General features: G+C 40.4%; 1 protein-coding gene across 1 annotated transcript; it reads right to left on the bottom strand.

The window, feature by feature from the left end:
• Nucleotides 1-3765: 3765 nt before the first annotated feature.
• LOC111227411 (contactin-associated protein-like 4) lies at nt 3766-60715 on the bottom strand. The gene is made up of 24 exons (XM_022752860.1): nt 60568-60715; nt 49916-50026; nt 43765-43958; nt 40653-40800; nt 38006-38209; nt 29353-29528; nt 29090-29236; nt 27105-27350; nt 26149-26317; nt 25810-25981; nt 21903-22009; nt 20101-20220; nt 19639-19839; nt 19300-19462; nt 18891-19018; nt 18496-18666; nt 16010-16228; nt 13823-14062; nt 11283-11513; nt 9559-9692; nt 8956-9043; nt 7327-7542; nt 5728-5799; nt 3766-3962 (listed from the first exon to the last, which is right to left on the bottom strand). The coding sequence occupies exons 1-24, from the start codon at nt 60713-60715 to the stop codon at nt 3766-3768; spliced, it is 4002 nt and encodes a 1333-aa protein (XP_022608581.1).
• Nucleotides 60716-71073: the final 10358 nt, after the last annotated feature.

Here is a 71073-nt window from a genome sequence, read left to right on the forward strand (position 1 = left end):
ATCTTTAATCAGATGGTAGGCAGCTGTTAATTGTCCAGACCACATGCTGTTTGTAGGAGATCACAACATCACAGAAGCTCCTCTCCTTTTCTGTCCATTGTCACGGCTCCGGCTTTGAGTAGCTATTTTTTTCCCTTGAGTTTCTCTGTGGTCTCCCTGTTCACAGAGAGTCATTTTGTGTTTCCCTGGATCCCAGTGCCAGCTCCTCTGCCCAGCCACCTCCACACATAGTGCCTCAGCTCATCCTCCACCACTCCACCATTCAGTCAGCAACCCACACACCGGTGTCCACCGTTCCTACACCCCTTCATCCTACCCTTATTTTTCATTAAATCCACTTTGTGTCAGCTTTTGGGTCCTTTAAAAACAACAGCCTTAACATTCAGCTTCTGTTTTTTACTGAAGCTTGACGCCTGCTCTGAACAGAATGTAAAGTTCGGTCATGGTTTTGTGAAGGCTGCGTGATCTGTAAGTCCACTAACTTTTTAAAGGAAAGTGTGAACTTTTATTTTTTTGTGGTCCTCTAAATGCCCTTTTTAAGAACCTTAATCTAACCAGAACATGTCTGTGCATTACTGGGACGCTTCTATACTTTGTTTTTTGCAAAAAGGTCAGAGCCGAAGTGCCTCCTATCCCTCTGTGGTTAGCTCAGGAGACATTCTGTTGTGACCTCGGAGTGAATTGAACCTTAAATCTTCAGTCCTGCAGAGTTCTTAAATTTCCCCCCATGACTGACCCAGCTGCCTTATTCAGTCCTGAGACCGACCTGGGCCCCAAAGTTTTTCAAACCGAACCAGGGTCAAAGTTATATTTTATTCTGAGCTCCCTCTCTCATACAGACCTAACTACACCCAGGCACTGGTGCACTGTTCACAGTCTAGCTGCTTTAACCATCTGTCATTAGCTAAACTGTGAACTGATAAATATCAAACCAAAACAGTGGTAGTGTCAACGTAGCTCCAGTTAACCAGCTATCACATGTGCACAGAAAAACACTTTAAACCTCTCCCCACTAATACCGAAGCCCCGCTTGATTAAAAGAACTGATTTACACTGAGGTTAAACAGGCGACCACTTTGGTTTTATGGAGCAGTTGTTTTCTGGTTCATTGTGATGCAAAGAGCAGATTCACAAACCAACGCAAAACCTCGGACAACAGGCAAAGTTCAGAGGATAGATGCAGAAAGGCTTAAATTTATTATTATATATTTGCTCCTTGGCGGCTTCCACAGGAGGTCTTCCAGGCATGTTCAAGTGGAAGGAGACCTTGGGTCAGACCCAGAACACATCTGGGAGATTATATATTATTATTATTATTATTATTATTATTATTATTATTATTATTATTATTATTATTATTATTATATAACTCATCTGGCCTAGGAACGCCTCGGGATCCCCCAGCAGGAACTGGAAAATGTTTCTAGGGAGAGGGACGTCTGGACTACTTTGCGTGACCTGCAGCCAACGCGACCTGACCTCAGCTAAGTGGAAGAAAATGGATGGATATATTGGAATCAGTGTATCATTATTGTTCTATTATTGACAGTAACAGTTGATATTTCATGTTAATATTTGGACTATATTCAAGCCCTGATCCAAACTCAGACTGACATTATGCAAACTAAAATCTAAATAATGTAACCTTAACTTCTTCCCTTACCCTGTAGTGGTGCCTCTTGTCACCCCTGCGCCTCAGAGAATCTGTGCACGCCTCTTTCATTGCCTTATAATGAGAACAATTTCTCATCCCAAATGAAGCTCACATTTTCTGTGTCACTTTTCCCCATTATAATCTAACTTTAATAATATAATTTATGGTGGCATGCTGTCACATAATCCAGGTTTTGTTGGGGGAACATAATATTCACATAATTGTCTTCACTTCAGATAAGTGAGGTGAGGATGATCTTGACTTATGATCTGAATTGTTTTCCCCTCTTGGCGCTGCAGCGTGTGTCATTACAACAAGTCCTCTTGTCGTTCTCCCTAATGAGGTGTTATTAGGTGCACGGATGCATCCCTCTCTGTAAATAATACCTGCTGACAACCACCCAGCTGCTGTCATCTGGATCATCAGAGTCCTGTTGTGTGTGTGTGTGTGTGTGTGTGTGTGTGTAAAAGGAGGGCGGATGGGCCATCACATATCAAAGCTGTGTCTGCGTGTTATCGTTTCAGCTCGGAGAGAGGCTAGGTGGGCCTTTTGACAGGAATTAGCTTGACATCTCCAGCACCTGAATGCTTCACAAAGCAGCACACAGAGAAGTTATCTCCCCCTCTGCAGACAGATGCATATTAATATCCATCAGAAATGCCACACGGGGAAGAAAAGACCCATCCACCAGCAACTTTTAAAGTGCCAAATGTATGGTAATTAAAATTGTTGTTTCGGCTTCATGTAACAGAGAAATAATTAATTCAGACATTAGGTTTCTAAACCTCAAATGAAGTTGCTTTTTAAATGAGCTGAGGGGTGTTCATTGATCAAACTGAAAATCTCATGTTCATTAATTCAACTTTACTTTGTGCCATTTGACAATCACCACTGTTTTCACAATGGAAACCGTTGGAGTGAGTGATAGAAAATTATGTATAATAGAACAAAACAGTTAATAGCGCAATAAAAATGCATGATTGTAATTTAGCTAAGAGGAAAGATAAAACCACTCCAGAAAAAAGATCAATCATTTAATTTTCACTGAACAGAAGTGTGTTTGTTACTAAAATATCTGTACAAATTAAGATCCAACAGCAGATCACTCAAACTCATTGACATTACAGTTAATCTCCAGCACTGCGAAGATCATTGTGTTGTCGTAGGTCAGAGGTCGTGTAGCGCCTGAAAAGAAAACAAACCTCTGTTGGATTTTATCACTTGCTTTTATCCAGCTCTTCTTCATGAGTTTGGCCACTTTCTGTGAAATGCTTTGCGCTGCTCTCCATCAGCTGATACATGATTTTCATTGCAATTTCCAACTTGTTTTACTTCTCTGCCTTTTCAGACAAAAACGTGAGTTTTTAAAAGATAAAATGTTTTTCTCGGACCGATGGTGGGAACAAAAAGGCTGGAATATTTTGTTGTCCTAACTGTATCTGTCTCATTACCAAAACCAGAAACCAAACAAAGGATATAAAAATAAATAAAAGCGAAACTTTTTCAGAGAATGAAATGAGAAATGTTCAATGTAAATAGATACATCTTGATCGCCCACAGTTCATTCAGTAGATGGCCAAAGGAAGAAGAATATATATATATATGAATACTTGCCTCACTCACCAACAACAGCAAACACATTATCCACGTCAGAAAATGCATTTAACCCATTAACGCATTTAATTTACCGACTCCATGAAAAATACAGTTGCTCACTTAATAATTTGAAACATCTCAACAGAACAGAAAAAGAGACTGATTGATATAAAGTCATAATTTTAAGATTTACATCATTAGATATTTACAATTGCTCTACTGACAGTATCCACACATTATAAATTCAACACTTTGTTTTTGTGCATCTATGTACAGTCTTTACAAAAATACAACCACAGAAACAAAAACAAAACCAAAGCAAAGACGACAGATCATGAGTGTGTCATTCTGTTTGTATCTTCCCGTCTTGTTGAGCTCTTGTTGCTCGGGCTCAGTCTCTCTCCACACTCTTTTAGTGTAAAGCACTGAGGCTTGACAAGGCATCACTGTCTCTGTCTCCGTCTCCATCTCCTCAGCTCCAACACCTCCAGGTCAGCAGCGGGTCAAACCTCCACCTAAATAAAATATTCCTTCTGGCTCTCGCTCGGACCGTTGTGCGAGCTGCTCTGGCTGCTGAACGGCAGCTCGGGGCTGTCTTCAGGTTTCACTGTTTTTATTTCCTGGCTCTGACACAACCCTTTCCTCCTGTAGAGGAATCGGGCCATTACGGCTAATGCAGACACGGTCACAAAGATCACCACCGCTATCACACCTGTGAAGCAGAGAAATGGAAAAAGTTACAGCCCTCCTTACTCACAGTGTAGATCTATGTCAGGGAAGTCCACTTTAAAAAGCAAGAACAGGCCGGTAGAATAAATACAATGACTCCAACCTGTCACTGTAAATATACTGATCCGTCTTTGACAGATAAAAGACTCTTTCTTCACAGAGAGAAAAAAATCTACAAAACTAAGTAAAACTACGAAACACAACGCAATTGATTTAATAAGCGTTTACCCCTCCTTGTCAATATTTAGTAGAGGTAGCTTTGACAGTGATTACAGCCCTGAGTCTGCATATTTAGGTACGTATCAGCTTCACACATCTGGACACTTTTTAAGCTTTTTCCACTTTCTTCTTTGCAAAACTAATCAAAGTCTGTAATTGTATCGCTGCTCTCATATTGACTGCAGCAGATCTCTGTGTACGCTGCTGCGTTCGTTTTACCTTCAAGGTAAAAAAATAATAATGATAAAAAAAAAAGGTTTCATCTAGACATTCACAACTTTGTGGAGCAAAATGTTGAGACTGCCACTGTATTGAGACAGAGGACACATCAACAGCTGACATTTACTGGTTTTACAGACTTCACTTTTTATATTGTACAGAAACAGAAGTGAAAAAAGACGATGTTCTTCAAAATAAAATCCCCCTCATGCTGTGAAGGTTACGTCACTGTTGATATGAGAGCATACACTTCTCTCCTTGGGCTGAACAGTTAATCAAAATATTATCGAAACCACAATATGGCCAAGTGCAATATTCAAATTGTGGGATAAAATGCATCACAACTCGCCATAAATGAAGCATTGTGGTGCTACAGAGATACAAATCATATTCTCCACATATGTATATGTTGTTTGGTACAAGCCCCAATAAAAATCACACCATCATCTTCTTTATATTATCAATAAATATATTTTAGTGAAAATGAAAATCTGCCAAAATATATGATTTTCTTTTGCATATCGAACACCCCTGACCGTAACGTAACAAAAGTAGCGTTTATTTTGAAGTGAGCTTTCGTAACACAGGCTGCAGACCGTGTTGTGCACCTCCTGCAGCTGTATTTAGCTCTACATACAAACTGTATACCATAGGGTGTTACAATTTGCATCACAGGGTGTGACGTAAGCTCAAACAGATGTGTCGGGAACAGAGAGTGTGAAATCTGTGTGTTGGTTGTGGTACATTTTGAAATGTATAGATATTTTAGGATGCAGGCAGCAGATTACAGAGCTCTGTGACTTTATAAGCCTCGTTTTCAAATGGGACAGAATTGAATTGAAGAACCCAAAATAGAGACGAAACATTATGAAAAAAAAAAACTCCTGCTTAAAAAACAACTGGTAAGAGGCCAAAGAGGCACGAGAAAACATTAGATTGCTTTTGCTTCATCATTAGTGCTGCTGTCTGCTCATTTTCTCCAGGCTCCCGGGGCAGTTTCATTTATTAGAAGGTCTCTGCACCAATGTCAGCCAATAAAAAATGGGCACTAGTTGTACATGCAGTATAAAGTCATTTGTATTATAATTAGTTGTGTTTTACTTTGTGTACTCAGACACTCAAGGTTTTGTCTGGCTTTCATTTACACAGTATACAATTCGGTGTCACGTCTTAAAAGAAAAGAATTCAAGGTTTTCAAGTATCTTAAACTCTTGTACATCACATTGTCACAGCTTGGTGTACAGAGAATTTCTGTCTCATGATTGATGATGATGGCAGAGTGACAGTGAGACATGTTGCAGTTACAGTACCTCCAATTAGAGCCGAGTCACTCCTGATGGCGTTGACCAAAGGCTGACCCGTTCCCACTGATCCAGCCTGGCCTGCAGCGCAGAGAGACAGAGGAAATAGGCAGGAAAGATATGAGGACACGTGTGGAAGGAGGATAACGGGGGAATAAAAAGAGTGAGAAACAAATAGAAGAAATGAAGTCAAACAGAGGAGACTAAAAGAAAAAAGGAGGGGAGCAGGGAGGTCATCTGTGACATGAAAAATAGAAACGGAGATTCTACACAGAGACGCTCAGCGCAGAAAATGTGCAGGGAAACAGGAATCATCACATACAGTCAGACCATCAGTCAGAGCAGATAAGGCATATTGGAAACCACAGTACGTTTCACTATTATCCGTACGACTGACCACAGGGGAAAGATATAGCGAGGGAAACCCTTTCCAGGTCTGAGTCAATTGCTTCATCTAGTGGCCGTTAACCTGGTGTTGTTACATTATTAGGAACAAGAAGGTCCCATCACAGAGGGCTGGACAGCAGCCGATACGGTAACCTCAATAACATTTATTAATTTCAGCGTCTGGAGAAAAGGGGTGACACCTGTAGTATGAGCCTATAGTGTCTATGAGCTCATTATGAAACATGAAGAACTCATTGGCCGCCATCTTACATCAGAAAATCCAACGTTTTGATAAAGTTAGAAGCTGAGCGGAAACGGGTTTAAATAATGAATCAAACAGGAGTTTAAAGGAACTACACATCTGTACATTTTACATTATTGTCAACCATTTGTTCGTCGTTCAGTCCTCCATTGTGAAAAAGAATGTGCAGAGACATGAAACCTGCCTCAACGTACAGCATTCATGAAACCAGTTTAGCCGATGGGCCCAACATTCAACACCACCGTTATGGTCCGTCTAACGGAGGATAGCTCTCCATGAGAGACACGTTTGATATTGTAAAAGCTGACAACAACAAAAACCCAAAACAAAACAACCTAAAGCCCGACTGAAGTGTCTGACAGTTGAGAACTGAGCCTGACAAGCTGAGTGTTGAGATGTCCTGAACTGTTTTTTGTGAATGCAAATATAAACTATGACAATAATGGAGCTATTGTGCAGATTTTTCAAAAGAGTAAACAGAGTCCTTAATCCACTGGGTGAGCGTTTCCCAGCAGCAGTTGACTGACATTTGAGAAGTTGCTTTGAGACTTTTGTAGCAATAAATATGTTTTTTTTCCACTTTTCAACATGAAAATATAACATGGGAAGACCCCTCGTACTATTACCTTTGTATTCTGCTCAGTAAGTGGAAGCTACTACGCAAAGCTAGTTACAGTAAAAGCTGGCTTAACATGTGCAACTGTAAGAGCTAATTGTAGCTCACTGCAAGAGTGCATGATTTATTCTTCTTGTGGGGTTTTTGGCAGTTACCAAACAGCGTCAGGTGCACCCTGAACTTTGGGCTCACCCCAGTTTACCTGTAGACGGATTACAGTCAGATTTGTGATCAGGCCGATGGAGACACAAAGTGTAAACTGCAGTTTATTAAATAGCATCTGGATTCTCGCAATGACAAGTGTGAATGGAGTCCAAGATAAAAGACACAATGTCCCTCTGACCTGATTGGTGGTGTGTGGTTTCTGCTGCATAGGGATTGGTTGAAGTGGAGCCACAAACGGACTGGACCAGTGGGCCGGTGACAACCACAGGGCTGGTGTCTGGGTGGAGCAGAGCGGCTTTCAGAGGGCTGATGGAGTTAAAGAGGACAGCGGACAGGCAGCCTGTGAAACCCAGAGAGGTGAGCCGAGCCAGGTCTGGATCCAGCTCACCGGAGTCTGGAGAGAAAGAGACACAGCACTGTTTTAGCAGTAGACCTTTAAATCTTTGGAACGATAACATACACTTTCCCTGGTCGTAATATGTGTCACATGAAACTATTTGTACAAGTGTGATTTTACCTTAAAACCCTCATATCACTGGTTCAGTCAAAGCCTGCTGATGAGGACAAGCGTGACTTTTTATAGTGGGACTGCTGCACCGGCGCTACACCTGGGTCAGGAGGTCCCACAGCCACTCATCTTATTAGCAACCTATTTCTTAGTCCGTCTCTGAGGGCACGATTCTAGACGAACATAACTAGGTCATGACAAAGCAAATTACAGCGCTGCCGTCTCTCTGTTACGCGTCTGATCTGTTTAACAGTCACACCGCACAGACAGAAGACAGCAGCAGATGTATTTTGGTAGAATCGTCGTTCATGCTGTTTTAGTTGAATTTCAATCGATGCAGAAGCCGAACCCTCCAGTCTTCAAACATTTTATCGGAGCACCTGAGGTATATTTTTGTCCGTGTTTAACCAAACTTTATTGTTCAATACTGCGACAAACCCACGTGGAAGTAGAAAGCATTGTGCACTGTACTGCTACAGCTCTCCAGACCGGGTAATACTGCAATGCCATCGAAGCAACCTCAACCTCCCAAGAGGAATGAGTACTCTGTTTGGAAAGTTGTTGTGTACACACTGTGAACAATCACAGGAGCAAATAACAAAGGGAAAGCCTTCTTGCCAAGTTGGCAGAGTTACCACCAGGGGAATAATTGGCACATTAGACTGTGTTGTGAAGACTACAGTACATGCTGTAATATTATGAGCAGTGTCCTTAATGTTGAACTCCTGCATTAGCTGTTAAGTAGAGGCTTTGTAGCGTAGCGCCCTAAAGACCTGGTGCAAGTGAAGTACGGTAACACCTGCTGGTGGCATGGTTCTGTCGGTCTGTCAGTCTTTAATATTGATAAAGTAGCTTCATAAAACTGGAACTGTGTGTTATTAAGCTGCTTTGCCAACAGGTCTGACAGTGCTAACGGTGCTTTACTGTCTTCTTTGAAGCATTGATTTCAATTCTGTTGTTTCCATCATGATGATTAACACGATAAGAGATGTTTACACCCCACTGATACAGTTAATGTAAAATTTGACTCGTTACTGGGTAGTTGGTGTCTGAATCTCCAGTCAGGAATGTGTTGAACTGTGATTTTCTTAGTTAAAACAGAATCATACTGTTGCATTACTCGTGTTAACAGCTGATAAATTCCCATCTTAGTGACAGACATTCATATTCATTTCTGTCTTTGTTCTTTACCTGCTGCATCCTGTACAACAGCATACAAAGTAGAAAATCTCTGAAATGAGTCTGAGTGCTCTGCAGCTTGAAAGGCCTCGTCTGGGTTTTTGAAGCCGTCTCACTTACCGTGCACTCTGCCGAGAACCAGGGACCTGATGCCATTGAATTCTACATCAGATGTCAGGTTGAAGTCCTCTTTGGTGTTCTGGTCGATCTGAAAGAAAATCACTGGTGGGTAAATTCCTCAAAACATACAACTGATGACACAACAGAAAATGTTAGTAATGCTGCACAGCTTTTTGAGTGTCCAGCGCCCTGATATTTGTTTCTAATACGTCACGAATACAGTGAAGTTTCATCTGTGATGGAAACAGAGTTAGAGGAACGGCTGTGTGTTTCATCAGCGTAGGAAGTAAAACTTGTGCTTAAACAAACATCATGTCTTTGAATCAGGTGCCCCAAGGTTACACTTTAACTTACAGGGAACCCAACTGAGCCAGCAGAAGAAATGCTATCTTGAGCAAATGAGAAAAAATGTGTTGAGACGTTTGACTGCAGCTCAGACTTATCGGTGATTCCTGCAGCTCGTCCCTGCTGTCTTCCTGTTGCTTCTCCTGCTGGTCGCTGAAGTTGACTGACGAAGTAGCTGCTGAGAACACCAGGCCGACTCGTGCTTTAAATACTGACTGAGTAGAACAGTGTGATATCCTGTGTGTGTTTGTTTGTTACCTGCACAGAGACAGCGTCTGCCAGTCTGCTGATAGTAACAGCATGTAACTGTCCATTAGCGAGGTTCCTCACTTTGCTCCTCAGGATTTCTGTGTCTTTGCTGCTGTCCAGTCTGTACCGTACCTCCAGCTTGTCTGAACACACAGAAATCAACAAAACATCACACTGGCACTCAAACACAGAAAAAACAGGACTTCATGATGAAAATGAAAACATGTTCAAAAGCAACCTCTTGTAGGGTTTTTGGCATCTAAACGCTGATGGTTCTATAGCCATTACATTGTGAAATCAACATTTACTTCAGAATGATAAATCAAAACAAAAAAGTTGTCTATTGTCACTCTAACAAATGAATCAAATATCATTAGTCTTTTGTGATTCTTCATTGATGCAATCGTTTTAAAAATTCACAATTTCAACTTCTACAATAAACATTTCAATTTCCTTAACTGCTTAAAAAACCACCCAACTATGTGTAGTAGAATCAGAACCACTGAAATGCTCCACGGATATTTTCTATGCTAAATCTGCCCTTGCACCCATCATATTCATTAATAGAAATTTATTTTAGTGGGTATTAATATGTATCAAGAGAGGCCTGGATGTTCCAGGGCAACAGCAGCTGAATAATAAACCAAATAAAATTCAATATTTAGAAAATTAGGGCCAAGTAGTGTCAATAATCCCTCACAGAAACAAGATCATTTATAGGATTTTTATGGCGTTCCATGGGAGAGAGGGATATAGTCAAACTTAAGGCTTTCCCGGAAAGCTTATTTTCTATTGTACTGTTGAGAAAAAAAAAAAAAAAAAAAAAAAAAGCCATTTAGATGACGACCAACTCACATGAGCATATCTTGAATAATAACTGAGAATGCATGTAATCCTTGTGAGGCCAGTGTAATCTGAACAGAATAGATTATATGTATTCAGGAGACACGGACGGAGTGAGAGGAAAAGAATGTTTTCAGATCATGCATTATTCATGTTTTCTTCAGCCCTGCTAATTATTTTTAACACTTACCTTTTGTACCACATTTATTAGAGGAGAGGAGACAGAGGGAAGTGAGAGGCAGTCTTACAGTGACCACAATTAACAAGTAACAGGAGGTGACTGCAGAGCTGACAGACTCTATATGGATTGTCAGTGAGTTTGTAGGGGGTGAAAAGTTTTAGCTGAAATTTTCACCCTTCAACCGTTGTTAACAACATCAGATTAACACACGTCTCTGTTTTCCAGACAACGAAGCAACACAGACTCAGATAAAAATGAATTTGAAACAGAAAGTTTTCAAATGCCAGAAAATGTTTCTTTCATTTCAAAGGATTTCAATAGTGATGCTCTACTGAGACATTCAGGGCCGTCCAGAGAGGCAGATGAGGGCCGGGTTACAGAAGCTGTGGACCTTGTTTCCAGATTAAAATAGAGCAAGAAACAAAAGCCTCCTTCATGCAGGGAGAGAGAGAGAGGAGATGAACCTCATGACGATGCTTAGACACAACATACTGTGTTTTTCCACCACATGGTACCGACTCCACTCGACTCTACTTGCTTTTGAGTACCCCCCCCCCCTTTTTTTTTGCCTGATGGAAAACCAAAAAGAGTCGAGTTGAGTTGAGCTGGTACCAGGAAGAAGAAAAGGGCTACCGGTGACCACTCAACTGAGAAAAGTAAGTATTCCTTGTTAAAAATACGATACAGGTAAGAGGATGTGAGTGCTCACCATGCTTGTTGAGCAGCAGAGCCAGGTACTCTCTGTGGTAAGAGCCGACGTAGAGCAGCAGAGCAGGACTCTGGCTGGTCCTGAAGCTCAGGGAGATGTTTTCTGCTCTCAGGGTCATGTCAGAGTAAAGGGAGGAGGGCAGGGCGTTGTAGCTCCTGTTCGGCTCGTTTATCACCTGCTCCTTGACGGTGTAGGTGATGGAGGTGCCTGACTTTAAGATGGCTGACACCTCTGCAGGGAGGGAGATAATTACATTAAAAAACAAAAAAACAACCTTTTGACATTTTCTTTACCATTTCATTTTGTCTGGAAACTAAGGCCCATTAACCTTTTATCCTGTGCATACACTCATTAACAGAGTTAATTTGCATTTAAATTGGCATCCAGTATATATATACAGTATACCTTCACACTTAAGTAACAGCTAATCTCACAGTGGCTATAGCAGTGATTCATACCACACTGACAATACCTAATTAGTGAATTGGTGAACAGGCAGCCACAGGAAAACCAGCTGACAGGTGAAAAGAAAAATACAAAATCTGGCTGCTAATTCTAACACAGTTGCGACCAGAGTTGTGACTTACGTCGCAGATATAACTGTGGATCTCCAACAGACAATACAGCTGGGGCTGTTAATTATTGGATACATATGAGGCTGCATGACAGTGCTGACATGATGATTTCCTGTGACGACTTAAAAAACAAGTCGACTAGGTGCGAGGTCTTTGAGAAAACTAATTTTTGCAATGCATTAGAAAACAACAGTCTGGAATAATGCCCAAGCAGGGTTACTTTACAGAAAACTTTTTAAGACACCAAGCAGTTGGGAAAATAACAGCATCTACGTTTCTATACAGTTGATTTGGATGATTATATCTTATTATAAAAGGAGCAGAGGTCTGCACTCAGCTCTTTGCTGTCTAGTATCATACAGTTTAAAAAGCCCAAAATATTAGAAACAGAAAGTTATGTCTCTTAAATACTGAGGAAGACTTCATCGCAGTATATTAACTTTAATGTTTTCCTTCAGTGTTGGAAAAAAGACAATAGACTGATATTTTGTTCCTAAAGTAAAAAGAGTCAAAATTATCAGACAACCACAGACGTCCTCAAGACTTATTCCCACAGGATTAAGATGATTAGCAGCTGTGTAAAATAAGGATTTCATGTGTTGAGTACACGGCGGTGCAGTGTGCACCTGGACTCGACTTTATTCGTGACCTCCTTTTGGCGTGTATGGTCTCTCTTCATATCTCAAAGTGTGCGTGTGTTTTATTTATAGACCACTTTCAGGTGCTGCACTGTAACAGCAGCTTAGGAGCATCAGTCACTGCTGCTGAAAAGCTACTGAATGACTCACATTCTTGCTCAGCTCTGTTTGTCTATGAATGAGAACCTCGCCATAATGCCAGTTTGCTTCAGAGCAGCTCATCTACTCAACAAGCTCCTGTGGTATTTAAACCCCGGCTCCTTAATCCACTCTTCATCAGATTGTCCATCCACTCGTGTCGTACCACACTACGGTCAAACTCAGGGTTTTGAGTTCAAGTTTTCCTTGTGTTGATTTTGACTCCAGCCTAACTGTTCTTTGCCTGTGCTCCAGGTTCACCTTTGTCTGCCTGCCAGAACTCCTGATTGTGTCTATGAACCCCAGCCTGAGATCCAGCATCCAGCCTGCTCTGTGTTCCTCCTCCAGTCCTCTGCTCGGCTGCCTGTCCTGCTCTCCAGCGATCCCAGCCTTAAGCATAAAATCTACAATAAACAGCCTTTGTTAAACCGCTCAGCTCTCTCTGTCTGTCCTTCCTTTGGGTCCAACAGAAAGCGTTATTTAAAATGTAACAATGTCATGATAAATTTGGGGAAATCTTTATAAAATGATGGTCTAATGGAATCGTGCAAACATAAAACATCAAATCTTGAGTTTGAAAATTGAACTCAGGTTTATCATAAATGAAATCTCAGCGAAGAGTTGGAACAAGCTGATAAAGATTATATTCTACCAGACAGGTTTGAAGTTACTGAAGGGGAACCTAAGAATGAGAGAAAATGGATATTAAAGGAGCTATTTGTAAGTTTTCTCAGCCACCGTACGTAGTTTCTTGCCAGGAGAGGAGGCGATTGTCTCGTTGAAGTTTTGAAATTCAGTGGTGAGATACAAAACATCAACATTTGGGGATTTAGGGGCTCAATAAAAAAAAATTTGTGTGTGTGCATTTAACTGAAGCTAGCTGGCGGCTATAGCTCCATTTTAACATTTCTTAGTTATATCACTTGGTTCACTAGCTAACTAACAGATCTAAAAAGTTCACTGAGATCTCACTCATATGGCTTTGACTACACAAAGAGCTGGAGACAGAATCAGCTTTGTCAGAATGTTTCTGAATTGAAAACACCATAACAATCTTTTTAGGCTAAGACTATGTCTTCTGTCATCCTGTTTCTCATTTAGTCATTATTTGCATAAAAGCTAATTCTGCAGTGTGGTGCTATGATGGCCCCAGGCGCTGGAGGGAGATTGGTGAGAAAAGCTTGTGTACCTCTGTCGCAGAAGGCTCCAGTGTAAGCAGACGGGCCACAGTTGCAGGAAAAGCTGTTGGATCTCTCCACACAGCGTCCCTGGTTCTGGCACAGGGAGCCGTAGCTGCTGCAGTGGCCTGGACATCCTGCCTGAACCCCGGGGGTGATCTTGGCTCTCTCCTCCAGGTCCAGAGTGACGCCATTCAGCTGCAGGGAGCGAATACAACCCCGAAAGCCTTTCTGCCTGGAGGCCGTGCCTCCTGAAGACAAAGGAAAAACCTCAGCATTTGGTCTGTCTTTTCCTTTTTCCTGCATGTTACACATATAAGCTCTAGTTCAGTCCAGCATAATCTATAGTCATTTGATTACCTGATTAATAATGTAATACATAACGCTGTTAAAAATGCATAAGCTGACATCTTAAAATTGCTTGACCAATAGTTCAAAACCTGAAGTGACAATGATATAAAACATAGAAAAGCTGTAAATCCTCACATTTAAGAAGCTGTGAATCTATAATTGTTGCAGATTAATTTTCTCTCAGTAAACTAATTGATTAATGGACTAATCATCATCACTCAACAGTACACATACAGTGTTGTGTCTTTGAATCATGCTTTTCTGCTGATTTTGACTGCAGAGGATCTCATGCAGAGGTTCAGTTTTTGAAAGCTCAAGTGCCAGTAACTGACATTTTGTGCAGTTTGCCGATTCAGTACCCTAACTGTGACAATCGAAGGCTATTTAAGACACGTCTGCACCACTTTATGTTCTCCACACAGGTTAATTGATAAATGGGTGGAAAATAGTGTGAGCCATTTTAAATTTTTGGACAACATAACTATTATGAAACCCTTGCTAATGTTCTTTCAGGTGTGGGTTATAGAAAGTCATTACAGAAGCATAGCAGTGACATATTCTTTAATGTATCTTTGCTACAGTTTCCATTCAGTTCTGAAGGTATGAAAATCAATCTTGAAACTGTCATTATGTTGTGCATCTATCCCAGTGAACATCCAGTCTGCATAATTTTCTTTAAGATCTATTATTGTTGCAAGGTGATACAGATTGATTTCTTATAATTACTTGATTTTATTATTAACAGCTGAGCAACCTTTGAACCTCCAGAAACAATGATTTGTAACCACACTCATACTGAATCTTTTTCAATCATGAGGTGATGAAACACATTGAAACACAAACTGGCAGGTGAAAAATTCAAGGAGTTGACTTTTTACTAGCTGTCTGTCTGCCAGCTGAGCACCATGCTGATTGTTGATATCTGGAAAGTTGGCGAGCTGTCAGTCTCTCTGACAGTCTGCTTGTCCTGCCCGACTGGCTGACTGTGACAGGAAAACAGTTTTTTTTCTTTCCTTCACCGGCAGAATTTAAACTCCAGAAGTTATTGTTTTCCGACTTCTCGGATTACAACCTCCAACTGTCCTCAGAGTTCAGGCTCTGCTACTTATAATTGTCTCAGCATGCCAAACTGGCTACCTCAAGACTGCTATGATGAGATAAACAGCTTTCCAGGACTGCCCAGCTGATGAGGTTCATATCAGGGCCCAGAGTTTCATCAGGAGCTGTCACTAGCCGACTACCTTAAGTAATGGACTAGATTCAAACACTGTAGCAAGGTTATTGCAAGGAAACTGACCAGTGCAAATCATTGTCCTGAGGATATTTATAACAATTTGTGGTGATTTTATCCCAGTCTTTTAAGTCATATAGTATTAGTTCCAAAACCTCGGCCTATATAACAAGCTCATTAAAGTAACTTAAATGTGTCAGTTTCAATAACCAGACTGCAATATGTTCCCTGTACACTATGAGCCAGGATGGGAAGCAGTGCTATAGTGGGGAGTGTTGCTCAAGGGTTTAGATTCTGTGACAAAATGTAAAATCACCCAGTCTCCCTGGGGTAAGTGAAAATGTACCGTACGAGCACAGAGTCGTTTTGTATTATGGTGTGGGTGTTTGAAAAAGAGAGGGACACAAAGTGAGTAAAAGAAACAGAGTGAGAGGAGGGGAAAAAACAGAGAGTATTGTTACATGGGGCTCTGGAAGATGTGTCCAGAGCTGCTGAAGAAAAATAATGACAGTAAGAACAAAGGCCTTGTCTGAATATTGTTTTTGTCTATGTTGAGGAATAAAAAAGGCAGCTTTGTATTTCAAACAGAAACACACACACACACATTCACACTAACCTATGAATAACTGGCTGTTGAGCTGCAGGTGGATGTGCCCGTCAGCAGGAGCCTCCTGCGTGGCGGCAGGGAGCTCGTCGAGGCGAAGCGACGCCTCTTTAACGTTGCGCTCGGCTCGAATGCGATGCCACCTGTTGTCGTTCAGCGGGAAGCCGGCCTTCACGCCGACCTCCAACGGACCGTTACCCACGTCGAAGGAGAAGAGGACCTCAGTAGAGGCTGCGTCAGGGAAGGAAAAAGAAAATCAAGTCTTACTGTAAATATTGAGCAACATCCCTTTTTTTTTTACCACCCATTGTTCCTGTCTCCCTGCAGCCTGTTAACTTGTTCCACCTGTAGACAGGCCAGGTGTTGGCCAGTGCTCACACACACAAAGACACACACATACAAAGGTGCACTTACGTATATATGTAATGCACAAGAACCTCTTTCATTTATTAGAGTGTATCTGCATTTGTAAAGCAAAAAATTCAGTTTTTAATTCCATACAGTAAAAGAAATGTAGAAAAAAAGAGAAGAGTGATTTTACTTGAAATGTACTTTCAAGTAAAATCGCTAATGATGTCGCCCTATTTGCATGACAGAAATTGGTGCCAACAAAGCACATCGGCCTGTTGAGCTCATGCTGAACCTGTGAGGCTTTCTCATTAATATCCAGACTATAAAGAGCCTTTTAAATTCGCAATCGCTCTCTCGTCGCCTGTTTTTCACTTGTTAGCCTTTGACCGACGACCACTCTGAAGCTCTTATTCCCTGTGAGAGTTTCACCGTCTGTGGAGGGAGCAAGATGAAGTGATTTCTGCTGAGGGAGCGCACACAGCTACTTGACACGTTGACACATGAGCTTTACTGGAACTTTGAGAACTATATCCAGACCAAAATAATGTGATGCAAACTACTGACATCGACCAGCTCACAAGGATGTCACCCAAAAAAGAGCAGATGTCCTAGCAACCAGAAACAATGATTGCTGGACATTTAAACTGCTGTAGTGGTGACAACCAGCGAGATAACCATGGCCTAGACTAGGAGCTGTGTGGCGTACTGAGTCAGGTAAGGCCTGATTTTTTCCGATGTTGTATAGAGCAAAGCAGCACGACTGGGAGACAGATGCAACACGGTCAGAGAAGGAGAGCTGGTCATCGAAACATGACACCCAGGTTTATCGCAACCTTGGTTGGGGTGAGAGATGAAGAGACGATTTTGATATCGATATTGTGATGGAGAGAATTAGTCTCAGCACTGGTGACTGATTTCATGAGCCACAAATTGAAAACATTACTCTGCATAAAACGCTTTTTTTGTGTGTGTTTACAGATTGTTGAATGTGTGTGCATGGATCGCCTGATACGTGTGGACTGGGTTACAATAACTGTAGGTGTGGAGCTTTGAGACTCTTTAACAGTCTCCAAGCCACAAATGCATTTTGCCTTTTCATGTTGGTGTAAAACTCAGATGCTTTTCAGTAAATTCATGTGGAATTTTAATGTGGCATTTCCCCCAAAAGATGAAAGATCCACATACACACATTCAATCATTGGTGAATAAATACTATCTAATATTTTTAAGTATTTATAGACACAAAAACACACTTAATTAGATTAGTGAAGTGAGTGGTGTTTGTTTGTGGATTGAAAATACATTTGTCACTAAATCGAGACAAATCTTCATAAACATTTTTAAAAAATAAATCTTTTTGTGGATCATGGCTGCCATCAGTCTTAAAGAAACTTGACTTTGTCATGTATATGTTTAACTGAGTTTCTGACTTCTTATCCGTGTGCATATGCAGAAGGAAGGAAAGGTATTGCTGTGGCAGCGGTGTGACAGGAGTGATGGTGTGACTGTCCTCATTTTGCACTGTCAGTCTAAAAGCTGCAGCTTCGTACTATATATTACTGCCAAATAAAAAAAAAAAAAATGGTTCCACCGGTTCCAGGAAAGAGATCAGATGGCCGGCTGCAACGTTAAACCTAGTTCATAGTGTGGATATATTATATAGTCTGTCATAAAGAGTTACCTGTACTTCTGTTTCTATCAAGACCAGCTACGATGGTAGATTAATTTTAATAAGTAACGTAAAATCATACAACACTTTATCAAGAGCTGAGAGACAGCTACAGCAGCACACACTATGTGAAAGACGATGAAGGGTTCCAGCACAATGCTATTTCAACACCAGTGCAATACAATGATACAGAGAACTATAAACTCTGGTGGTTATAAAGGAAATGTACTGCAGCGGGCTGGAACAATGACACTGCAGTGATTTCCCAGAGGAGGAAAAATAAATGGTGGGGTTGCAGGAGAAGAATATTTTTTTAGGGTTTAGAGGACCTGAGGTTGAGCTCCATGCAGGTCCATCACCCCCAGCTGAGTTCAGTCCACATGAAACTTTAGCTACCAGGATGGTCCCTCCTGCTCAGGTTGTACCCACATTTAAGTGCAGTCCGGATTAGACACCGGACTTGAAAGGCTTTACTTACAGCTGAGTTCGATCCGAATGAAGTCTTTGATGCCCAGGTTTTCCAGGAAGACGCCAGAGGATGAGGTGGTTTTAAAGAGGAAGGAAATGTCTGCGCTCAGCTCTCCGTGGAATGTGGGAAAGTGGAGGTACGATGTCTCCTTGTCAAAAAACGCAGCGTTCCAGACATTTTCTGTAAATAAATTAAGAAAAACCTATTCGTCCCAGTTTTAAAATTAAAAGAAAATTAGATTAGAAGAAGGAATGAGTTTGCAGTTCAGCTTTTTACATCATTACGATCCATCATTTAAATGCTGCTGATATTTGACCAGTATTGTACAGAAACCTGACACACAACAACCCTTCATTTTAAAACACATGTACAAGGTGACATTGATGGCTCTGGACTGGACTTACTGTCTCCATGGCAACGGAGGGGTCCTACCCTGTAGGCGCTCTCTGAGCCAGGCCTCTGAACATCACCCAGCACCAGAGATCTGACAGGGAGGTTCTCTTTGTGGGTCAACAGGCCGGTGTCATTAGTCCTGGATGGTGGGGAGAGGACAGAGAGGGGTGGGGGTGGCAAGTATAATTGAGAGCATGAGAGGAAGAAAAACAGGAAGGAGGAGGAAGATGATGAGGGAGAAAAAAGGGAAAAATCATTATCACCAGTAAAGTGACAACAGGATGAACCTGTAAACTCGATCACTGCCTCCTAAGATATTTGATATAGCAGCCTATAATATTCTTATGACATAAATCAGACAAAGGAAATGTTTTATTGCAGCATATTTTACAATCTCATCATCCTGTAAACACACAGTACCATTCAGTGTAGTCAGCATCACAGTTGCAGTGGTGTTTGAGGTCCACACAGCTCTCCTGTTGTCCGCAGGCACACTGCTGGCTGCCCGGTGAAGCCCCGCCCCAGTACGTTTGCACCTGTCCTTCACCTGGACCTCCCACCCACCAGCTGAGTGCAGAGCCATCTGAGAGACACACACACACACACACACACACTTGTTTTTGTCTCTCGTGCCAAAGGGCCAAATCCAAACCTTAACACTAACATTCATCAACAAACATTTTTTTCCATAAATGGAGAACTGTTGAATTATGGATGAACTGTGCTTCTATGTGGTGTCACAGAACATCAACACCTCACCTGGTGTGTGGAGAAGACGTGACTTCCTGCAGTGGTAGGTCAGTTCCTGTTCGCAGCGCTCTGATTGGCTGATGATGGCCGCCAGCTGCGCCTCTTCAGATGCGTATTCAAAGTGAGCCGAGTGCTGATTCTTTCCCGGCGATGGTCGGACTCTGGTCAGTTCTGTGTTATTGTGCTGAATCACCATCCACGTCTTGTCCTCTGGCGGAGAGAGAGACGGAGAAAAGGCAAAGAGTGTGTTTTTAATTTTCTTATCCATTTGTGTGTGTGTGTGTAGGAAATTCAGCGTCAAGACGCCTCACTCAGCTGGAGGACTGACAGGCAGAAACAGAGGCAGGATGAAAGACAGACTGGACACGAAGGCCTCTGTGTGGTGTGTTTTGATGTGTGTGTGTGTGTTTTGATGTGTGTGTGTGTTTTGATGTGTGTGTGTGTGTGTGTTTTGATGTGTGTGTCAGCTACCTGTCATGTTGCAGTATATTAGCTGTGGTCTGATGGGTCCGCTGCCATCCACATCAATGTAATAATAGCCCGACGTGTTCCCTTTGTGCTTGTATGCCTCACAGGACTGCTCGTATATCGCTGAGGACAGAGACAAACATCATCACCATCATCATCAATATCGCAGCCACTGGACATTGGACATGTTTTTTTTAGCTGTTTACAGTCGTATGGATCCAGATTAATATTCTTCTCTCTCTTTTTATTAAAGGAGAGATTATAAGACAATGGACACATAAAAAGCTCACCACACCCGCGCTGCTGACTATTATTTTGTTTCTCTTTCAAAATTTGATCTCTTTCAGCGATTAGCAGGTTAACCATGACAACAAAGTGCAGCTTTTTGTCGCATTGGAACTTCAGTGGTTGTTCCACAATTATTAAATAACATAATACAAGACAACCTGCAAGGAACCATGTAGTGCACTTTATGTATTTTAGGTATTCTGCTCTCAAACATGTTTAAAATTTTTACTTTATTAAATTTTATGACCGTGTAACTGCTGTGCAGATATGTAGAAAAAAAAAAAAAACTGTCAACACCTCAGTGTGAAGACAAGACTCCAGGAAGTCACTGCTCCAGAGAGCAGAGATTGACACATGATCCCCTGTGAAACCACAGTGTGATGTTTTCGCAGTTGAGGGTTTCCACTGATTAAACAAACGAGATATAATGTGTTAATTAAAGGTGCTGTTAGGTGGATGTTGTTACCTTTGGACAGAGCCAAGCTAGCTGTTTCCAGACCTTATGCTAAACTAAGCTGCTGGGTTTAACGTACAGACATGATGTACTTTGTCTTACTCACGGCAAGAATGTGAACAATTATATTTTCCCAAAATGTCTACTACTACTACTGTTCCTCTAATGGAGGTCTTTGACTTTCTTCAGGAGTGTTACTGAGAGCCATTTAAGCAGAAGCTCAGGTTTTAGGAGCCATTCTGTAAAACATCCAAGCTGCTCGCAGGTGCTGAGATTTGCAGTCAGGAAGGCTGCTAAATATTTCTATGACTGATGCTTATCTGATGAATTGTAATTGGAAAATAAGTTAAATGGCTTGGAACACATCACTCTAGACCACAAAAGTGTGTAATAATCAAATTCATATAAGTCAGCAGCTCCCTCCTTGCTTATTGCTTATTGTAGGAACCACTGAGCGACTTATTGATCTTTCTTGCTCCATTTTTGATTAAATTTTGATTAATTTCAGCTTTGACACGTCTGAATACTGTAGTAAATGGTACAAACATCTTGTCTGTAATTTATAGTTTGTGCAGAAGATTGCAAAAGGAGCACTTTACAGGGTCTTTATACAAAATCTTTACATTACATATGGATGCATGGATTGTGAAGAGGCAAAAAACTGACATAGTTTTCTAAGGAAACTCCTTGGCTGAAATTGTAGAGCTAACGAAGACCTATATGTTCTCTGTTCTCTTTAGCTCTTTTCATCTTCCTCCCTTGCTCCTTCTCCTCCTCTAAGTTCCTCTCTTTGTGTTGAGTGGTTTCCCCTGGACTGAGACTCCTCAGCACCCAAACAATGATGATTGCAGCAAAGGTGTTTGATCTCAGCCTGACCTTCTGCTTCAACGGTGTCTGCAGGGACCTGACATTAAAAGCAGCAGGTTGTCTCATTACAGGAAACAGCAGAACACAAGCGCAAACATACACAGACACACACACACACGCACATGTGCACACACAGAATCCATATTGTATTTTTGACCTCTGAAGAACAATAATTGCCAAAACGTCTGGCTCTTACAGCTGTGACAGGTTGCTCCACTGTAGCTGGTGCTGGAGCAGTTGCAGTGAAAGGTGCTCCATGATTGACTGCAGCTGCCTCCATGTTCACAGTGATTGGGCGAACACCTGAGAGACAGAGACAGGAAGGAGAGCCCTCATTTAGACCTTATCCCAATAACCGGTCCCCATGAAGTTCAGGTAATGAGTTACACTGTGCTTCATTAAAATAACTCCGCAACAGAAGGGACACTACTCCCGACTTAAACACATCCTCAGAAGCTGAGAGCAGGACAAAAACCTGACAAGGACAATGTGGATAGCTATCTTTTTGACTTGACTACAAAATGTTCACCCACTTGGGATATTAGCACAAACTCTACAACAGAGAACACAAGTTAATAAATACAGTGTGTGTTCAGGGTAGCCTTTTATTTAAAAGTAAGGAGGTGAAACAATTATGCTAAGGTTAGGGTAAGGTTTTCCTGATGGTAAAATAACACTTCCACTCAAAGTTTGCTGCTTTAGCCGGGACAGATCACTGAATAATTTAGTTAATGTTACTCACCTGCAGTAAACACCTTACTTTTCACTATACCTGTTTACAGCTTGCCTTCATGAAAGTATATGTCACCCATTGGAATGATACAGCAATGACATGGCACAAAGGCATAAACTATGTCAGGCTTCGGCTGAACAGACTTTTCAGTGCTGGTTTTTGTCAAAAATAATAAAACAATAATAGAGTTGTGTAATCATAAAAACAGTGGCCGTCATCACCTGGAGGATTTCTTAGGCCTCTTTCCTAAACACCTCGCTCTTCTAAATGTTTAGCACAATTGACAGCATTAATAAATTAAATAATTGACTGTAAAAATCTCGACTGGAGGAGTGAATCAGAAACGCTCTTCCTTCCTTTCCTCCTTCCCTCCCTCTACGACAGCTGTCATGGTGTATCGGAGCACGGCACAGCGAATCCCCTTAGATGCATATATTTGCCCAGAAACATATCTCCAAACTAATAACTGTTGAAGTGAAGGCACACATCTGAAGCGTCTCTCTGACAGCACTGAATGGAACAAAGCTCTGAAAACAATGCTCATACAGGGTCGGTTTTTTTCTTGTCTTCCATGGACATTTTCCTTTTGATCAGTGGAGTGTTTGTGGGTACTCTGCGATGATTTCTCTGATTGGAAAACAATCCTGGTGTTATTATTTTATCCTTTAGCATGGATCGTGGTATCCAAAATACTACAGACTAATACTTTATGAGGTGAAGGACTCACACTAGAATAGTCTTTATATTTTGATATAGGGTGAACAGTGTTTCAGCAAGAAGCCGTGTCTGAGTTACCACTGTCTCTTACGCTGGCATTTCCTTCACCTTGTACCTTTCCTTCACCTTGGCCCCGACAGGGTTACTTTCTCTGTATTGGGAGCTGTGAGCACTGCCTCTCTTTTCCTCCTAATACTATATGAGCAAACTCTGCTGCAGCTAACTTTTTTTTCTTCTGAATGTCATCCTTGTGTCAGGATGGAGCTGGCGGTGGCAAGCAAAACAAGAAAGAGAGGAGGAGGAGGAGGGGAAGAAAAAAGTGAGAGTGAGAGGAAAGAGACAAAATGATGGAGATACTGCAGGGAGGGAGAAATCCAGGAAGGGGAATTGAGGTTGAGAGAGGGATCGAAGAAGAGGAAGGAGGAAGGCAGCAACAAAGCGGATGAAGGTTGGGATGACTGGAGCTCAGCGGCGACTGGGTAAACATATTAGGAAGGGGAAATGAGGTCAGTGACTGCAGAGAGACTGAAAGAGAAAAGGGAGAGAGCGCAGCGTGTATGTTTAATCTTTTAGCTGGTGGGAAATTCACTGCTGGAAAAGGCCTTACTCAGCAGGATTGTCAGATGGTAAAGTTTGGTTTTTAGCACCAATTTCTTTGCGTTCTTTTTATCTAAAAGTAAGTCGGGATGGAGGCAGGTGCAGCACTTTGTATTTACTTCACTGCTTTGTGCTTTTAAATATATGGATTACATATTATTCCTGTCCTCTGTCGCCTTGTTTACATTTTTTTCTGAGTCCGCTGATAAATTCTGTAAACATATGATCAGTCAAGCGGCACATATTTCAGGAAAGTATACTGCAGGTTGGAGGTAAAGGGTTGGAGAGGTGTAAATCAATTTTTCAACTTGACATTTCATTGAAACAAAAGCTGCTTGGTGGATAATATGTATGCCATTTACCAATGGGCTCTAATGATTTGGAAAAAAGGTCTAATGTCTGAGAGCAATGTGTTATTGCTCACACATACACAACAACATTAAACTGACACAGTGGAGTTTGACTTGACATTTTCTGGATTACAGACAGAGAAAAGAGACATATTAGAAGCCAGTGTTTGATGACACAGAAACGTCTACAATATTGATTCTGTCTAATGGTTGTAATAGATTTTATAGTGTACAATATCTATATTGGTGAAACAGAGTTTTAGTCTCCATATATATATCTATGCAAAGGTCTGGCACATGTATGTATATATTAATATATTGTATGATGTATGTATATATAAATGAACACCTTGCCAATCGCTTGCCAAAAGCTTCTTTTGTTGAGGCATTTCTAATTTAATTGTCCATATTAAAGGGGCCACTGAACTTGGCAGGAGCGGGTGGTGGTGATTGTCATTTGACAAGAGCTTCAGTCATTGTTGCGTTTACAAGATAAGAGGTTATTATACGCCCTCTGAGCAGCGCTATGTCTTCAGGGCAGATTGGAGGCTGCAGTGAGTTGCTATTGGAAAGTGATGAGACGGGCCGGTGCTAGCTAGTTAGCATGCTAAGTTCAGTAGAGGAAAAGATGTGATAGAGACAAGAGTCTGGAGACAGCTGTTGATGAGTAAAGGCCTCGCAACGTTTCTTTTAGACTGGTAAGTAAACAGCTGCTAATGCTAACGCTGGCTACGTAGCAATAGCAAAACTTACATATAGCTCCTATAAGACATTCAGGGTTTGTGACTCGAGTCCAGGAGATACTCCGATAAATTGTGCTTCACACACAGTAGTGCAAAGTTTTACTCCTTAAACTAATAGTCTGTCATGAAAAGAGAAATGCCATCCTGAATGAAAAAACAATAACGAAGATAACAATCATCTGGCAACAACAATCGGAACAGCAGACGCAGAGAGCAAACCAGGCAAATAAGAAATCTTCTTCAAACATGCCAATTTTCTCTGTCCAGTTACAGTAACTTTGAAACATAATATCCTAGAATTTTTCCAAACCCACACACTGAGACACAGCGCGAGTCAGGGCCAAGCAGATAAAACACAGTGAACAGAATGGCAACTTGGCAGAGAAAAAAATGTTTTTCTCACTGTGCTCATTTCACTCTGGTCTCCGCTGAACAATAACTCACTAAATGTTGTGTCTGTGCATGTGCGTCTCCTGGATGGTGTGTTCTCTCCATAACAATCCATACAGGCTCACTGCTTCTCTCAATTAAGCAAACAGAGAAGTGAAATCACATTGTGGCACAGCGAAAAGAAGCTCCACCTCATATGATGCTAAATGACAACAACAACAACAACAAAAAAAAAAGGTTTTTCTAGCAAAGAAACATTTTGGGAAACATCGAGAGAGAAGACTGTTGCCATAATTCCCTCTGTATCCAATCCACGTCTGTCTAATAATCCACATGTAACCCCATTTCACAGGAAGCCAGTCACTGAGCCTTCAGAGGGAGATTAACAGGATTTACAAAGGAAGAGTGACAACAAAATCAAACATTTTAACATTATCGCATCCTCTTTGCTGATAATTCCTTCTAAGACACAAAATCTTGTGGATAAATAAAGGCAAAAGCAGATTTAACATTTGCTTGGGTCAATCCGCCCTATATAAATATCACCAAACAAATGCTGCTTTTAGGTCTGACCTGTCGATGATGCCACACATGTCGATCTGCAGGTGACTGTAGTTTCCGATCATTCTCTGCTGCACCTTGATCAAATCCATCTCTTGGCCGTCCACGGTCAGCAGACGCATGCAGCCCTGGAAAGCTTTGAAAGGGTTCATGCACTCCTGGCTGCTCCCATCGGCAGGGCAACCTGCACATGAACAACGCAGAGGAAACCACCACATCAAGCTTCAACCTGAAAAAATGACTGCACTGACAGATATATTGTGATAACATATATTATCATATACGATTAGAGTGTCTCAAGAACAGAAACCTTGATTCATGCATGTGTTCATTTGTTCGTTCCTCTCTTACCACCAAAGAAAAGTTGACCTGTGGTTATAAGAAATGAGGGACTGGCATGAGCAGTGGCTCCTTCGTCCCCGTCCACTGCGATGGTCAGACGTCCTCGTCTGGAGACCAGCACCACAGAGTGCCACTGACCGTCATTCAGAGCTGAAGCTGAGGACACAGAACGACATATCTTTATCTTGATTTTAATTTAATCCTGTAATTCAATATCAGCTGTATCACTCGTAAAGATTTTTTTGTCTAAATCTGCAGTGAACCTGGGTCAGGAACTAGAATCGATATGTGCAGGATTTTGTAGGATGTTAAGAGCGAGGATGAGGTTTTAAGAGAAGTACTATAAATCTTATGACTTATTGGTCTCTGGAGGGAAAGTTCTTTATGACTGTTGTACTCTATGTGGAGGTGTGTCAAAGGTTGGGCTCAGTAACAAAGCAGTGCTGTTGTTGGAGCTGGCAGAGACTTTTCACAGAGATGTATGTTTGGCAGCAGAAGGGGTCTGAATCCAGATCTACTGGCTAAAGAAGATTACCACTACTTTTTTTCTGGCTTTTTAGAAATAATAATAATAAAAGCTTTTTTATTTCAGCATTTGTGTTTCTTGAAATTTGTGCAAATTTGAAAACCTGTCATCTCTGTGTATGACAATGAATATGAGGAGTATTGTTTGATTTGTGCTGAGGGCTCAGCTTCCTGCAAAACGCCACTGCAAAAACAAAGACCAACTTCATTATTAAAATCAAGATGTTCTTCTTAATGCTGGGTTACATTACTAAAATCACAAGTAAACAAAACACAAGTCGGTTACAGCTTTGCTGAATCTATACTTTGAATGTGTGAATGCTAATCTGGACCATGATGAGATTTAACTGCACACAAGATAGAGACACTTGGCATGGGTACACTAAGGTCTAAGTTGGAGGCTTGTGGTCAGACTGACCTGCGCTGAGCTCCAGCGGTGCCCTGCCAGGCTTGTGGACCTGAAGATGGAGCATGGCTTTGCTCAGGTACAGCCAGACCGCACCCCCTTGGCTTGGGAGATCAAAGGTCAGTAGCAACCCTGCCTTGTTCCAGGTTCGAAACTGAAGCCCCACTGACATGCCCATTAATGATGGTTCGGTCACCCTTAGCAACCAGAGGAAACTCTGGGGGCTGGTGAACGTCATGGCAACAAAAATGGGTTCAGCACAGGAAAAGGTCACATTGCCCTGAGATAGATGGAGAAGAGAGGGGAAAAGATATGGAGAGAAAGAAATTATTATAGCCAAAGAGGGAAAACACGATAACGTATGAATATAAATTAATTTCCAAGGCTGTGTGGCGGTGCCCTCATGCACAGAGATCTCATCAGCAAGTCTCCTTAAAGAGCATGAGAGCATTACCATAATGATAATGGCCAGGCTTAGAATAAGCACCAGCAGCTCAAACTGAAGGCACCAATGTCACCCAACAGCTATCTAAGGTCATAGAGGAAGTACGGGCGAGCAGAAAGAGCGTCAGACAGAAAAAGTGGAGAGGAGAGAGCGGGAAATAAGATGGCGATAAAAGGACTGGGGGCATTTGGCTTTCTCTGTGCGTAAGTGGTAACTGCAGTAAGTCCACTGCTAGGGCAGTGATACGTTACATCCCGGGTTCCCTACTGGGAATACTGGGTTTCTATTTTCAGTGGCGTATGCAACACACAGACACATGATCATATCTGAAAGCTCTTTGTGGGGCAGTTAAAGTAATAAACAGTAATGCAGACTGAAGAGGGGAGTGCCGCAGGGATTCAGCAGAGCCCACAAGCATACATCCATGCATGCACACAAACACACTGACGGAGATACATGTCTTCTCATTATGAGCATTTACAGTAAAACGGATTTTAGTGAGGAGATATTTCTCTTAAAGACCCTTTATGATGCAGCTCAGCAACAGCAAAGGACAACATTTATTCAGTAAACATCTGGTGTGTCATCAGTCATACACTGTTAGGCTGATAGACAAAAATGACAGACAAGTAGGAAGCATACCACGACGCAGGGTGGACTTGTCCTGACACCGGACACCTCAGACAGTATTATTGTGTTTACCAAAGTAGTTCATTTTCAGTTTAGCACATAGTTAGGTGAGTTGCACCACCTGCTATTGTCTATTATCATCTGTTAATGCAGTGTCAAACACAAGTATTATTGCTATGGTTACTAGCAAATTATACTGCACAACACCTTGTCCAGTCATTTAGATTGTTGAATCAATGTCTGTGAGTGTTAAAAATTTATATTTTTCATGGTCAGTGGTGGAAAGTAACAGAGTACATTTACTCTGGCATTGTACTTTCCATTTTATGCTAGTTTGTATTTCTACCACACTGTATTTAAAACATTTAAATTCTATATGAATTCTGATGAAGTTTAATAGATGAAGCTACCTGGCAGTATATTAATTAATTAAAATTAGTCACATCTTTACCAGCCGCAACACTGAAATGATGCTTATATAATGATGCATCAGTACCAATAGTATCAATTAATATAAAGATATTATTCTGAAATGGGCCATTTCTCATAATTTGTACTTTTATTTTTGGTACTTTCTGTACTATAGTTTGGTATTTTGATTATAATACTTCTATAATACACTTGACTTAAGTATTAAGTATACATTCTTCTTCCACCTCTGCAGTGGTTGCTAAATGTTCATTCACATGTATTTGTTGAAATAAAATCTATTATATTTGTTGCTAATGGACTCATGTTGGACTGAAACATATATGAGGCTCATTTCAGGCCACAATGTTACTTATTCCCTTTACAAGCCCTCAAATAGATGACATGCACCAGTGGATCCAACGTGAGGCATCCACCAAAAGGCATTATGTCTAGCGTGTCCACAGTGCACATGTGGTAATATACAAACACAAACACACACCTGCTTTTCAGTAGCACATTGTGAGCCAGTGTACCTTCACAGAGACCCGCTGGTCTCTCTGTTTGGCGAGGTCCGCCAAGTTCACGCCGTTGTAAACGAGGTTTTCCAAACAGCCGTGGAAATTTCTGTTCGACCCGACTGACCTCAGAGAGCCGAGGCCGTGCTCTGCTCCCACACTCATCTGTAAGGGGAAAACACAAGCACACAGACAAATACATACAAAGATTAAAAAAACCAACGAAAAAAATGAAAGTGCGTGTTTTTCTGTCGCCTACACACACACACACATAAACACACCTGGTCGTGGTCCCAGTGGGTGAATCTTGGTGGAATCTGCACCCACAGCGTGCTTTTGTCCACAGTGAGGTTGAGGTGATTGCTGTGATGCTCCACGGCGACCTGGTGCCAGTGCTGGTCATCTAACAGGCTGCCCAGAGACACGAGATGCCGGCTGTCAGGAGAAGAACTCCTGCCTGGAATGTGGGGAGGAGGACAAAGAGATGAAGATGTGGTGATGGTAGATAAAGGACAGGATGAGGAGAGTCTGAAGGAGAAAATGTTATTCTTTAAAGTAAATAAGTATAGGTGACAAATTCTGCTCTGATGTCTTTGGATTGAAGGAAATGAACTGGTACAGTAGTGTCACAGTTTTCTGGCGGGGATGACATCTCAGAACCAGAACCAAATCTACATTGACAGCCGAGAAAGAACCAGACACAGTAGATGATAACACATAATTAACACTAAAGGGAGTAGAGGAAGAGGTAGACAGGCAGAGGAAACGACAGAGGAAATACTGCTGGTGTTCTGCACTCCCTTAAGTGTTGGCAGAGCGCAGAGTTATTGCTGAGACAAAGAGGTGAAGACGGAGCTAAATGCAGTCAGTCATTAAATATGAATTAGATATTGTTTGAAAGGAGACAACGTTGTCTACGTGGGGAAAGAGAGAATGAGTGAAAGAGAAAGGGAGACAGACAGAGCCCGAGTCAAATGTGTTTAGTCATCAATCATCACTGATCGATCAGACAGATACTTGGCATAACAGAGGGAGAAAGCAGAGAGAGGGAAGGAGACAGACAGAGACAGAGGAGGAAAAAGTGACATGTACTCAATCATCATTGATCAGCAGACTGATGTTTATAGAGACAGAGAAATTAAGGTAAAGTGTATTTAGTCATCAGTGATACTCAGTATCAGCAGTGAATTTGCAGCAGCAAATATGTTTTGAAAGAAACATAATGCCGTGCATACAGTATTACATTGTTTATCAACATGACAAAACACGCACAAGAAGTTGCAAAAGGTTGATACTGAACATGTCAACAAAATGTTCACTGACAATGTTTTCCACTTGTTTTCGCATCATCAGCTCCTAGCAAATGAAACATTATTAAACTCCCTTATCGCTATGTTTAGATTATTGTTGAGACAGGATGTTTTTACTTTATTAATATTTAAACCACAAAAGCACAGTCTCTTTCAGAGTCACATGGGGTTGAAGCCTTTCCCGAACCCTTGTGGATAAACCAGATATAGTAAATACGACAGATAGTAAATAAGGGTTTGGGCACATCTGCATTTAAAAATACTAAATGTTGGACTGAAATCTATTTATTTCAAAGGAAACAGTGCGAACAGGGAATTTTCTCGCTGGCATGAAGTTAATTCATGTGGAGTTTGACTTTGATGAACATTGACATGCTGTTGACCAATTGCAAAGTGTGACAGAGAACCAGAATTAGCTTTACCTTGCCATCCCATTTTATAGTATCTTGCCAAAAGGAGATTTCCTACTCATATCCATTTTGCCACGAATGATACTGTTCACAACAGCATGAAACTCAAGTACCATTTTGCAAGGAGTTCATGGGTGAATTTTGCTGCATCAGTTTCTGGTGTGAATGTGCACTACCAGTCGGGTGAACAGAAAAATGCCTGATGTTGTATTATCTTTATACTCGAAGCTACTTGAAGGTACTCTGTGGCTGTGATGCAATACACAGTCCTGATAATGGTTTCACACCATTCTTCTGATCTGTAGGGGGCAGTACTGTGCAACAATGTGCCAACAAAGGCAGGGAAGAACAAGACTGGTAATTAGTAAACACGTCAGGTTTCCATGATCTCAGGCAATCAACTTTTCAAATGTTTTATTTATTTGTTGGACCTCCAGGATTGTGGAGTGTTTCTGGTGAGAAAAGCTGAATGTAAACATGACTTTGGCTTATAACAGGGCACCTTGAAATATTTAAGAAGAACAAGGTTATAAAAACAGGGTGGTTGTAATAAGGCACAGATTATTTTATACCCTACAGATATGCACAAAGTCGAAAGTCTAGAGATGTATGCTTTTGTTTAAATTCCTGTTAGCTTTACTAGCATAGACAATCCATTATCTACAAGGTTAATAAGGTAAGGGTTTGTTCTGTAAGTGCCCACCATCTCTTCAGTGCTTTACAAAACTCCAGAATCACCAATGGTTCACCGAGGTCATCTTAATTTTTTGTGAGTATCCTCAGGATTCATTCAGCTTTCTTCAAGGAACTGTCTGAACTTCTCCTGCTTTATGACCTGAGGAGCTGCTAAAAGTTCCTCATATCCTTTTTACTTTTTACAGTGTGGGCTCGTGCGTTAGATCATTCCAGACAGCTCCCCAAGGCAATATCACCTAATCATCTTCTGTCTGCTTCTGAATTACAGCTCTTCGCCGCGACTCTAAATCTAATTTTGTCGGAAGACATTGACAGGTCTTATCAGATGACAGACTGCTGTAATTGTGTCAGCATTTTCATTTTATTCTGTTCAGCTTAAATGACTGAGACGGCACACACAATCAGTCAACACAGGTGTAGCGTGTAACTTCGGAACCTGTTCACGACAAGCGCTCCAGGAGGACATTTCTGAAATCTCGTAAATTTCAAGATGTTTAAAAAGCCTGGTCAAATAAAAGAAATGAGAGAAAAAGCTTTTAGATTTAGTTTTTCCTTACGCAAGCCCTTTGATGATGCAGATTTTAGTCAAATTTAAATTTTCCATCATCATATACAAGTTGTCAAACTGTCAAAAAAACTGCCTCTGTGATGCTGTTAGAAAAACGCAGACTTTGTTTCTTTCCTATAATTTTTTTTTCCTGTTCCCTGTTGTGGCTGCGATTGTCCATCAACACAATCAGCAACTTTCAAGCTTCAGTACCAATCAGCAGTCTCTAAACATATACATCACAACAACTCCACCAGGAAATTAAAGTTTGATGTGACATGTGTTTGAAGAAGTCACTTGGATTTCTTTGAGACATAGAACAAGCACCTGAATGCGGGACCGTTCGAGCCTCACAGGTTACGCAGCTAATCAGCTTGCCATTGTGAGTCAAACATCACCTCTGTGCTCCCGCAATGAGTCAGCTGCAGGCTGTAAAATTAAGCACAACTGGCTCTGCCTGACATGAGCATGTTGCTTCTTGGATGAAGGCTAAGCTGTTGATTTACAACCCTGTCAGACTGAGCATAACTGAGAGACCTTCCTATAAATCACTATGGATAGAGTAGAATAACAGGGCAAGTCAATACTGCAGTATTGAACACAGCGCACGGCCCACCACTCACTGTGACAACTGAGCTGACAGACTGTATCCAGAATGAGTCATCGTCTGCGTCCAACAGGCATCTGTTTTCCCATCTACAGTAGACAGGGACAACAGCTACATGACAGGAATAATTTAAATATTTTTCACCTGGAACATTTGATTATTTATATATTTGAGGGCTAAAAAAAAAAAATCTTGTTTTTCTATTGAGAAATAACCATCCATCCATTAGCTTTCCTGGTTGTGGGGGATCTGGAGTCGATCCCCGCTGACATTGGGTGAAAGGTTACCCACACGAGACATGTCATCAGTCTATCACAGGGCTGACATATGGAGACAAACAACCATTCATGGAGAAACCAGAGTACTCAGAGGAATAACAAACTTCACACAGAAAAAGCCCCGGCAGGTTCGAACCCAGAACCTTCTTGCTGTGAAGCGACAGTGCTAAACACTGCGCCACCAAGAAATACCAAAACCAAAATAAAATAAAACAGAGAAAGACCAAACCAGTGCTTATGACATACTTCTGGTGTTCTGATGCTCTGTCTTATAGTCAGTTACTATGTGATGGAGGCTCCAGCAGGAACTGAGCCTCCAGCCCATGCAGTTTTAATACGACCACAAATCAATCTTCTCTATTTCAACAGCTTCTACATGAAACTCTGAGCTTCACAGGCAGCGGCTGTCAGCTCCTCTGGGATAAACCTGAGCCCTTTCCTGCAGGTCATCAGTTAACCTCACGGATACACTCAAGTGATCCGTCTTTCAAATTTACTCTGCTTGCTGTAAACCTGCGCAGAAATGAAAGCGATGACCTCACCATCCCACGAGTTGACTTACCTGGTTCATTTTCCCTGTGTCTTCATTTTGATCTGTCTTGTATGTATATATGTACACCTGTATGAACTGTATTCTGCCTTGTGCAAAGAAATTTCCCATTTGAGATTAGTTTTTAATCTTGAAATTGAGCTTAAGCAGAGTGTAACATATGCATGAATGTCAGCAAGGCAACTCCGTACTTTAGCAAACTGCAGTGCAAGGACTTCACCTGTGTGTCATTATACATAATTTATATCAGGACTGCTTTTTTTATCTTTTACGAAAAAAATCCCCAAAGTTTTATCCTGTCTACCTGTCTGACACCGACTTCATACTTCACCTTGCAAAAGCTCAACCTGAGCGCAGAGGATTACTGAATATTGACCCCTGGTATATTTACTTTAACAAAATATTCTAGGGGTAAAATAAGAACTCATCTTAATTATGAACCAGTGAGCTACAGAACTATAAACTGACATTTTGATGAATGTATAGTAACGAGGAAATGGGATGCTTTTGGAGAGAGTGCATGCATTTTAATAAACCAGTGTATTCATTCAAACAGTTTGGACAGCTCCTGGCAAACAGAGTGGAACTAAGTGTCTTCTGTTAAGTGCTGCTGAAGCTGCTTAGTCTACACAAGGGAACAAAACCCTCATAATGGGTTGTTATGGTGGGGATGGGGGGTGGGGGGGCAGACTCGTACACACTAATGGGAATCTAATGCAAGTAAAAGGTGCAAATCAGTTAACTACCTTTGTTTTAAAAGTTAAACTTTTTAAGGTTTAAAGATGCACAATGACTTGGAATTAGAGAAAAGCAATGCAGTGGAGCAACAAAACTGCTCATGGGATGCTACACTGTGGTCGACTCTTCTGAAGAAATTTACATGTCCTTTCTTCTCTTTATCTGTGAAATTTTTAATGTTAAAACGTCATCATAGTTGACTGTTTCATTGGTTGGTTATGGTTACGAAAACAAACTCCTCTCTGAGAGCTTGATGCAAAAATAGGCCTGCTCTTACCAGTGATCAGTTACAAGTAATTTGGCATCTTGGACAAATGTAGGACACAATCTGATGTTTATTCATATGTGCTCTATATAAGAGATGAAGTGGAGTAGCTGAACTTGACACTTCAATACCCCAAATCCATCAGTGTGCAAGGAACAAGTTACGGGCTGTGAAAAAACAGCTCAGTGAGAAGTTAGCCTTCAGGGTTTTCTGGCAGAAAGCCAGAAACACTTTTTGGCAGAAAATTCTATAAAAACTGACAAGGTCTAATTTCAGAGGATGAATGGGTCAAACATAGGACTTTCTTCCAGGAGACTTGGGTTCATGTGCCATTTGACTTTTTGACCCTGTTAACTTATTATTTTCGGTTTTCTCTTTTTGTTTACTTTTATTTTCAGTTTTCAGTCACAGTTTGGTTTCGGTTAAGACACCAAAACTACTTGGTTAGAAAAGCTTTCTGTCAGAAAGGCCTCAAGGAAAACTTCTCCCATGTGCTGAGAAAACACATCAGAGTAAAGAAACGTGTGGCATATGGCAGAGGGGTTAGAAGAGGTAAGAATGAGAGATAACAGATCTGAAGGTCTTAGAATAAAAACTTAGAACACATCATGCGAGTCAGTGAAGTCTTAAGCCAATTAGAGCAAAGCTGTGTTGTTACAGAGGTGGTTCCCAGCCGCCGCCTCACAGCTGCGAGCTTTTAATGTCGTGTGACATGGTGAGGTTCTGCAGCGTTGATGACAGGCGGGCAAAATTTCTAACCAGCATTTGTTTTAAGTCCAGCATGCATCATGTTAAATCAGCACCGCAATAAATTGAATTCACCTAATCTGTATTGGGGGGGGACGGATTAGGTGCATTGTGAGAACGAATAAACATGAGCTGAGCGAAGCGCTGTTTGTGACAACTCCCCCAACCTGAGCAGCCCACGACAAAGTCGGATTTCTGTGTAACAGCAAAGACGGAGATGATGATGCAGCACAATGAACCTTGTTGTCACTCTTTCAAAATAGTGTCGTGACTTTCATAACTGTCAGTAATGAATTAAAAGTTCAAGCTTTATTTTTTTCCAGCCTCATGTGGCACCCTCTTCTTTGGGGTTTCTTAATCATACAGACAAATGCAACACACACTTACCAACGTGTGATTAAAAGCTGCTGTGTAGCAATCATTTTGTCGAGTTGCACCAAATTTAAATTCCTAAAGGTCCAACTTTGGTGCTTATGAGTTTCTTTAATAAATGTTTACAGAAAGTGAAAGAATACATAGTGGTGGGTGTGCTTGCTAACTTAAAATATGACATTTTCTTTTCACTCAACAGCAGTGTACTGTTGTTGCAGAGAGCTGCATCATGCACTGTCAATCATCAACTGTACGTGTTTTGTTCAGGCTGAAAATTATTTTATTTCCACACAGTCAGGCAGTGGAATTTGTTTGTACACATGAAAACCCATCTGACATTTACAAAATAGGAAATTAGCTGGTTGAATCATTGAACATACAATTTGCACAAAGGACAGGCAGATTCATGGGCATGTGCCAAATATATGTATTATTAATTCCTGCTCACAGAAACACAAACATATGCTTTGATGTCTCATGACATGATCTTTTGCAATGTGCCCAAGGCAGATATACAAAGCTCATGACAATAATGATATAGTTTTTATTTTTCCCATGACAAGAAGGGAAAGAGGAGGCACCGCAGGAAGAGACAATCAACTCAGGAGATATGAGATGGAAGAGGAACCAGAAAACTAATATTATACAAAAATAATATTAATAAGAAAAATAAATAAATAAAGGGGGAGGGGAAAAGAAAAGGGAAGGAGGGGGAAGAGAAGGAAGGAGAAGAAAGAGTGGAAGAGGGGAGAAAGAAGGATAAAAAAGGGAAGAAAAGGGAGAGAGAAAGAGTTTTTAAATGAGCTAAACCTATTTCAGTTACCTTTAGTTTTTCTTTTCATTTTTTTTATTTTATTCATGTATTTATTTGTTGTCCTAAATTAACCTGTTTATTTAATTATTCTTTGTTTTTTTGGATGGGGGTGGGGAGGATATATACAGTGGCCATCATAAAGTTTCCTTTTGTTTTTTTCTCAGAAATAACTACTGCAAGGGAATGCAACTTAACAAATAAAGAGTATAAAAATATATACATAAATAAATAACTCAGTTTGAAAACAAAACATAAGCAGACAGGCAAGAAGAGAACTGTAATGACACATTCAAAGGGTGGTGATAAAATTGAAATATAGAGCCATAGAAGTAGAACAGCAGGAGAAGAAAGAGAGCAGAGGCCAGAAAAGGCAGCAACAACCGTGACAACAGCTGCAAATGAACCGGGGAGAGGACCAGCATGGCAAGAGTTTAGGCTCCAGCATCAAACTCAGAATGGCAAGATACAGATTTCAAAGCCATTCATTCTACTGTGTAGACCAGGAACTGGCCATCAGTATGGCTTCTGTCCTGCTGCACACCTCAGACCACAAAGAGAATTTACTGTTTAGTGAAATGAGATGGATAAATAGAACGTAATAGAAGTAACAGATGTAGAAGGAGCATCAACCACAGAACACAAGCTCAGCAATTTAGATGCAACTGAAAGCAATAATAGTAAAGCAAGATGACACATGACTGCAAATCTCTCTAATTCCTATCTGAATATTAAGTATTTCACCACTACATTAATCAGCAGCCGGAAAAATATGCAACATCCAACAGAAGATGAACTCAGCCACAAAAAATGATTCAGTATTCACTTCCATAAAGTTCAGGAACTGCAAGAAAGAGTGATCAGCAGATATTCTGACTTTTAGTCTCCAGTATGGGTCAACCATCAAAAACACTGGATCATAAACCTCCCATAATGCCGCTGAATAGTGCCTTTAGTTCAATCCTCCTACATGCCAATATCTCTGAAACCCCACACCCCCTGCAAATAATGTAGGTGGAGATAACCCTGAAGGCAATAACCCATCAGGGGTCTTTTGTCAGACTTTGGAAAGCTCGCTCAGCGGTAGAGAGAAATTATACAACAAGCCTGAGGAGTGCTGACTCCTCATGACAAGTCACCTGAACATGATGTGTAAAAGCAGTGGAATACCCCTTTAATTCTCAGCAAACACAGCACAGTAGATGGCATCAGCATAAGATCAGAAACTAGTAGTCAGCAAACGCCATGCTACTTAACAGTTTTCCTGAATTGCTGGAAGAGCAGTAGAGCAACCATCCCGTAGTTTATTGAGACATATTGCCCAGCACACAACCTCAGACTAGTCAGAACATGAAATGCATGTTATCACGAACAGTAAATGCTTGGTCAATAAAGAGTCAGTCTGCAGAAATGGGTGTTATGGCTTCTATTACAACAATGACAGAGTTATTTGCAACACCAGAAAAGTGTTTGACATTTGAAAGTAAATACAGTTAACTTAGCTTGTTTAATTAAAAATCAGACCTGTTTTATAATGTAACGCAGCGCCAGTACGACTTTGAGCAATCACGACATGGTCTGTACGGGGAATTAATCACTTTACCTTTGCGTAGGACAAGGATAAGCTTTCCTTTCTCTAGCTCCAGGGTGAGGCTGTGCTCGCTCTGTCCCTCTGCATGAAGCAGCGTCCCAAAGTTCCTCAGGGTTTTAAATTTCAGAGAGATGCTTTCCCTGGTCACCTGCCTCGGCCTGGGTCTCAGCCTGTACAGGAGGCTGCTGTGGCCATCGAAGTTCACTACGTCAGAGTCTGACAAAGACAAGAAAACCACATGTTACTTAAACTTTAACTGCAAAGTCAAAACAGTTCTTAAACATCCTGTTTGTAGACTTTTCAATTAAATGACTTTTCAAAATCGCTGTCAGTTTGATTTATGGCACAAAAGACAGAAAAGATTTATTGTAATAAAGAAGAAGAGTTTACTTTTGGTGCAAACAAAGTTAATCTACTGACAGAAGATACCAAAGACTGGCTGAAAAAAAAAAATTCACATTAAATAATTTTAGGAAGATGATAACAAATGTGCGTACACACAGATTTGTGCAGGGACTGTGGGAAATGTCTTGATGACTGATGAAAGAGAAACGATAAGAACACAACTTAAAATCAAATATCTGTCAAGTATTAGTTTTGAACAATACACACAATTCACAGCTTCCTCCAGTGCTGAACACATTGATTTATAGATACAACCTTTGGATAGAACTTTAAATCAACACAGAGACATTAAGAGAGGTAAAAGGCAAATGTGGATAGTGCAGAAGCTCATTCAACAGCTAACCTGTAACAATGTAGACCTGTCTTTCTATTAAACTTAAATTTACCAGCACTAGAAAACATTAACTCTGTACATTATTTGGTGCTGGGACTACCCTCATGGATCATGGATCTTATTTTCATAAAGACATAATTCAATAATATCAGTTTCCATAAACATCCTTTTGATTAACTAAAAAAGTTTCTGAAATTTTAACTTTTGTTTTAAAAATGTGGACTCTAATGTACTGTATGTCTTAGTTTTTGAATTGCATTACCTTTATTTGTCTGCATCATCATCTAGTTTGTTATTCTGGTAATAAAAAATGACCAAACATCTGTGTAGTTTGCAGTTTGAAGTTTGTTTTTTTTATCTAATTTCTATCCAGAGCCAAGAACCAAATTAGGTTTCTCAGCAGAAAGTAAAGTGAGTGAGTGACTGGACACTAAATGCAGAGAGTCTATAGAGAAGCTGGTCTTTAAGCTGGTGTCTGAATATGAGAAGCAAATTACAGACCATGGAGCATCTTTCATGTCACTCCAAAAAAAAAAAAAAAAAATAGATCCACTACCATCGGCCATCTTGGTGGTGAGTGAGTTGCCGTGCTGACACTAAAAATCTGCCGCCTACAGTGTCGCTATTGAAGCATCAAATTAGAAATGTCAGCTGTGATGCATCAATTATTTCATTCAGTGTGTTTGGACCTTTAGTGCTGACAGTGACGCAGGAAACAGCACAACCCAACCCATTATTCAAGAGTCAAAGTCCAGAAGTTTTTTGGGTTTTTTTTTTTTTTTTCTCTTTTCCATCACCTTTTAGCTGAAACGAGGAAGTGTTGCCAACATCCTCAGAGGCAAATTTATTCATTTCCCTGAGCTGAAAGCAACCGTTAAATCAAACTGAATCTACAGGCAAACACACACATTTGTGCCAAGCACTCTGTCAGAGATAATTGATTCTTGCACAAAGGTTATAAAAACAATGTATTTTCATAATAATATTTTCATGTATTGAGCTGTTGTTGTTTACAAATGTCATAACTTCTGTTATTCCTCTTTTAAATGTGAGATATTTCCATACTAATTGAATTTAATTGTTTTACCTGTGGCGTGTGTAGTGCCTCAAGTTTAAAAGTAAAAACAAACAAAAAAAAAAAAAAAAAAAACTGTTGCAGAAAAACTTCTCACACTTGGTTGAGGTGAAAAAGCTTCAATGTTGCTGAATAGAGGATGTAAAAAAATGGAAATGATGGAGACATATTTTGTGAATAAATAATAACATTACAATATGTTACACCCCTCACTCAACCAGAAGGCCAGAGAAGATAAAGAATTGAAAGGGGGAGCCGTAAGGTAACCCAGTAATGCTGCACATCACCCTCCTCTTGTTTGTGTCAGCCATGAGAGCTGATAAAAATGCCAAACGATATGGGTGGATGAGAGAAGACAAATTGATTCATTAAAATAAAGTAACGTGAATGCCATCTTAAATTATGGAAATGCCATGATGTATCATCAGTGGTGCTTGACTAATTATGAAATCCTGGAAGCATCTAAACTGTTTAACATAAACATTAAACAGTGGAAATTGGCATTGTCGTGGGATATACGACAAAACAAAAATTATTACTGACAAGAAAATAGACATATGCTAATTTAATCCGGCCCAAATAAAACTTGAATTCGTTCTTATAATTACGGGAAATTCAAGACGTCTTTAGATGTTGAATTTTAAACATAAAATATAAGACAGGGTCAACCATGGCCACTGAAAAACAAAACAAAACAAAAAAGAACATTGGGCTAATTGCAGCTCTGCTAAACTGCTTATTGCTAAAACAAAAAAAATCTGTATTTTTGTACTTCCACTGTCATGTTTTCAGTTTATGTAAATGGGGGATTTAAAATAAATAATAAAAAAAAAGACAGAACTGACTGTAAGGACATCCATAGGTCTCCAGTCTGAGTCCGATGCGACCATTGGGATTCCAGTCCAGGGGGATGAGGCGGACATAACGAGCAATCACTGGATGCTGGAGCTTGTGCTGAACCACACTGTCTGCATTACTGTTACCTGGAAAGGCCTGGGAAAACACATCAGCAGCAGAGAGTTACCTCATTTTCTGGCTTCCCATCCATGCATCTGTCCATCATTAACTTGTGAAGTAGCACTGCAAAGATAACGGTGAAATTTCTCCCTCTGGATCTTTATTGTAGTCAAGCTTACGACTAAATGCGTGAACGTGTTCTTTCATCTGTTCATTGAAGTTGAACTGCAATCCCCAAGGCTTCTGTGGGAAGTGATGCGTTTGGTTTTCCTCTTAATGAAGGGAATATTGTGGAGATAGGGCCATGCTCCTAGTGAATGGTTTCTCAATCAGGTAGAAAATTAGATTTGTGAAGCATTAGCTGTAGCTTTATACGTAGTAAACCTTTTGGTAAACACTTGGTCCGCGGAGAACAACATTTATTAACCTCACACTCTTTCTGGTTGGACTTGATCTTAAGCCCTTTGATCAACTTTCTATATAAACCATATACATTTTCTCTACTTTTAGTCTCTATTGGTTTCAGGTAGCTCTGTTTCTTTTCGCAGTGGCATAGAAATAAAATAGTGTTACATAAGTAAATAACATTTTGTTTGATTATGCTTTTAATTGAGATGCAAATAAACTCAATCTACAATTAAAGTCCAGAATTTCAGCACCGTTAGGAAGGACAGGGGCTGAAGGATGGCTTAGTGACTGATGTCCTTCTTCAGAGGGAGGACGTTTACTTAGCTACTAGCTCCAGGCTGCTGCGCTGTAGCCGACCCTGACCTCTGACCTCTTATTATTAGGTTTGATTTATAAGTTAGATTTCCTTGGAGCTGTTGTTGCATAGAGAGTTTATGCACATGTGAATATTTGCATCTCTGTGTGATACTGTGACCCTTCTTCTGAATCATCTGAACCATAGGCTACAATTCTGTGTTGCACATGTTCTGACAGCTTTGAACAGCTGAGCCTGTCCTAACCTCCACTAATGACTGCATCCTGCTGAGGAGAACAGTGCCTCATATATTTTTGGCTCTGGCTTTTGAAATACGACCTGAGTTGAGGTATTAAATCCTCGTAGGTTCGAGAGAGAGTCTTAGAATAAAGCAGAATGTCAGACATGATATGACAGAACTCTTTCTTATAGTGCACCAAAGAAACAAGAAATACCAGGTTTGTCTGACCTAATTATCTAAGAGACTTTCTGAAGGCCTGGACACACCAGGATTTAAAAAAAGCTAAACTTTCAGTTCACTTGAATGGATTCACCACAATTAGATCAGCTTGAGGAGGCAAATGTTCCACATAGGTTCAACTTTTGTGAACTTTGACACAAGACTTGGCACCGCTGACCAAAAGCAAACTGTCTTGAGTTCTGATCTCTGAGGGAACGGAGAAACAAAGAGTCAGAAATAGAGAAGCTACTGTGGCTTAATAGCTCTGTTGCACCAATCACTTTTATTAACCTACTCTTTCAAGAGTATGAACTGTTCCACAAAGGACAGTAATGACACAGGAATCAATGGTACAAATAAGTCTTATACTAAAGAGAAAATTGGGATGCTTTGTTGCCTTCGCTTAAAGCAAAATTAAAGTTTAGAAATATATCATTCATTATTAGGAGTGTAAAAGTCAAAAACAGTCAACTACTCTGCTTTATTTCACTGTGTGGAGGTGGTTTCATCAGGTTTGACTGACAGTGCTGGCAACTTCAGCAAACTGTCATCACATTCTGATTCAAATGCTGCAAAACTGTGGTTGGTGCACAGAAATATGTGGCATCTTCTACATCACTTGTATGAGAAAAAATAGGGATCAGTAAAGGTAAATAAAGCCAATATGTATAACCTCAAACTTCACACTGACACTTTCTACAGCCAGTTCGTAGCTGTTCTCACAGAGCCCATATTTTCATTTCAGGATGACGCTCATTAACAGAATCTGCGACTTCGCCTGTCCTACTGGGAAATCTGTTATGTACTTCAAATCCCTTTACCTCCATTGACACATAAGGATGCTATATCCCATGGTTAGAAGAGTATATACTTCCAACAACATCTGCACTTTCACATCCTTTGTAGCAGACATAAAGAGGAAGAAAAAAAGAGGAGAAAAGATGAGACAGGAGGAGAAAATTAGCGAACGAGAGAGTATTACTCAGCCTCACTAACTCTGGCCCCTAAGCTTACAGGAAAGAGGGGTCCTCGAGGAGTTGCGACCGACGAAGCAGCCTCACCAGTCAACTCTGTTACCCGAAAGCCATACTAAACTAGGCTGACTAATATGAGGAGCTTCAGAGGGACTTTTGAGGCATGCAGCGGATTTATCCCGATTTATGCTGAGTGTGAAATCAACAAGCTTTTAAGCTGTGAAAAGCCCCTTTCTGTTCTTTCTCTGAAGAAGTCTTAGCCTGACATTACTTTTACCCTCACTGTGAGAGTCTTACGTCTCACCAACTTTAAACTGAAGCTGTTTGTCACAGCGTCGCTGTAATAGGGAGAATTTTCCGTCTATGTCACGAGATGTGAGGTAATGCTTGACTACCTCTATCTACTATCTAAATGTAATTTGGTTAACACAATGGATGAGAGAGCCCCTACTGGAATAAAATAACATGTAAGCAGAATTGTATGAGTAAAACTGATGCTAATTCCTTTGGATTTGGTGAATTTGAATAAATCAGAGACATACCTACTTTGGTCGGGCCTTCAGCACAGTGGCAGAGCTTTACTGAAAGACAATTTTTCAGTTAATTCTGCTTCTCCAGTGCAGTGCTGTGCCCACAATGTCATACGCACTGTTATGGCTCACTGGGACACAGAGACATTAGTAAGCTAATGTTATTCAATTGAAATGACTTTCCTACCACGACAAGTGAAAATATCTGTTGTGACAAAAGGCCTATTGTCTCTGCTGATAGTGTCTGATACAGCAGCAGCAAAATCACAGACCAACTGATGTTTATTACACCAACAACACAGGTGTTAGTATGATTTTATACAGTGCACTCACCCCTATGTTGTCCTCCTGTCGATACTGTTTCCAGTTGTGTCCTGTGTCACTGAACATCAGCAGGTAGGCCGTCAGCCAATCGGAGCTGCCATAGCGACCTTGCGTGGCAACAGCAGTGATTTGTGTCCGCCCACCCAGGTCGACCTCCAGCCACTGATACCTGTCTGAACTCAGAGGAGACCAACCTCCAGCGCCTGTGCAGGGAGAGAGAAACACCTTTGAATGATCCAAAGAATGAAGTGAAGACTTTTATTCCTAAACATAGAAATCATATTTGGGTGCTTTAAAAAACTCACAGAATAATAACAGAATAAACACTGATAATAAGATTAATTGTTACATTAATTTACACTTTTCTCAAGAAAGTTAAGAGTGCTGGAAAATCAAAGGGGAATAAAAATTAATTAAAACATATGATCTGCTGAATCCTTTAAAATACTATCAATGCATTAACAAGAACAAAAAAGTTTTCAGACAAATGCAAATCCATCCAGAGTTTTCAGCTGTTTCTTAAAAGAAGACAAATCTTACTATCTAACGTCTTTCATCAGACACAAACTTTTCCATAGTTTAAAAGCCCTGAGCACAAAGGCTTTATCAACGTCTCTCTTTGATGTTTAATTTGGAACAGTCAAAAGAGTTTAATCTGTAGCTTAAGGACTGCTCTGCACATAATATAAGCTGCAGCTGAGGCATTTATGGTGGACACCGCCAGCCTTATACAATATTAAAACTGGCCAGCTCATAGAAGACCTTCATATAATCTGACTACCAGAGCACAGGACCATAAAATGAAGATGTGTTAAATAATTAAAACACCAAAAGGTGTGTGTGTGTGTGTGTGTGTGTATTTGTGTGCATATCAAACTGCTGAGTCATACCAAAGTGACATTTTGCCGCTAGAACACCATCCTATACGTATACATTACCACTTCTACTTTTGTGAGAATTTTCATGGTGTAATACATTCTCTAAACCCTAGACCTAAACCTTTCCTAGTGGCGATTGCAGCATTTATAGCTTTTATTTCACCTTCCTTTCCTGTGAAATTACTCCATTCCTTTAAATCCTTTAATTTCCCACAAGTTAGGTTCCTAACCCTAATGGTACCGTACGGAGATTTGAACGCTAATAGCAGAATGTTTTTACAAGTGGGTCCCTGTTGTGTTTGTGCCATGCATGTGCAATAGCACGTGGGCAGCATGACTCATGTCCTGCCCTCGGTCTCACACTGTTTTGGTGATCAACACTTGATGACGCCAACAAACTTAGCAATGCACCACTAAAAGTAGGAAGAGAGGACTCTGAACGGGTCAACATGGATGTGAACAATGGAGGATATTTTTTTTAAAAATTGCAAATATTTTATGAAGAAGGAAATGCACCCGACGTGTTTGGTACACCTCGAGGACACAAGGAAGTTACGGTTTACACTGAATGTAAACGTAACTTTTAATTGTTTACAAGAAAGCTCCTCAGGGCGTCTTTAACAGTCCCTCATCTGCCCTGCAGAATCTTCTGAGCAGCTTATCCCACTGACAAATGGTTGGTTCTTTTCTTAACCATTGCTATTTCAATGTTTCACCCCCAACATCTTACCCAAGCACCATTTCTGGATCTTTTATCCCCATGAACACCGATGGCCCTCACCTCCACCACCACTTGGTGATTGGTACTAGGGCTGCCATTATTTTGCTCTTTCTATGGGGTTTCAGATGGAGCAGAGTCTGGGACAGGGGGAAACGATAACCTAACCCTAACCCTAACTCACAACACACCCAATAAGTCATAACAGGCCATAACCCACACACAGTTGAGATGTGTTTTTAATTTTAGCCGCCTACACACTTTTGGGTGACTTTGAAGACATATCTAACTAATAATTACAACCTGTAATCAGTCTCATCCTTTTGAGACTGAAGTATCTGGTTTGGTGACAGCAATAGATTAGAAGAAGAAATATATTGATGTCTGTAACACGGCTCCTTTTAGAAAGAACTTTTTGAATCTGGGCTCTCTGCCAGCTCAGCCACTTGGTATCAGCAGAGTTAGAAGTTGCGCGAGAGCCTTCGGGATAAAATAAAGAAAAATGACTTGGTGCTTGCATAAGCCTTTGTATCTTCTCATAGGAGCAAGATGTTTCAACATATTCACCAATAAGCATTGTACAGGAATCAGACCCCTATTTCATGTGGAAAAATGTAAACATTTCACACAGCCAAGGACTTCTGGAGCCAGCATCTCGTAGTCATTAGATGGTGTTACTTCCCCTCCCAAGGCAGATATTAGATTACGCAACTTTGATGACTTACTACAGCAGAGTCAGAGTCAGAAACTCAAAGTTGTACTCAAGTCTCTGTCTGCCCAGAATGAAATGTGATGAAATGCCTTCTGCATTTTTTGAACAGAGAAGAGCTGGTAATTTAGATGGCTTGAAGATGGGTAAGAAAAATATACAAATGAAGCTGAAATTTCTTGATAAAACACATTTAAAGCTTCATTTGATATGAGAAAGATTTTCATTAAGTACTTAGAGAATACCATTTTCTATAGGGATTTAATTAATCTAGAGTATTGTTAACAGGCAGTAAAAACAACATGCACAATAATGAGCCTGACAGTATTTGTGAATACTTAATTACTTCTTTGACTTTGCAGTCCATGGCTTGTGTACAGAGGCTGAGAGAGCTCAATGCACTGCAACTTAAGAAAAACACATGCAAATGACAAAACATAAACAAATTAAGAAAACATCAATATGACAAGTCATGCACAGCGAATAAAGAAACGTACCACAAGTAGCACAGACAACAATGGAAGTGTTTCCTGGGGACATAAGAGTGATGAACCCGGCTGGTCTGAGCCAGGTTCATCTATGTTACTTGCAGTGCGTTTGTCTATTTGTTTGTGTTGTGAGTTCTTGCTGCGCACATGTTGATGAACAAAGATGTTTACATAATTTGCCTGTATCTTCTTCAGTTCCAGTGCAGTGAGCTCTCTCAGCCACCATACTTGTGACTACCTGATAAGCATTTATAGGGTAGAGCACTTTTCATTTATACAAGGAAGCATCAGCAATGCTTTTCAGTGGCCTCCATGTTTTGTCTCATTCAATTGCAACCTACCATCTGCACAGAATTACTAGGTTAAATCTTTTTCACATTTTGTGGGAGATTTATTAAATAACCACCGGCAGTGCTGGAGCAGAGGCAGCAATTTTGATCAAAGGGATTTCAATTTTTTAAAGGCACTATAATCACAGTTTATATGTGATTACAGCATTTGTTAAATAAGTGTGATTGCAATAGGGTTTGTGGAAAAATGTGGCAATGCTGGTAAAGTCTATGTCGATGCTTTCACTTAGATCCATATCACAGTCAGACATTTTAAAATCCTACACATATGGGCTTTAATGTATGATTCAAATAAGTAACATGAATTATGCTGTAAAAATCACATCAATTGTTTAAAAACAGCTTTGACAAAGGAAAAACATGCATCTTGTATTCCATAAGGTTTTAATGAGAAATCAATGATTGATCAAGGATGTTCCCAACAACCAGTTGAGGAATTTGGGTGAACTTACATTCCTATCAATGCTCTCTCACAGGTTAATGTGCAGGCTAATTGTGCAACAAGACTGCAGAGTGCTAGGAGGAAGCAGAAATCGCTCGGTGTTTTCCCTTAAACAGAGCTGTGTATTGTGCTGTGCGAGTCTCTGCTCATTTTGCTTGTAAATTAACTCTGAATGAAGCGGTTCCTCAGAGAATGACTGTAGAGGATGAGGAGCATTAGCGGCAGCTGGAGGAGGCGTAAATGAGCAGCAGTTTGATTTCTACAAAGAACAGCTGGGATTCAGGAATCAAAGCACTTTTTTATTTTTTACATCAATTAAGCATTTTGTTATATTGTGGATTCCTTCTGAAGTTAGGGTTGTTGCTTTCAAAACTGAATTAGATTTATTGATCAGTCAAATTCAGTTCTAAAACAGAGAATTAATAAGGCATTGTAACCTGTGAGGCGGTTTTGTTAGCAAGAAATCATTGATGAGGCTCACGTTTAGCTCAAGACATAATGAGGTAAAGCCTCACCAATATGAAACAGGAGAGACTGAGATTTTGTTTCATGGAACAGCCTCAGCTCTAACATTTCATCTGAAAGGAGGTTGTTGCACTGGCTCTATATTTTCGCTTGTACATGTTTAACTTTGCATGTAAAGCAGCTGCTTGTTTGTGTGCATAGAGGCATGTATGCATGAATCCATACCATGAAATAGCTTTCTAACTATCAAGTGAAATATAAAATGATGCTGAAAGGGTATGTTTTACGTGTGTTTCCATCCTTTCTTTGTTTGTGTGCCAGATAAAACATATACAAAGTCAGAAGCACATCTTCAGTTTCCATCTTGTTTCATTACTTCCTCTCTTTGCTTCTCAGTTTTTCAGCTGTACCAAAAAAAACCCAAAGAAAAAGTATGTTTTGCCATTCAGATGCATCTGATCTTTCTTTAGAAGCATCTGATACTCCTTTATGCAGATCAAACTCAGATCGGTAAACAGACAGAGCAGGTTGACTGAAGCGGGGGAACACAGCGGGTGTGTTTGCTCACAGCTTTTGCCATCAAACACACCAAGGAAACAGCATCCTGCTGGCTGCGCTTCCTGCAGTCTCCCAGGTGGTGAAAATCATTCAGATCCTCTGTCGTGTTGAAGACAAAGACATCACTGCGCTTCTATCGGATTCGTGGCTCTGGTATTAGTGGAAAACAGCCAACTCTTCATGCCAGAGTACACCAAAAAAAAGGGCATCATTTCTCACACCTCTGTGTATCAGCACATAAGTTTTATGGGTTTGTTTTTTTTTTTACTACTTGTCAACTTACTTACTTTTTGTGACAAACGTCAACCTTTTGCTAAGTGTGTGGTGCACTTATCTAATATATTCACCTAAAAACAGCACAAAAATGAGGCAATATGCAGTGTACTCTCCTCTGTCTGCACAACTGGTGAAAACACTGGAGATAAAAGAAAAGAAAGAGCGAGAAGAAAGAAAGACAAGGATGCGGCAATAATTTATTGATGTTAAACTGCTAAATTTTATATGTGAATACTGGGGAGTATTGCTGAGGCAGACATGGAACAGTTGAAAGACCACTGTGGCTTAGCTGACATGTAGGAAATTGTAGTTGTCCGTTTCTTAAAAACAGTAACATCCAGTCCGTTGATGGTCAAGCTAATCCTTACTTTATCTTAAACTGGAACAATATACTGGAACAATATACTCTCTTTAAACATAGTATGAGGAACAACCTGGTTGAAGGACAGCTATGACTGAAATGTGTGTGGGAAACTCATGAGCACAACTCACTACTACACTGGTGAAGTATCTGCAGTGGGAAGCCATGGCTGTGCAAAAGTGTGCATCTATATTCCATAAATATGGAGAGAGTTCGGCTGGAAAAGGTCATCTTTAAATAGGCAACTGAAAAATATCTGCCTGAGATGTTTTAATTTGGGTAGAATGACACAACCCAGATATACGTACATTTGGATTATCGCCTGCAAAAGGCCAAACTGTTAGCAAACAAGTGCCTTCTAACACACCCAGCCTGTTTGCTGGAAACAGCAGCCTACAGTGTTTCATCTGGAGCTGATGAGAGCAGTGAGACTCAATCATGTGTGAACTGCAAAAAAACTAAAAGCTGCAGAGTTTTTCTGTTAACCATTTGATTAAGTGTTTATATGGGAAGCATTGTCTGCCTTGTGCATGTTAATGTCTTCAAAGCAGCAAGAAGTGCAACACAACACTGTAATGGAAAGTTTCTCTATATATTCTGTTAATATAAATAAGCTATTGCCGAAGCGAATGATGTATAACATTTTTTTCCTTGCATTTTGATGAGTAAAACCACAAACATGGTGTCTAATGTGGCCCAATATACAAGGATTTGCCATTGACAGCTAAGACAGATGTTATCCAACAAACTAATTAACCTTTCCTGGTCGAATAGTTTGGGGGGAGTTCCCAGCTGTATATATACATGAATATGTTGGTTTGTGCTGTACATTACCCCACCACCCAGATTTACAGTCCAAACACACATTACAGCTCACAGGCATGACAACGGTTTGTGGTAGTTACTGTTACTCACCTTCTCTCCGGTTCAGCTTAGCAAAGCCTGGCCCGTGGCTGCTCGACAGCTGTGAGGAGCTCCTGAAGGAGGATGGCAGCAGATTCGACACCAGTGGACTGTGACACACCTCTGTTAATCACAGAACAAGGGGAACAGGTTATTTAAAATCGTCATGTAACTTGCAGAAGACAAAATGCTGCTGAAAACTGTGCTCCTTCCCTGAACAATCAGTTGCCTCACAATAAGAATGCTATCCTCAATTTCAGGGCTGAAAATGTGCCTTGTGTAAACAGCTGTTTTGACTATAATGAGAAACTGCTGGAGAATTAATGCATTGTGTCCTAGCTGCCTGAGGAGACACATAAAATAGACAAACTGGCCACTGGTGGAGTGGATCAGTGACAGAAGAGGCTTTTCATACTACATACACAATGGTGGTTAAAGCCATTATAACATTAATGCAGCATATACAATAATACATATTTGACCTGCTTTTGAATGATTTACAGACACAACTGAATATATGTAAACATAAGCTGTACTCCATCTGACAGTACATGTTTAACTTTGTGTTGGTGAACAATACAAGTGCAAGCTCATACATGTAGTCTGCACAAAAATATATGCATTCATGAGCATTCATGTTTGATTTAATTTATTAAATTAGTTGAATTCCTCTTGTAATACACAACAATGCAAACTTAAGCAACCCGGTGGAGTCGTCAGCTAAATCCTCTCTTTGATAAAAGATGTTTAGCTGAGAGCTGATACATCTCTTGGTGAGATTATATTAATGAAGGATCTTATGCTGTCTTTATTTTGTTTAGTTGAGATTTAATCAGACTTGGCCTCACTGCTTTGATATTGGATTTCTGCCCACTGAGGGAACTTACACAGAGAGTTTGACTTTGGTCTCTCTTTCATGGGACTTTGATTTTATCTGGCTTTTGTTCATTGATGTGTTCTGTTTTCACAATGCTCTACGTAATCAGTTAGTGTTACAATAAGTCATGGACTATTATTATGGATTAAAATGTTCTTCATCGAGTCTCTGAAAACCTAAAATACTAGCAATGTATACATGATAAAAAAGTGCAATTTTTTACGTTTATTCATTGTTTTATCCAGAAATATTTGCTGGTTTTTGAAAGCAAAATAAATTGATTGGCCAGTAGCCAAATATAACTAAACGTGTTGTAATGACAAACTACATTAGCATATAAAGCGTATGAAACTGCAATATACAAAATTGGGAACAGCTTGAGTACACTGCTGTGATTCTGAGTCTGTAGAGTTAATATGCTAATTTTCTGTTCTGAAAGCTCGAAGTCAACATCTGAGCACTTCATCTCGAAATAAAAACACATACTGATGGCAGTTGCTACAGGGGAACAACTGTGCACAAGAGAATATTTGATTTTAAAAAAGTTGATGTGTGAAAGGTTTTTCCGAGCTGCCTGTGTGCGTGGTTGATTTAGATTGATCAATTAACGACCTCTGTGCCGGTGACAATTGTTGTTTTGCAATAAATCTATGGGTTTCCTCATTAGTTCTCACTCATGGGTAAGGTGCCCTTAAAGCAAGGCACCTCACCCCCAACTGCTCCCTGGGCGCTTCACTGCGGCTGCCCACTGCTCCTGTGTATGCGTGCGTTCACTACTCACACAGAGGTCATATTTCCTTTGTGTGTATAACATAACAACTAATTAAATGAGCTGTGGTGGTAGAGACTGAAGGCAAGAACCTAATGAACTAAACATAAACACATGAGGGGCTGTGCATTCGTCACTTCTCAATATAACATGACAAACATAACATGACAAATTGTCATAGTGAGTTATCATCCAACATATGTGTTAAATTAAAAGCTTGCATGAGATCTTGAAAACATAAGAACATAAAGTATAATAAAAAAACCAAAACATTTATAATACTGTGTGATTATACTGTGATAAATACTGCAAAATTACTTTTGTCCACATTGCCATACAAGCAATGTTTCATAGCAGGGGAACCCAGAGAGCACAGTTGTCTACTTACTGAAATATGAACACACTTATTTATTTATCTATCTCTCATTTTTTATTGCATACTTGGATCCCGTGTATTTTTTGTCTGTGTCTTTGACTGTATTTCATTGTTTTTAACTCAGTTGGTTTGACATTTTAATCTATCTATCTATCATTTTATGACATTAAATCCCCCTCTCTGCAACATGTGCAGCAACAAACCCCTGGTCTGTACAACACAACGGTTCAATTACAAACCATTATAATGCACTTTACAAATGGTACATACAATCTATAAGGCTCTAAACTGTCCTATATCTGCTGCGTCAAAACAGGTTGAAATAGAAATTAATAAAGTTATAAAATATTAAACAAGTGACTTAAATTTTAAGTTAATACTTCTGTTACTAGACATAACGGTTAAGCTAACTTAGCCAAATCTTTCGTTTCATCCACTCCATCACTTACTGAATTTAGCACGACGTTTTGCAGTGTATTTTGCGAGCAGGTGGATGTTCCGTGATACAGAGTTGAGCTAGCAGTAGCCGGTCAGTATAACAAAGTTGAGCTTCACAAAAGCTGAGAAACTGTATTGAAAACATTGAATGATGCCGAGCGTTTATCACATGAGAGGGAAACGGTTTACCTGAGGAAGCCACGAGACCACCGGAAGTAGTTGCACTTGCCTCGGTAACGGTAAGCTAGCTTCTTAGCCCTTAGCTAGTTTTGTTGTGTGTTAGCAACGAAGTTACCGCCATGTCAAGCTCATTTTAGCATTTTACTGTGGTTTGGGGTCACCAGCTGCCCAAAGGGAAACGTAGCTGATGCTTAAAAAGTAAGTTTCATCGTAATATTCATCATGTTACCGAAAGAGTAAAATGTGGAGTTCTACATAACTTCTTCTTCATGCTGCTAGAGATTATTGATTTGCAAAGCTGAATATTGGCTGAGCTGGAGCAGTTTAATTCTAATTACATGTGTGATATTTGTATTGTGTCAATACATTCTAAGCATATTTTCTTAGAACGAAATAAGTTTGGAAGTTGAACTAGAGAGTAAATATGTTAAGTATTTGCATTCAGTCCTCACTCACTTTGATGTTGCACAACATAAGAGAAACATAAGATGAGATATAAAGGAAAGAAGAACAGAGACTATAAGCCTGTTTGTAAATGCAGGTTGGGTGAAGAAGATCCAACAATCCCAGTAGACGGTGAGCTTCCCAGCTTGGAACCCAGGAGCCCAGATTTACATTGCCACTGAAACAGCCGGATGAACTATCTGCCTTGTGGTAGGATCGTGCCAGTCTCTTGGCTTGGTACCAACTTGAACACACATCATAGCTAAACAGGGCACTCTGACTCATCAAACTCTGACGAATCAGTCCTCTATCTGATCTGAACAGTTGACTTTGACCAATTTTGGACCAACTTGAAAGTTACTTGAACTGTGGGAAATCCCATACAAGGGCAGTTTTCTTAGGTTTAAAGGGCACAGGTTTTTATTTTTCATATTGTTGCATTGTTTTGCCACTGTATCTGTCTGTGATCTAAAGCTGCAGTTGCCCGATTGCACTTGTGTTGCGTTAACTGTTATTTCAATCGAAACTTTGCTCCTTCTGAATCTAGAGGTGTCCTCACCCAGGACTGGGTTACACTGTTTTACTCTTGTCAGCTCTGCTGATCAGATGAAATGTATTTGCTTGCTAATGTTGACACTGTAGCTTATGTTATTTGGCTCTGGCTTAGCTAGCTGTTAGACCAGTGTTTCTCAACCTGTGTGCCATGAAGTAAGATCAATTGTACCATGGAATTTTATAATGCATCAGCCAGTATTTTTGTGAAATGAAAATTCATGTCTACCCTAAAACCATGAAATATTAGGGCTGCTGGCTCTGTTAGCAGTTTATTTTGTATCACCAGAGCTGTACACATTTTCTTTCTCTCTCTCTCCATTTATTTTTTAATTTATTTCTGTTGCCCAAGTTCACACTCCTCCTCTCACAGCTGTATGTGTTTATTAACAACACATTTTGTCAACTCTAGACATCCCTTTAACACCACAGGGCTACCCTATTAAATATTACTAGAACCGGCTCTGTGTGAAGGTCCACTAGGGTCCGAGAGACGTAACTTTTGTCATCAGAGGGAGTATTCAAGGCTCTGTGCAGACACCTGTGTACCCTCCAATCTGTTGTGACTGCACAGCCACAAGGGCACCGCTGACAGTCCAAGTGGACTCCAAAAGGAGTAGAAAGTAGTATAATAACAACTACATGTCCATGGTGTTTGCAACTTTCCATGTGCATGTCTGCAAGAGAATATGTTTTAGGCTTAACACACAAAACCACTTGACTAGCCAACAGCTGGCTGACCCCTTTTTTCTCTTTCAGTGGTTAGGTTTGCTACAATAATTAACACAAGAAACATAAGAGTAGTGAGCATAATTTCAGAATCACTGTGTCCATCAGAAATTGTTTTTGATGCGGAGAAAAATTCACAATCGTTAAGAGTAGTCTTTTAATATGCTTCAATCATAAGCTATTGTTAAGCCACTGAGATACGCAAAGTGATCAACTATCTTGCAAAGCGCAGGAAATTACATAAGTACACTCCTAGCTGTACATAATCATGTTTGGAAACACAACACTTACTCAGTAGATAGTTAACTGCTCTTGGTTTGCATTGTTGGCTCCATTTAGCTTTTTCTCCCAGATATTTTTAAGCACTCAACATATTCGCATTCACAGTCTGCCAGTTTTAACACTCTTAACATGCTGAAGAAGCATTTCAGAGGCACGCATGAGGACTGAATGTTGTGGTTGCTAATGGAGTGTTAGGCCAACAGCCCTTGGCCTAAACAGAGATATTGTGAATCATTAGTCTCTCCCACCTTGTCAGCTCTCACATTCAAAGCTCTGCAGGTTTGAGAGCACTATAAACTGAAAAAAATCCCTCTCGACTCTCAGTATCCTTTACATACATGACATGTGTTTAAACATTATTCATCCAGCAGAGTGAGCTCCATCAGTATGCTCTCGTTCATCATCTTATCCCCCTATCTCTCCATCTATAGCATCCACTTTATGGTGTCGCTGAAATAGCAGCAAAATCAAGCTGATGAGCATCTTCTTCCACTTCAATAAACAACAACAATCAGACAATTTACAGGTTCACAGCTCTTTAAGAGTCCGCGACAGTCATAGTTCAGTGCTGCTCGATGTGCATCTCTTACAGTGATGTAACCATTAAACCCTGTTTCACTGAGCACAATAATCACACCGCGCCTGTTTGTCCTCTCAATCATGAATCGTCATCCATCAAACAGAGAATTGTGGTGATCTTTTGTCAAACTGGCACCTCAGTCCACATTTTAAACAAGAAGAGCCAAGACTGCTCATTGTATATTTGTTCTATAATGTGACGAAATATATCTAGATACATAGCAATGCATTATGGGCTTTTCCCTGCTGCTAATGCAGTCATTAAAGTTTGATATAATATAAGGATAAAAGGAGAATGAGAGTCAGGGAGCAGCATCAATAGTGCATGCACTATACCTTTACATTACATTTTTGGTATTTGGATGTTATCCAGAGTGACATTTTGAACAAAACCCAGGGGAAGAGAATTTCTGGGTACTGCATGCAGAAGTGATAGCAGCAGTAATAATACAAGGATCTTAGGATCTGTAATTAAGATCATGAAAGCTGTCATGGGTGGAAAAACAATACAGTAACTGAAATAATTAAGCTGTGAATGTTGCCTCCCACTCTTCAAGACCTTTGTGATCTCAGGAGAGTACGTGCGTCTGTGCTGCAGTGTGTTGTATTGAATTTAATTTCTTCAAACTTTTTTTAAAGCAGAAGGCTAGCAGACTGGTGACTTGTTTAGTCTGAGATGTCAGTGATTATCATTTAAGTGCTGAAGAGAAAATGGAAAGAGAAATGCTTTCTTTACTACTTTGACTGAGGATTTTTTGAGACATAAGTTGTCTAACATTAATGGGCCTCTGATTTGATCTGGTGTGATTTATCAAGCTGTCTTTCATCAGTCTGGTCTGATTTTTATTTTTTTTTCCGTTCTGAGCTGCCTGCCTTCCTCCCCGTATCTCTCTCTGGCTAGAGAAAGGACTCTGTTTGTCTAACAGCTGCTGAGCTGTGAGGATTAGCACATGGATGCTGAAAAACAATACATCCAGCACATCATCAGCTGGTCATGAACGTACCTCACACACTGATATTTTTTATGTTGAAAAACAGCTGTCGACAGCTGTAGCCACAGGCATTATGTTATCTGGTTGTCTGTCAGTCCGTCCCAATCTCATGAACGCGATATCTCTGTAACACCTTGAGGGAATGTCTTCGGCCATAACTTAATAAGAATTCATACGCTAATTGTGACACAATTTAACACAAATGTCAAATAGGACAAGATCAAACTTTACTGTGACATCATCATGACCAATATTCAATGATGTAACTCAGGAACATAAGGGGAGATTGTGAGCATATTTCCTGCAATTTGATTGGTCGGCGGAGGCATACAACCACAAGGAAGTAATACCACTTGTGACTCAAGGCCTTCTGACGCTTGCTCAGTCAGAAAATCAGTATCAGTATAGCTCAATATACTGTCAATGTTTGTGTAAAATATTACAATACATACATTTTAAAGTTCTTCTTGGGAGAATAATATAATTTTTTAGAAATTAATTATACAACTTTGTGTTTTTCTAGAAATTGTAAAACTGAGGGCATGGTCACATGTGAAACTGGGGACAAAATAACATGAACTCAAACAATAATGAACAGTTGATTAAATTAACAAAACTGTATAGAAGAAATATAAAAATTGATCTAATCCGACATGCAGATAAGGAGTGTGTTTGTAAAGTCCCTGATTATAAACAGCTAAACATTCAAGCGCATGTCCCTGATGATGTCCCTCTGGGTGTATGGTACACAGATTAAAAATCCACAGGGCCCCTGCTCCGAGCCGAAACTCTTTGTAGTCTCCTCCCCTGATGGGAGGCCCTGACCTGATCTGTGTGGTGGAGAATTTCAACGCTGTGAACGTGTCCGCACTCCATGCAGGAAATTGTAAGCAACAAGGGAGGCAGCAAGTCCTTCCTGTTGGTGCTGCTCTTGTGTTCAGTGATGCATGTCCTACTCCCAAGTATACTCACTGCCTCACCCACATATAATTTAGGGCAAGGGCATTCAAAAACATTAGTAGCACCTTGAGAAGCAGAATCGCTTCTCTAGCTTATACATTCAAGTTTAAGTATCTGGCAGAATGCCTCTCCTCACCACAACTACTTCCACTTCTTCTCTTTAGAAGCAGCACTAACATTTAAAGTTCTAACCATTTGCTTTTTATACTCACTGCAACTTCACTTCAGAATCACATTTTCAGTCTGTTTTCTGACATCAACACATATTGCATATCGTGCAGATTATTCTCCCAATTTGATCACCAATTCGGAGGTTCTCTCTTGCAAATCCCTTGTCCTCAGAATTTGCCAGGTTTAACTTTCATCCCATCTACACAGGCAGAAAACTGAAACCCCTAATGGCTGGAGTGATGGAAAGGTTAGAGAATCTGGCTTGTGAAGAGAAAGTCACAGACTTTAATCACTGACCTGGCAGGAGAAATACAGCGGATATTGTGCCCTTGAACAAGGCATTTTAAAACTTTTCCAGAGGACTGATGTTGGGATAAAAGGAACAAAATGACTGAAATCATCAATACATTGGTGGAAGAGAGATTCATTAAAATCATTAAAACACTTCACAGTCCAATTCATTAATTGTTGGAATGTCTTCAAAACAGCTTGTAGCTGCTAGTTAATGATATGAAATAGAATATTATTATATGTCACAGCAGGTGACTCATTCTCCTTTTCTGCACATTTTACTTTTTCTCATTTGAGCAAAGTCTGCAGGCTCTTCCATTAGGTTAAATCACAGCAGAAAACAGTGTCCAGCCCCTCGGTGAGGAAAAAAAGAAAACATATTTCAAAACTGAGATAGTGAGTCCAGCAAACACACTGCACCAGCAGAAGAATTTAGTCTCCACAATATTAATGGGACAATAAAAAAACAGTGATGACTGCCTTGACTGTCTTTGCTCATGCTGTTGCCATCCTGAGGCCAGCTGGTCTTTGTATAATCCAGGTTTTGTACAACACCCATCACATGCGCTCATTTAGCTTTCACCGGCACTGCAGTATTCTAAATTATACATAAACATCAAAGACAGACGGTGTGCAAGTGTGTGTGTGTGTGTGTGTGTGTGTGTGTGTGTGTGTGTGTGTGTGTGTGTGTGGTGCAGGTCAGTGACACGTGACCACTTCACTGCCAACACCACTGCTGCAGTCACACTTCATTATGTCTTTGTGTTGCAGCCTCCGCCCTGAAGAGATGTTAAGAACCAATCACCTGTTGGAAAGTTCTGCACTGATCACACAGACACATTTTTGAAGTGTCAAACTGACACAGGGGACTGAGCCTGGGCTTCGTCTTTGAAGGGCAGACTTCTAAACTTCAACCTGCTGTCTCACATTTACACCCAGAGTTGGTCTTTTTCACAGTCCAGTGTTTTTAAAAATTTAAATCTGCTACACTGATTTCCAACCTTAAATAAAAAACTCCCTGGGCTTAGATGTTTGGGATGAAATTGTGTTAATCAACACTGGATGTTTCTTTTTCCTTTTTTGGGAATCAGCATGTGAAAAAATACACTAATGACCACCTAGTTTATGATGTTTTTAAATGAAATTTATTAGAAATCATAACACTACTTGAAGAAACTGCCTAATATTTTAATTACCCTATAGGCTGTTCTGTAAGATTCAAGCTTTAGTTTGTGTTACAGTTTGTTTGAGCTCAGCATAACACTTTTATAAATATGCAAAGCTTTGCTTATGCATATTTCACAACATTTCCTTCCGTGGAGCAACAAGAAATTAACGTGGATGTAATGATGGTGGCAAAGACGTTTGTCTTGAAATAATGATGAAGCATGGGTCAGTCTTTTCATGAAAAATTATCTTCATCACATTTAACTTGATGTGCATTAGGTTCTACCATACGACTCGACCCAGAAGATCAGAATGTGCATGATGTGAAGAATTAGTCTTTTCTCAGTGTTGCAGTATTGGAGGGAAATCTTTGCTTCATTATCCCAGTGAGCGCATCGGCTGCCAGTGCTGTGACAGATTTTATGATCATTACAAACAGTCCTCTGATGTTTGCTCATAAGTGTGACAGGTATGCATGATATAGAGACTTGAATGATCCTTCATTGGTACATATAGTATTTATATTGTGTCAGCTAAGGATTCACCACTATGGACAGATAGTAACTGGGCTCTGCAGTGACCCAATATTTGCAATATATCCAATGTGTGGCCTCATTAGTGACCTGTAGATTTGTCACTCTGTTCCCACGGATCATTGATATCCTTGAAAGTTTGAATTTGAAAATAGACATAAATGGACCCTGGCCATTGAAAGTGTTTGAATTTACATATCCAGTGCAAAAAAAGAAAATGCAAGTTTTTTTGGAACAGTAATAACTGTGATCTTTGTCTCAAATTATGCTGTGTTTTGGTCATTGAATTTGAGGGAATTGGGCCTGGAGAGTCCTTGAAAAGTGTGGTCACTGAATTGCTGCCAGCTGCAGAGCTGCAGTTCTGTAAGTGACTCTGATCCAAAGTACCATAAAAATCAGGTGAAGTGGGAAAAAGTTTCAGAAATGCTTTGGCACTGGAGCAACTGCAGGTGTGCGCCGCTCATCCACCTCATTAACTGAGTTATTCAATTTCTGATCAGATACCTTATCTCTGTTGCATCTTAAAGTTTTTGGCATCGACTTAGCTTTGTCCTGCGGTGTTCAATGTCAGCTACGGTCTTTAATACCAGTGACATTTCTTATGCACTCACATTTACCTAGACATTGCATCTGATCTAATTATCCCTTGTGGCAGCTTGGAGTGAGAGAGGTCGCAGCTGACGATTTACAGTCTAAAGAAATGTGGAGGCAGCTCCAATATGTAGATGTTTTGTTAAATTATGCCTAGGACTCCTCCACAAGCCTCAGAAGTACACTCTCGCAAATATAGAATACCACATTAGTTGTCAGCTGAATTCTCAACACACCATCGAGGCTCTGCTATTCTAGAAATGTATGTTAGGAACAATATTCAACTGTCAGCTGCGTCCATTAGAGCTACATTAAGTTAATATATTACACAGTGGCAATGAATAACAAGTCATTCACTGTGCCACAATGAGGTGACGGGAAAATATAAGCAGCATCCAGCACAGTAGGAATATGTTCATTCATCAGAAGTGGAAAGAGTTGTAGAGTAAATACAGAACTGATTTCACTGGGGTTTAGGAGAAAATTAGAGAGGTCAGTCATAAACTGAAGATGAAGGAATGTTCTCCTCTTCCTCATCATCGATTATTTCTTCTTCTTCTTCAGCTTCTTCATTGTCATTATCTTCCTCTTGATCTTTTTCCTAATCATTATCATCATCCTCATGTTCATTATCGTTTTCATCATCTTTATCATCATCATTGTCATCATCATCACCATGACCTTCTCTTTCTTCTTCATCACATTCGTCATCAACATCTTCATCTGAGTCTACTTTCTTCATATTCATCATCATCATCATCATCATCCTCTTCTTCCTCGTCCGCTTCACGTTCTTTATCGTCATTATATTCATCCTGTTCTTCATCTTTTGTCACCAAATTCATGATGTCATCATCATCAGTGGAAGGGTTGTTGGTCATCATAAACGTCTACTCTGTCTTCATCTTCATCATCATCTACATGTTCATAAGGACAACTATCATCATACTCTGTTTCATCTACTTCTACATCATCATCATTAATTTTATCATCTTCCTCTTCTTCTTCCTCATCATCACAACCATCTCTCCTCTGGCTAGACTCTTCTAGAGAAGAGTGAATTCACAGTAATAGCGATTTCCCTGTAATTTAGTTTCAGTGTCAGTTTGATGCCGGTGGTTTCCCTCATGAGCTGGTCCGAGTATCTGCAGGGATTCTCACCAGTGTTGCTTCTCTCCGGTCCAAACCTGGACCCACGATGAGTGACAGAGTCCCCTGACCTTAGCAGAGTTTGACAGATTCTTCACCCGACTACAAGTCATCTAAGGTGTTGACAGGACCGTGTGATGAATGAGTGTGTGTGTGTAGTGAGCCAGAGCTCCAGTGGGACTGGCCTTGAGTACATATCAATGCATCACAAACTCAGATGGATGGACTGCAGGCCTCTGTCAGTTTTATCACTTAACTACTTGTCCCTGGGTTAATAAATCTAGATTCCTGACTGATGGCTCCAAGTTTACCCCGATGGCTGCCGCTGCCGTAACGTAGCCTTGACTTCATCAGATCGCATTTATGGCTCCCCTTCTTTGAACACACATATTCATAAATGACACTAAAGAAGAAATATGAGAGGGGCTTTCCCCTCTGCTTCCTCTCACTTTCCTCATCTCCGCTGTCACAAACTCCAGTGTCTCATGAATCATAAATGACAGTGGGATTTTGCAGGGAAATGCATGACGCATCCAGACTAATTAGATTATATCATATGTTTATCTTCCTCTCAGGGCATCTAGATCATTGTAAAATAGCACATTCTCATCACATTTAAAAACGTGTGATGTCAAATAATGTGATGATAGCTTGAACAGTTCTGTTTTTGTAGTAATAATATTACACAAACTTGTTGGTCCTGGTGAAACTTTAAAAGTAACACGACATTGTGCACAGAACAGCTTTCAGGTGCTGCACTGGTCTGAGTAAACATACTTCTATCATTTAGTCCTTTGCTGAATTACCAAACACACCAGAGTCAACAGCACAGCCTTCATCATCAGCCAACAATGCCCACTTCAAACGATCTGACTGAGAGAAGACAACACTTCCTCTGCCTCCTCTCTCTCTAGATGCAGCACCTCGTGACACATTAGTCATAAGTTGAGAACCTCTCGCCACGAAGACGTGAATGTGAGTGGTGAGTCATTCGTTATCTGAACACAACACAGGCACACACCAGGACATTATCCACATTTGTAGGCATTATGTATACACACACACACACACACACACACACACACACGACCGCCGTGCTGCCTGGCATTCCCTCACCCTCTTTACATCATGCTCATCATGTGGATATTTGCTTCTTATCTGAAGATACACGCTTACACACACAAGCACATAGATACATGTGTATTTACATACACACACACACACACACACACATATGCACAGGCACACAGGTTAGGAGAGCAGCAGCACTATCAGTCATTAGGCTGTGATTAGAGCACACACTCCACTGACTCCAAATCAGCTGAGAGAAGAGATAACAATCCCATGGGGGTCTTATGTAACCACACTGGAGAGACAGAGCGAGAGAAAATACAACATTATACGCCTCCTTTGTGTTTCCAGCTGTGTGTTTTTTATCGGACAGTCACAGCATCCTGGAAACACACTTTGCCTCATCAGAATCACTCTCTGTATGTTAGCCGTGACGAGCGCTCCTGCCTGTTACCAGCACCTCCACCAAGGACGTTATGTTTTCCACCGTGTCTGTTTATTTGTCAGCAGAATTACACAAAAAGTACTGAGCCAATTTCCACCAAACTTGGTGGGGGGATGGAGCATGGGTTAGGAAATAACCCATTACATCCAGATGTGGATCATTTGCTATGAATTTGAGTTTTTTTTCTCTGTAGACTGGTGTATGTTGTTTGACACTGGCATTGGCAGAGGTCTGTGCAGTCTGAGTGCCCTTCTAGTTGCTCATGCAATTTGAGGGGGTCCTTATGCATTTGCATAAGGATACTTATAGATTGTGCAGTTAATTGGAAGAGATATGACAAGTGCTTGTGCTTTAACGTGGACTTACTAGGTTCACACAATTTTTGAGAGGCAATTATGCATTCAAAATTGTACACCTTTGAGGAGCAAATGCAAACAGAGTGCATGAGCTTGAAAGAAAGGTGGTAGGAGAAAGAACTCAACTTTTTCACCCATCGCATAAAAAACATTAACGTCCCTATCATTTTTAATATCTGACTTTGCTGCCCCCTCATGGTAGAATCAAAAAATCAGTCTGCCAAAAACTAAAAATACAGGCTATCTCCAAAATCACTCCCTATTCACTATATACAATAGTGTAATGTGTCCAGATTCATCCACCATGTCGTCCTCAAAAAGAGAACAGAACAAAAAAGTAGTGTCCACTGTATGTACAGGTATTTCTTTTAACAGTCCCATAATGCAGTGCACTGCATTTTAGAGATAATTGAACTATGGTTAACTCTAAATGACAAAATAGTGACAAAAGTTATTGACATTTCACCGTGAGATCTTGAAAAGTAGATGTGACTGAGCCGTTCATGTGTGACAACTTACGCCTTTATCATTCTTACTATCATTGTAAATGAGATCTCGATCTCAATGTGACTTACTGATTAAATTATGTGTGTGTGTGTGTGTGTGTGTGTGTGTGTGTGTGTGTGTGGGTGTGTGTACATATGTATATATATTAGTTTCGTGACCTCATGCAACTCCCAGCATAACCCAGCCCAACTGCGGCCTGAGCTGAGCTTTAATCAGCCAGAATAACTGAAATGTCTGCATGGGTGTGGAGGACATTTAAATAAGGCAAATTAATGAATATTGAATAACCTAAACATATTTTTTTAGGGAAATTTTTCATAAGGAAAAGGTCTGTAATAATAATAAGTGAGCACAATATCTGACTATTATACAGTATAACGCCAGTCAAACAGGAATGAGAACTTGTGGTTTTGCCCTCATTAAGACTGAACATGAACTTGACATGGATTCCCAAATCGCTGTTGGCAAATCACTGCACTCTTTCGATAGGTGATGCTGCATTTACCTCGGTGTTCTAATGAGACATCACCCATATCAACACCATCTCCTCCCTCCACATGCTCTGCTCAGAGCTGCTTCTGGCTTTCTTGCTCAGTCCTGCTCAGCTCTCTCTGCTCCGCTGCTCCACAACCATAACTTCATTAAACCGCATTTCTATGCAGCATATGATTTCCTCTCTGAGCTCGGTGATCTCAGACAAATCCCACCACTAAACTGCAACCGAGCTCTCCGTCACACGCAGAATCACCTGAAGGCAGTCACAGGTGCTGAGTGAGCTGCTGCTTTAGTGTATCAGGAGGAAGTGACACATAGATAGTGAACACAAGTTGAAGGAAACAAGCGGCACAGATTAGCTCTGTGTTTGCATGCAGGTTCAGTGTTGCATTAGTTCAGTAATGTATTGGCAGGCAGCATGTGGGGTATCTGTAGGAAAAAGTTTCAATAAAAAATAAACCGGTGAGTTGCAGAAACTGTTTCTACATTCCCATCCATATCTAATTAGCTTATTAGCTTGCTGACTCAACCACTCTCCCCATCTGTATCTATTGCAGGGACATCAACACTCTTTAAAGGTAGAATATATGCAAAGTTCTTCTTGTCTGCAGCACTGAAAAAAAGGGTTTGTTGATCATCTGTAATGATTTGACAACGGCTTTGCCAAGTGCTGAAAGTTCTGGCTTGAAAAACAAATTCCGCACCTTTGGAAATCTCAGGATGCTCTCCCTCTCCCCAACCCCTCCCCCCACACCTGCAGTATTAATATTACATGACTGAGTTATTATATATTGCCTCCTCCTCAGATGTTTCTGTTAAATGTCTGTTCTAATTATCCAATGCAGGCATCTCTAATGTAATTCCTCTGTTCATAATAAAGCTGTCAGTGAAAGCTTGGGCCATTTAGTATAGAAACTTATATTTAGTACAGATTCTTATTGTATTTTTTTAGTTGTAATAAATTTTTTATACATTTCAATATACATTTATTTATTATTATTAGTTTTTTTTTTTACTGATTGGATAATTGCATGAATAAGCAGGTGCACAGGTGTTTCTTATAAAGGGCTTAGTGAGTGTAAATGCTGAGGCGGGGATTTGTCCTTATCATAACCACCTCCAAATGTTACTGGGCTGAATCTTCTTGTGATCTCCAAAAACATGGCTGCCACCCACCAAGCAGCATGATTGTCTGTCTCTGTGTAATTTGATGGAGGTTACATAACAATTTTCTTAGAATTTACCTTTATTTAACTATAGTCTGAGATCCTCTCTAGTTGCTCCTTTTGCTTTTCTTGAGGATTCTTCATGGAGGAACAATGCTCTCAGCTGTCAGTGGGCTCAAACATCCTGTCACACACCGGCCTCTGCAACCACTCCACCCACTGCTTCCCCTAAATAAGCACACTGCTGCCTCAGTGCTGAGCAGGGTCACAGCGACCGGCTGCAGAAACAGAAACATCTGCCCTCTCGTGATGTTTTTCACCTCTTTTGTTCACTCTGACAAATGGCTCCAGTCAGACCTTGCCTGTAGCACTGGCTCAGCAGTAACACAAAGTCAAATAAAATCAGGAGAGAGGTCTGGGCATCTGAGATTATTAAGTGGATGATGTACTGTATGTTTGCTCTCTTAAGAGGACGAAAAAGGGTTTCACGCAATACTTATTGATTTGAGAGAGACAGCAGCATTTTCTGCTCTTTTGAAGACACTCTACTGAGTCCAAACCATTTCCTTCAGGGCAAGGAAATCTCTTTATCTCCTTATTTTGCTCTTTCAAAGCCCATAATGTCAGTGCGTCTCTCTCCAGCAGCTGTTGTCTGTCAAGGGGAATATAAACCTGATGAGGTAATATCTACCATCTATCTTTCCCCTCTCTGCTCACTCTGAATCCCATAGTGCCATTTTATCTTCTCAAATGTTTAATGAATATTATTTGCTCACAGATCTTCATTCAAAATTAAATTTAATAGAGCACCAGTCTCATGCTAGATAAACATTTATCCTCTGACAACCACTTTATGAGGCTGTGTTAGCAGTATATCCACTGCTGTGACAGTATTTGGCACATGCAAACAGCTCCTATGTAAAATGATCCCTCTGTTGACATTTCCATCAGCACAGTGTTTGATGCAGGATAACAAATGGGCCATCAATGATGTGTGGGCTCACGAGACACAAGCTTTTTGGGCTAGTTTTTTTAAATTGCAGCTTAAGAGATAACATAGCAGTCGATATTCCACACTGTGCCAAATCACCAAAGTTTAAAGTTTATTATGCAGAGAAATTAGAGAAAAATATGAATTGAATTAAAAATGAAGAAGCAGAGAAAAAATAATTTTTTAATTAATTAATTATTAATTAATTTTTTTTTTTTATAAATAGTTAAGTGACAGAACATCCCACCACAAAAGAATGTGAAGAAACAAGAAGAATCAAGGTGACAAATAAAAATATGAAAAGAAAAATCACTATTTTAATCTTAAATTTGCTTTTGACCAGTCTCTCCACCTGCTGGCCATTTCTTCTTCTCTTCTCAACACTGAATGCATTTTGGTTCCACCAGCATCAAAGAATAAAAAAAATACTAATGAAATTATGAAACTACACAAAACTTCTCCTGTAAGAACGGTGTTTCTGCTTCACAGTCATATACTTTAAATTGCAACCACAGACTTCTGCAACCTGAGCAGCTCCACTGGAGCAGGTGGGGCTCTGAGTGCCTTGCTCAAGGGGTAACCGTTTAATAAGCTCGGGGGGGGGGGGGGGGGGGTGTTTTTCATAAAGCTTCCCCACCCACATGCTTCCTACACTGGCTCCCACCGCCTCATTTAGGTGCAGTGTGTGGAAATCTGCAGAGAATGTGTGAAAAGAAATCAATGAAAAGATATTGCTCTGCATGTTTCCTGAATCCAAGTGCTGTTCAAAAAGATTCATTTGAATTAATTAATTAATTCTCAACATGCTCAACTAAGCACTAAGTTCATTTTTGCATGAGCTCAGGAACTTTACACCTTTTCCTGCTGCACATGAGCTACACTTTTTTAAAACATTTTAAAATGAATGTAAACTGAACAGCAGCAGCTCCACAACTCCACATCAGATCTCTGCTGTCACCCGAAATAAAAATCTCAAAGCACTCACCTCCTCTTGTTACGCCACATGAGCTGAAAAGTATCAGGGCGACCTGTGTAATAATTCCCAGGACTTTTTTACTCCAGAGATCCATGATGAAGTGGAAGGATGCTGCAGAAAAAGCCCGCCAAGTGAAGGAGAGAGACAGTGTGCCTCTCCTCTCCTCTTTACTCCACCCCACCTCCTCCTCCACACTATGACACTTTCCAGATCCCTGATGAATTTTGCACTTCTGGGTCCGCAGCTCTCAGCGGCATCCGCCTGGTCCACAGCGATGACAGCAGAGGCAAGAGGCTGCTGTCTGTTTGGCTGCACTCTGCAGAGTGAAGGGATCGAGGAGGGAGAGGGAGAGAGACATGGGGGGGGTGGGGAGGTGGAGGGGGGGGAGGTGGAGGAGGAGGGAGGGAGAGCGAGAGAGACACAGGGAGGGGGGCTTTCACTTCTGTCACTGCTCGAGTGAAAGGTACTTTAGTCATTAAAAGGACTTGATCCTTCAGCAGAAAACCCACTGCGGGCTACACTCTTCTGCCCCGACAATGTTCGAGAAAGAGTCATCTCAGGTCCCATTAGGCTCCGGGCTGCTGCTCACAGTCTGTTTGTCATCATGTAATCCAGCAGTTCAGGTCCGGTGGTCACGGAAAAGATCCCCAGCACACCGGCTTAGTCATAGCAAATCAATTGAAAGTAGCCCACAGAGAGAAGGTAGAAGAATTAAAATGACTATTCAAAATCTAATTATAGATTTTATTGTACTGTACTGTACTTGGACTGTTGCTGTATCTCATCTTATATAGTAACCTACAGATTAAGAACAAAATTAATAAGATTACCATCCCATCCTATTAAAGAAGTCTAGTGAAACTGGCCACGTTTCATTTCCTTTATTAAACCACGAAAAGTGAGATTAAAAACTCTTTTTCAAGGATAAAAGCCAGAGTAAAAAATTGTAGTGGCAATGAACACTCTGAAGTACAGGTGACATTAACAGGCTAAAACACTGTCAAAGTGCAAAAACAATATGCAGTTAAGATGAACATGCCTAATCGTCCTAAATGATGTCAAAACATCACAGGAGTCAAGGCCATATTGGTTTTAGTTTGGAAACATAAATGTACACAGACGAGGAAGACTTATTATGATGATTTAAGAAGCCTTAATTTAATATAACATCTATAAATATGTGCTTTTTAATTAGTTCTGAAGCTGCATTTGAAACACACAATACATTGTGCAGCAATAAACCTGTCTAACCAGCCTTTCAAATAAAGTCGGCTGTTGCCCCAATGGTGGATGGGAACGTCCCTACAAACCTCCACATGTGAAAGTCTTGAGTCCTCTTCACACAGGAAGTTAGAAATTAAAATTTAGGAGTGAAAACTCTTTCACAGCATCAGAGGAGCACTGTCTCCAGAGGAAGCTGGATTAATCGTCAGTCTCACCCTCTTTCTTTTTTTTTTGGTGCCGAATTCCAGTTTAAATTCAAGAGGCTTTATTTCCGTACAACAAAGAGAAATCCAAAGCTTTTAGTGTTGCAGACGGACACCAATACGTTTCAGCTAACCTGACCCCAGACATCTTTTTCAGTAGTTATGGTCTGATCTATAAATATTCCGTCGTGAAGACAGATGACATGTCTGTACTGGAGAGGTGTCACAATGCCTCTTCATTGATCTCTGTGATTCCTGCAGCGCCGCCTTCCTCTTGATGTCCTTTCACACTCAATTATGGCCACTCCTGTGCCATTTAAGTGTCTGTCTTTGTAATTGTTATTTTCATTATTGACCAATCTGCCTTTTATTTTGTCGATTAATCAATTAATTGGTTTCCCTGTTGTAATTTCCCTCAGTCCAAGATGAGGTCCTCAGATGTCTTGTTTAGTCCAAAACCCAGAGAGAATCAGTTTAATATCATGTTTGACAAAGAAAAGCATCAAATCGTCAGATGTGAGAAGCTGGTATCAGCAAATCTTCGGTATCTTTGCTTAAAAAATGCCTGAAACAATAATTTGATAATCAGAAAATGCTTGCTGATTAACTTTCTATTAATGAATTGATTAACTGACTTTTTAATTCAGCACCATTAAGTCGTTTTCTCATCTAGGACTCAGAGTCTCGTGGATTTCTTCTTCTTGTTTGCAACTTCTGGGGCTCTTGACTCCAAAAAGCACCTTTGCTCGTTGAGTCAGACTTTTTAAAAATCCCTTTTTGTTTATAAAGTAAAGACACACCCTGTTTGTTTACTTTTTTGGTGATTGTTGTTGGCTTAACCAAATTGAAGTTGTGATATGACCTTGTTTTTCTTTCCACGAATATTGACATAAACTTTGAGTATATTCAGAAAAATGTGCTAAAGAGGGAAATAAAAAGGAAAGACATTTTAAACACTTAAAACACAAATTAAAAGTCAAGAAACAAATTAGAAAATAAGTTTAATGGCAGGAAAAAAAGAAATGAAATTGTGGGAAATAACAGAAAAACATAGGGCATCATTTTAGAGAAAGAAACAGTCAGAAAAAAACTTATTTTTTCAGTTTCCAGTCTGTGATTTAACAAAAAGACCTGGAAAGGAGGACTAGTGATGCGTCTCCTGTGTGATGAACAGATGTGTGTGTGGGATAGTTTTACTATACTCGTGGCGTCTGAAGAACCGGGAGCCCACTGTACTTGTGGGGTCCGTCGGCTTCGTGCTGGACCCCACTGGTCTAAATGGCTGTTTGAGGACTTTGAAGACTTGGCTTTAGGGTCGGGCGTTCAGGTGTGATGGTTCAGGTAAGGGGCTAGGGATTGTAATATGTGAATGACGGGTCCCCACGACTAAGTAAAAACAAGGACGTGTGTGTGTGTTTGAAAAGTCTGACACAACGACTCCACAGTCATCTGTCATTTGAAAACCACCACACAATGTGAAGGTGAGAGAAGTAATTTCTCTGTCTAAATTGGGTTTTCACACTCTTATTTGAATGCTGGGTAAATATCTCAGTTCTGGCGAGTGAAGAAGGAGAATGTGCTGCAGTCTTTATCAGGATTATCACAGCTAACATTACCATTCGTGGTTCATGTGACTGTGCTTGTTTTATCCGCCGTGATGACTTACCGTACAGCTACGTGGTGATGTTAGAGAGGCTTTTCAGAGGCAGAGATGCGGACGGCATGTGAATGAGGGAGGCTTGTGTGTGGAGAGGGAGCAGAGATACCGGCTAATCCTGCCTGCATCGCACTGGCACCGGAGTTTTTGTTTTAAAAACACTTTAGAAAGTGAGAGGGAGAGAAGCAGGAAGGAAAATGTTGTAGTTGTGCATCTGTTTGTCTGGAAGCTGGAGACAGAACTAGGAAAAAAGCACATTGAGCTTTTACACTTACAGGATGCTCATCATGTCTGTCATCTGTGAATTTGGTGTCTACATTCGGATGAACTGTTTCCTCTCGCTAACTTTTGTCTAAGTGATAAGACGATTGTCAATACTACTGTAGATGAATGCCCGAGCTGCCAGTGAATATTTGCATGGACAACATTTACTCTGCATTTGTAAATATTTCTGTGTCATCAACGGCTTCAATGTCTAAATACTGATTTGGAACTGAAACCATCCAGTTAACTCGTTTCATCTCAGTGTTGTTGTTAGCTATTGTATCTTTGTCTAAGAAGATCAATAAACATGAGCTTCTTTGCTTTATCGCTGTGTTATTTACATGAATTCTGTTGCCATGTTAGTGGCATGACTGTTTGGATGTGAGTGTCCGTGTGTCTTATGGCAGGTCGGTCAGATATCTCAACAACTACTGCATGGATTGGCATTAAATTTGGTGCCAACATTCATGGTCCCCAGAGGATGAAATCCCCTGATTTTAATCTAGTGCCATCATGAGGTCAAAGTTTCAGACTGATACTTTTATGACCAAATACCTGCACAGCATTCCCATCAGCCTCAGCTGCATAGGCGGAGCGAGTGTGCAGCTTATATGGCTCCAGAGTTTATAATAGAACTTCAACTTTGTGTCATTTCCCCTCAGTCTCTCTGACTGGACTGCAAATCAATGGAGCTCTCTTCGCTACTGGGGAAAATATCGCCATCTATAGGTCGCC

This window comes from Seriola dumerili, unplaced genomic scaffold (genome assembly GCF_002260705.1).
Source record: "Seriola dumerili isolate Sdu_G_001 unplaced genomic scaffold, Sdu_1.0 BDQW01000187.1, whole genome shotgun sequence".
In the NCBI taxonomy this organism is placed as follows: Eukaryota; Metazoa; Chordata; class Actinopteri; order Carangiformes; family Carangidae; genus Seriola; species Seriola dumerili.

Coding starts and splice junctions, on each gene's coding strand:
- LOC111227411 (XM_022752860.1), bottom strand. CDS start 60,715: ATGACCAACAACCCTTCCACTGATGATGATGACATCATGAATTTGGTG. Junction 20,221..21,902: donor TGGAGCAACCTGTCACAGCT/GTAAGAGCCAGA, acceptor CTCTGTCCTCAG/CGATATACGAGCAGTCCTGT. Junction 19,463..19,638: donor ACGTCTTCTCCACACACCAG/GTGAGGTGTTGA, acceptor TGTGTCTCTCAG/ATGGCTCTGCACTCAGCTGG.